Source organism: Anomaloglossus baeobatrachus, chromosome 2 (assembly GCF_048569485.1).
Source record: "Anomaloglossus baeobatrachus isolate aAnoBae1 chromosome 2, aAnoBae1.hap1, whole genome shotgun sequence".
NCBI classification, from domain to species: domain Eukaryota; kingdom Metazoa; phylum Chordata; class Amphibia; order Anura; family Aromobatidae; genus Anomaloglossus; species Anomaloglossus baeobatrachus.
Window position 1 is genome coordinate 757443265 of NC_134354.1, and position 72089 is coordinate 757515353.

Here is a 72089-nt window from a genome sequence, read left to right on the forward strand (position 1 = left end):
AACAACCATAGATTGTCACGTGTTTAAGATTCAAAAACTGACAGCACACGTGTAACAAAGGCAGATGTGGATTAAAGGAAACCTGTCAGGTCCCCTGTGGCCTCCAACTCAGCAGCATTCACATCTGAATGTCCAAATTCCCTGTCTAACCAGCCCTGTATAATGTTATTGACTAGTATGAATAGCACCGCTAGGTGATGGAAATCTTGCGCATGCGCACGGCTCATTTCAGCCACACTAATGCGATTCAGAAGCAGGGTGGACACTTCTTGGCTTCATTAGGCGCACTGTGCATGACCGGAAGTTCAGAAGACGTGTACGTGAGCCGTCTCCTGCACTCCCGATCATCCGCAGTGCACCTAATGAAGCCGGAAAGCGTCCACCCTGCTTCTGAAGCGCATTGGTGTGGCTGAAATGAGCCGCATGCATGAGCGAGATTTCCATCCGCTGGTGGTGCTATTCACACCAGTCACTGATGCCGCTGAAATGAGCTGTGAGCATGCGCGAGATTTTCATTAGCTGGTAGTGGCACCGGTTCGTGCAAATCATGTTATCATCCCCACAGGGCTGTGATACCACGGAAAGAGGGCCGACTAGTCAGGGTAAACAACGCCCCTTCAACTAGTCACAGGCCTTAATTAACACAGGCAAAGCGAGGTTTAAAAGTCAGTTTTTAAAACATTCATAGTAGTGAATAGTGTTATCGATGGCTGGTTAGTGAGGGCATTTGGCCATACAGGTATAAATGCTGCTGCGTTGGAGGGCATAGGGGACCTCAACGGTGCCCTTTAAAGTGTAAAGGATTACACCCAAAATTTGAAGCTATCCAGTTATAAGTAAACTTACTGATCTCTGCACGTTTGATTGTCGCATGTCACAATTTTTAAATTTATATTTTTTTAAATATTTAGAAACTCATGTATTCTTTCCTTTACACTTCACAAATACTTATACTTAGTGTTGGTAAATCACATAAAACCCCAATACAGTGGAACCTCGCTTAACGAGTAACCCAGCCAGGTAGCGAGTATTTCACTTAACGAGCAAAGCTTGCTGTAAATTTGTAACTCTGTTTACGAACAAGCTTTGCCGTATGAGAAAATACGCACACACTTCCGGTTCCGTACATCCACCGCGCTCAAACCCGCTCTTGCAGTCCACACAAACAAACACACACAAGCACACACACACACACACAATTATGCTCACCCTACCTTCCGTTCCATCGCCGGCCTCCTGGAACTTGTAGTTCGCCCGGACAGGATGTGTATCGAGTAACCATGGCAACCAGTTCCTCCCTCGTCACAATGCTTGCCGATACACATCCTTTAGCGGCAAACTACAAGAACCAAGAGGCCAGTGATAGAATGGAAGGTACACATATTATGCTCACCTTACCTTCCGTTCCATCGCCGGCCTCATGCTTCTTGTAGTTCGCCGCTACAGGATGTGTATCGGCAAGCATCGAGACGAGGGAGGAACTTCCCCTGTCAGCCGCTACTCAAAGGCAGCGCACTGGCCAATCAGAGGCAAGCGGCTCCTGCCTTTGACGTCAGCGCACTGGGAGTGGAAGGTCCGGCATCGGTCACGATGGTTACCCGATACACATCCTGTACGGGCGAAGTACAAGTTCCAGGAGGCCAGCGATGGAATGGAAGGTAAGGTGAGCATAATATGTGTGTGCGTGTTTGTGCGTGTGTGGAATGGCACAATAGAGGACCAGGATGGGACATTTAACAAGTTGTGGAACGAATTGTCAGCATTGCAATGATTTCCTATGGGAGATTTTGCTTTGCTGAACAAGTAACTTGGTTTACAAGCACAGTCCCAGAACGGATTGTTCTCGTTAACGAAGGTTCCACTGTATAATACATTTACGTTTGTGGGTGTAACGAGAAACAATGTGGAAATATTCACGGGGTATGAATACTTTTTCAAGGCATTGTATGTATTTTAGTAGCTGTATGTTTTTACTAGTCCAATTTTAGAGCACATAAGACTTTTTGATCACTATATTTTCCCATGTTTTTAGAGAGATGAAGTGACAATAAACAACGATTGATAGAATTTATTCTATATAACTTTTACTGTAATTGATATTTATTTTTTGCCCAGTGGATTTGTTTTTTACCGGACGAGTCGTAGTTTTTTGGGGTTTTTTTAGGGTTATTTGTCAGGTACACACTTTTTTTACGTGGGTCAAAAGTCGCCTTTGAATGTTTGGATGGTGCAGAGTCTATTGGGGTAGTGAGTTTCGTGAGTATGGAGGAAGCACAGGAGAAATCTTGCCGTTGATGCTCGGAGAGCAGAGAAGGCGAGGATCAAGGATCATACGAGGACAGGAGATTACGTGTGAGGAGGTTTTGGAAGATTAGGGGGGAGATGTATGATGGGGACTGGTGCAGGATTACGTGTGGAACATATCGGGAAATTAGGGCACAGATATATATATAAAGAGGACACGTTATAGGTCATAAATGATGTATTGGAGGTTTTGGGAGACTGGCTCACAGATATACGGAGCATGGACAGCCTTGTAGGTCATTGATAATATTGTGAAATGATGTCCCTTGGCTTCACAGTCAGTGAGGAGACGGGCAGCAAAGGATTCATTAGGGTGGAATGCAGGGGTACAAGATGGGAGGCCCCAGGGGAGGGTGGTCTGCACAGTCCGCGTGACTCCTCTCTAGCCTTATGCTTGATCTGAGTTTCGGATGTACCCGTCATCCCTGTCTGGAGTCCTCGCGGTTTACCAGTCCGCTCCATTTGAGGTCATGGCCTGCAAATCCCACTAAGTGCAAACCTCCATCAGGGGGTCATAGGTTAATGCTGTGCTTTTATGTTCTTCATTTAGAGATTGTTTGCCTCACTATTGCTCGATGGTGTCTGCCAGCTGCTTCCACCAGATTGGAGAGAGGTCTGTGACTCAATGACATCACAAATCACTGTTTATGATGATAACAGATGATTATGTCACGCTATAGGTACGGGGAAGGGAAGGGAAGGGAAACCCTGTGTATAGGGAAGGGGGAGCTGGTGACCCCTGACCAAACCTACCGCTGGTCCCTGGGGTCCCTCGCCATCATAGATAGGTTTCACACCTATACACTGAGATGGATACCTGACCCTAGGTATCCCTAGTGCTGAGCCCTAAATAGCAAATCTCATCCATTCCCTCTTTGTCAACCCCACTAAACACTAAAGAAGACACAAGGATGACACACGTGGGGGGGGGGGGGGGCAGTGCATGACCTACTTATCTACAGATGACACAGGTAGAAGCTCAGCAAAGGTTTCAGCAACGATACAGAGGAGTACAAGCCACCTGCTTGTAACCTAGGCTTGAATGAACTGAGAAATATCACCAGCACCAGTCCAAGCAAGGAAGGGGTATTTAAACACCAAGAGAATGCTGATGATCAGCAGCTGGGTAGAAGTCGAGCTCCTGCTGGGTCCAAAAGGGGGAGAGATGAATCCAGCAAGAAAGCTACCTATACCAATGAATACTGACAGCAGCAGAAGCAATGGAAAGTCAGGGAGCATTCTGCACAGCCAAATGCTGTGACCTTCTATGGCCAGAAACCACATGACTGTCTATTGGTGTTATTAGAATAGTTTATCACATTTTGACTCCGTTTTTTATTTCCCAGCGCCCTCAGTGCAAGAAACAAGAAAAGTACAAAAGTACTACAGGTGACCATAGAGGAGTACAATAGGTAGAAAACAATAGATGTGTCTTTATAGAGAGTGGAGGGAAACGTCTGGTTTCCACTGTATGTATTAAGGTCAGCACAGCGAGGCCCCTGCCTATCGCCCGGGTATATCACCCTAGTGTGGCACCGGAGCAGGCATGACATTTGCAGAGCGGTGTAGGCCGTTATCCTGGCAGAAGTGAATTTGATCTACACATTGCCCACAGCACAGGAGAGCATCTGTCTGTCCCCCAGGAGGCAGGCAGCCGAAACATTAGATCCCGGGCACAGGCAGCTGGCACATGCATAGCCTGGAAGAGACAGTTTCCCTGGCACAGGTGATTTTGATACACACATTGCCCACATGTCAGTATGGCAGCTGTCTATGCTCATACAGAAGAGCCTGGTGCATCATCAGGTCCCGGTTCCGGACAGCTGCCACCATATTATTTAGACTTGGTTGTATATATCTGGCCTGGGACAGGCAATTTTGATATGCACATTACCCATAGCACAGTATGCCGGCATTTTGTTAGTGGTTTCACTTTTGGCAGCACTGCTCTGGGCAGCGGTCTCCCCCCGGCAGCCACATTGCGCTGGGTAGCGGTCTCCCCCCGGCAGCCACATTGCGCTGGGTAGCGGTCTCCCCCCGGCAGCCACATTGCGCTGGGCAGCGGTCTCCCCCCGGCAGCCACATTGCGCTGGGCAGCGGTCTCCCCCCAGCAGGCAGCACTGCTCCGGGTAGTTGTCTCCCCCCAGCAGGCAGCACTGCTCCGGGTAGCTGTCTCCCCCCGGCAGGCAGCACTGCTCCGGGTAGCTGTCTCCCCCCGGTAGGCAGCACTGCTCCGGGTAGTTGTCTCCCCCCGGCAGGCAGCACTGCTCCGGGTAGTTGTCTCCCCCCGGCAGGCACATTGCTCCTGGTAGCTGTCTCCCCCCGGCAGGCACATTGCTCCTGGTAGCTGTCTCCCCCCGGCAGGCACACTGCTCTCGGCAGCGGTCTCCCCCCGGCAGGCAGCACTGCTCCGGGTAGCTGTCTCCCCCCGGCAGGCACATTGCTCCGGGTAGCTGTCTCCCCCCGGCAGGCACACTGCTCTGGGTAGCTGTCTCCCCCCGGCAGGCACACTGCTCCGGGTAGCTGTCTCCCCCCGGCAGGCACATTGCTCCGGGTAGCTGTCTCCCCCCGGCAGGCACACTGCTCCGGGTAGCTGTCTCCCCCCGGCAGGCACACTGCTCCGGGTAGCTGTCTCCCCCCGGCAGGCACATTGCTCCTGGTAGTTGTCCCCCCCCGGCAGGCACATTGCTCCGGGTAGTTGTCCCCCCCCGGCAGGCACACTGCTCCGGGTAGCTGTCTCCCCCCGGCAGGCACACTGCTCCGGGTAGCTGTCTCCCCCCGGCAGGCACACTGCTCCGGGTAGTTGTCTCCCCCCGGCAGGCACACTGCTCCGGGTAGTTGTCTCCCCCCGGCAGGCACATTGCTCCGGGTAGCTGTCTCCCCCCGGCAGGCACATTGCTCCTGGTAGTTGTCCCCCCCCGGCAGGCACATTGCTCCGGGTAGTTGTCCCCCCCCGGCAGGCACACTGCTCCGGGTAGCTGTCTCCCCCCGGCAGGCACACTGCTCCGGGTAGCTGTCTCCCCCCGGCAGGCACACTGCTCCGGGTAGTTGTCTCCCCCCGGCAGGCACACTGCTCCGGGTAGTTGTCTCCCCCCGGCAGGCACATTGCTCCGGGTAGCTGTCTCCCCCCGGCAGGCACACTGCTCCGGGTAGCTGTCTCCCCCCGGCAGGCACACTGCTCCGGGTAGCTGTCTCCCCCCGGCAGGCACACTGCTCCGGGTAGTTGTCTCCCCCCGGCAGGCACACTGCTCCGGGTAGTTGTCTCCCCCCGGCAGGCACATTGCTCCGGGTAGCTGTCTCCCCCCGGCAGGCACACTGCTCCGGGTAGCTGTCTCCCCCCGGCAGGCACACTGCTCCGGGTAGCTGTCTCCCCCCGGCAGGCACACTGCTCCGGGTAGTTGTCTCCCCCCGGCAGGCACACTGCTCCGGGTAGTTGTCTCCCCCCGGCAGGCACATTGCTCCGGGTAGCTGTCTCCCCCCGGCAGGCACACTGCTCCGGGTAGCTGTCTCCCCCCGGCAGGCACACTGCTCCGGGTAGCTGTCTCCCCCCGGCAGGCACATTGCTCCGGGTAGCTGTCCCCCCCCGGCAGGCACACTGCTCCGGGTAGCTGTCTCCCCCCGGCAGGCACATTGCTCCGGGTAGTTGTCCCCCCCCGGCAGGCACATTGCGCTGGGCAGTGACAGGCTGCATCCTCCTGACAGTAGAGAGGAATCTCCCAGCAGCCCGCGCGCGCCCGCAGTCCTGATACTGCAGCACGGCTCGGTACGTGCGGGGGAGGGAGCGGCTCCTCACTCCTCCTCCTCCACATCCCCGGCCGGGCAGGTAGTGTGCGCAGCGCAGGAACATGACGGCGGCCGCTCTGCTCCTCTGCCTGGCGGCTCTGCCCGCTGCCCTGCACGCCCGCCTGGTGCACGAGGGGGAAGATGGCTTTTCCGAGTGTAACGACTTCTTCCACCAGAGCAGCCCCCCACAGGGCTTCAGCGACCCCGCCAACGTGAAGATCTGCCAGCGCTACCAGGGGGACAAGCACTACGCCACACTGTACAGCACCGAGCACCGGATCCCGCTCTACTCTGCATTCACCTACCAGGAGGACGCGGGGCCGGCGTGGGAGGGATGGATGGTGGAGCCGCAGGTAAGGGACAATGGAGGGCACTGCCACACATGACCTCATCAGCCAGGCAGCATCTACACATGACCTCATCAGCCAGGCAGCATCTACACATGACCTCATCAGCCAGGCAGTATCTACACATGACCTCATCAGCCAGGCAGCATCTACACATGACCTCATCAGCCAGGCAGCATCTACACATGACCTCATCATCCAGGCAGCATCTACACATGACCTCATCAGCCAGGCAGCAGCTACACATGACCTCATCAGCCAGGCAGCATCTACACATGACCTCATCAGCCAGGCAGCATCTACACATGACCTCATCAGCCAGGCAGCATCTACACATGACCTCATCAGCCAGCCAGGCAGCATCTACACATGACCTCATCAGCCAGGCAGCATCTACACATGACCTCATCAGCCAGGCAGCATCTACACATGACCTCATCAGCCAGGCAGCATCTACACATGACCTCATCAGCCAGGCAGCATCTACACATGACCTCATCAGCCAGCCAGGCAGCATCTACACATGACCTCATCAGCCAGGCAGCATCTACACATGACCTCATCAGCCAGGCAGCATCTACACATGACCTCATCAGCCAGGCAGCGTCTACACATGACCTCATCAGCCAGGCAGCGTCTACACATGACCTCATCAGCCAGGCAGCATCTACACATGACCTCATCAGCCAGGCAGCATCCACACATGACCTCATCAGCCAGGCAGCATCCACACATGACCTCATCAGCCAGGCAGCATCCACACATGACCTCATCAGCCAGGCAGCATCTACACATGACCTCATCAGCCAGGCAGTATCTACACATGACCTCATCAGCCAGGCAGCGTCTACACATGATCTCATCAGCCAGGCAGCATCTACACATGACCTCATCAGCCAGGCAGCATCTACACATGACCTCATCAGCCAGGCAGCATCTACACATGACCTCATCAGCCAGGCAGCATCTACACATGACCTCATCAGCCAGGCAGCATCTACACATGACCTCATCAGCCAGGCAGCATCTACACGTGACCTCATCAGCCAGGCAGCATCTACACGTGACCTCATCAGCCAGGCAGCATCTACACGTGACCTCATCAGCCAGGCAGCATCTACACGTGACCTCATCAGCCAGGCAGCATCTACACGTGACCTCATCAGCCAGGCAGCATCTACACGTGACCTCATCAGCCAGGCAGCATCTACACGTGACCTCATCAGCCAGGCAGCATCTACACATGACCTCATCAGCCAGGCAGCATCTACACATGACCTCATCAGCCAGGCAGCGTCTACACATGATAGCGTGTGCAGAGGAAAGCACAGTAATGTATGGGCAGGGGCGCCCGGTAATGTATGGGCTGGGGCGCCCGGTAATGTATGGGCAGGGGCGCCCGGTAATGTATGGGCAGGGGCGCCCGGTAATGTATGGGCAGGGGCGCCCGGTAATGTATGGGCAGGGGCGCCCGGTAATGTATGGGCAGGGGCGCCCGGTAATGTATGGGCAGGGGCGCCCGGTAATGTATGGGCTGGGGCGCCCGGCAGTGTATGGGCTGGGGCGCCCGGCAGTGTATGGGCTGGGGCGCCCGGCAGTGTATGGGCTGGGGCGCCCGGCAGTGTATGGGCTGTGCTCTATGGGCAGGGGTGCACGGCAGTGTATGGGCTGGGCAGGGGCGCATGGCCATACTGTATTATGCCGCCAGCCCCACACACTGACTGACCCCCACTTTCTTGTGCAGCGTTGAATATCCCCCTCACTACATTGCCCTGCTTGCTTACTCCCTGTGCTGCCATGTCCAGTGTAGACCAGGAACCAGGAGGATCAGGATGAATAGACCCACCTAGTAAATGTGTCCAGTCTGCTGCGATAATTAACAACTCTCCGCTCTTACCAGCAGTTCTGTAGATCAGAGGTCACGCACACTCACTCCATATAAGATTGGGTTCTGCAGACCCCGATCACAGGTTCCGAAGCTCTGGGGTGTCCCAGCAATCAGACCCTTAGTGATCAGCGAGGAAACCACTATCCTATGGATGAGAGAAGCCTTACTAGCTTGGGAATAAGCCTTTTAGTAAAGGTGAGCAAGAATATTCGCACTACCCTGGTGTGCACATCGGTGACAGAAGGCGCAGGACACCACTGGCAATTACTATGACCCGGTGACATCATGGGGCCTAGTAATACAAAAGGTACCCAGCATTCAAATGACGGGCCAAGGACATTCGCACTATTCCGGTGCCCTTCTTGTTAAGGTGTATATACGTGGGTGATGGACCAGGGTAGCACAACTCTTAGTCATAAACCAAGGACGCCTCTTCTGTGAGCAACTCTGAACTGAAAATGATAATAGCTGAGATTCCCCGTATACACGTGAATGTTCAACAACCATGTGGTGAAAAAGCCGCTGCCAAACACCCCTGGCAGCAACGTTTCTCCCTCAGAGAATAAAAGGGTGCAATTGTTGGATCCTTCTTTCCTTCAATAACCTTTGCCGGTTGAGAGTCGGCCATATAAATTATTATTTATTATTATTATTATTATTATTTATTATTATAGCACCATTTATTCCATGGCGCTTTACAAGTGAAAGAGGGTATACGTACAACAATCATTAACAGTACAAGACAGACTGGTATAGGAGGAGAGAGGACCCTGCCTGCGAGGGCTCACAGTCTACAGGGAATAGGTGAGGATACAGGAGGAGAGAGGACCCTGCCCGCGAGGGCTCACAGTCTACAGGGGATGGGTGAGGGTGCACGAGGAGAGAGGACCCTGCCCCCGAGGGCTCACAGTCTACAGGAGGAGAGAGGACCCTGCCCGCGAGGGCTCACAGTCTACAGGAGGAGAGAGGACCCTGCCCGCGAGGGCTCACAGTCTACAGGGGATGGGTGAGGGTGCACGAGGAGAGAGGACCCTGCCCCCGAGGGCTCACAGTCTACAGGGGATGGGTGAGGATACAGGAGGAGAGAGGACCCTGCCCGCGAGGGCTCACAGTCTACAGGGAATGGGTGATGGTACAGGAGGAGAGAGGACCCTGCCCGCGAGGGCTCACAGTCTACAGGAGGAGAGAGGACCCTGCCCGTGAGGGCTCACAGTCTACAGGAGGAGAGAGGACCCTGCCCGCGAGGGCTCACAGTCTACAGGAGGAGAGAGGACCCTGCCCGCGAGGGCTCAGTCTACAGGAGGAGAGAGGACCCTGCCCCCGAGGGCTCACAGTCTACAGGGAGTGGGTGAGGGTGCACGAGGAGAGAGGACCCTGCCCCCGAGGGCTCACAGTCTACAGGGAGTGGGTGAGGGTACAGGAGGAGAGAGGACCCTGCCCGCGAGGGCTCACAGTCTACAGGGAGTGGGTGAGGGTACAGGAGGAGAGAGGACCCTGCCCGCGAGAGCTCACAGTCTACAGGGGATGGGTGAGGGTACAGGAGGAGAGAGGACCCTGCCCGCCAGGGCTCACAGTCTACAGGGAGTGGGTGAGGGTACAGGAGGAGAGAGGACCCTGCCCGCGAGGGCTCACAGTCTACAGGGAGTGGGTGAGGGTACAGGAGGAGAGAGGACCCTGCCCGCGAGGGCTCACAGTCTACAGGGGATGGGTGAGGGTACAGGAGGAGAGAGGACCCTGCCCGCGAGGGCTTACAGTCTACAGGGAGTGGGTGAGGGTCCAGGAGGAGAGAGGACCCTGCCCGCGAGGGCTCACAGTCTACAGGAGGAGAGAGGACCCTGCCCGCAAGGGCTCACAGTCTACAGGGAGTGGGTGAGGGTACAGGAGGAGAGAGGACCCTGCCCGCGAGGGCTCACAGTCTACAGGGAATGGGTGAGGATACAGGAGGAGAGAGGACCCTGCCTGCGAGGGCTCACAGTCTACAGGGAGTGGGTGAGGGTACAGGAGGAGAGAGGACCCTGCCCGCGAGGGCTCACAGTCTACAGGGAATGGGTGAGGATACAGGAGGAGAGAGGACCCTGCCCGCGAGGGCTCACAGTCTACAGGGAGTGGGTGAGGGTACAGGAGGAGAGAGGACCCTGCCCGCGAGGGCTCACAGTCTACAGGGGATGGGTGAGGGTACAGGAGGAGAGAGGACCCTGCCCGCGAGGGCTTACAGTCTACAGGGAGTGGGTGAGGGTACAGGAGGAGAGAGGACCCTGCCCGCGAGGGCTCACAGTCTACAGGAGGAGAGAGGACCCTGCCCGCAAGGGCTCACAGTCTACAGGGAGTGGGTGAGGGTACAGGAGGAGAGAGGACCCTGCCCGCGAGGGCTCACAGTCTACAGGGAATGGGTGAGGATACAGGAGGAGAGAGGACCCTGCCCGTGAGGGCTCACAGTCTACAGGGAGTGGGTGAGGATACAGGAGGAGAGAGGACCCTGCCCGCGAGGGCTCACAGTCTACAGGGAGTGGGTGAGGATACAGGAGGAGAGAGGACCCTGCCTGCGAGGGCTCACAGTCTACAGGGAATGGGTGAGGGTACAGGAGGAGAGAGGACCCTGCCCGTGAGGGCTCACAGTCTACAGGGAGTGGGTGAGGATACAGGAGGAGAGAGGACCCTGCCCGTGAGGGCTCACAGTCTACAGGGAGTGGGTGAGGATACAGGAGGAGAGAGGACCCTGCCCGTGAGGGCTCACAGTCTACTGGGAATGGGTGAGGATACAATAGGTGAGGACAGAGCTGGTTGTGCAGTGGTCTACTGGACTGAGGGCTATTGTAGGTTGTAGGCTTGTTGGAAGAGGTGGGTCTTGAGGTTCCTCTTGAAGCTTTCCATGGTAGTGGAGAGTCTGATGTGCTGAGGTAGAGCATTCCAGAGTATGGGGGATGCACGGGAGAAATCTTGTACGCGATTGTGGGAAGAGGAGATAAGAGAGGAGCAGAGAAGGAGATCTTGTGAGGATCTGAGGTTGCGTGCAGGTAGGTACCGGGAGACTAGGTCACAGATGTAGGGGGGAGACAGGTTGTGCATGGCTTTGTATGTCATGGTTAATGTTTTGAACTGTAGTCGTTGGGCGATGGGAAGCCAGTGAAGGGATTGGCAGGATGGCAAGGCTGGGGAATAGCGAGGGGAGAGGTGGATTAAGCGGGCTGCAGAGTTTAGGATAGATTGGAGGGGTGCAAGAGTGTTGGAAGGGAGGCCAGAGAGCAGGAGGTTGCAGTAGTCGAGGCGGGAGATGATGAGGGCATGCACTAATGTAAATGTAAATTGGATGATGAGTGTGTAACCTGCCCAGTGCCCTTCTGTGAATATGAACATACAGCTGTTGCTTGTGCATTGTTTGTGGATACATTTCACTGGTAGCAGATAGGAAATAAGGCCCTAATGCTGGAGTTGTGCTCGTGCAGTCATCTGCTCGGCTGCTGTGATGGGAGGCAGCATGTTGTGACAGGCAGAGAATACATTCCTGATGGATCAGCTGAATAGAATGAAGTGCCTGTATCTGCTGTCACAGATTGGCCTGACGTCAGCTGCGAACAAGAGTCCTTGTCACCACGCCTCGCCTCCTCCTGCTGGCTGCGTGCCCGCTGCTATCACTGTAGGACTAGCGATGAACCCAGCATCATCGGGTACAATGGCATTGCACGGCTGCGCTCTGTAAGGCTTTGTTTGTACAAATATGGAAGCTGTAAGAAAACAAAGAATGTTACCGGCTGTTATTGCTCATTGTGACAATGTATCCCTGCTTCTTTCACATGTCAGTGTTCTGCTCAGTGTTTCTAAGGCCGGTTTCATACATCAGTTTTTTGCCATCAGGCACGATCCGGCGAAAAAACTGATGCGACGGATCCGTCGAAAAAATGGATCAGTCACATCAGTTTTTTTTCCATCTGTTTCTTCCATTTTTTGACGGATCCGTGTTGATACTGAGTATGCTCAGTTTAAAAAAAACACGGAAACCGGCGTCAGATTCCGGCATATGACGAATGACCTATGCATCCATAGGCTTCCATTATAAAAAAAATCGGCGCCGGATCTGGCGCAATCCGTTTTTTCGCTGGAGACCAAAAAAAATTCACTTCAATGTTCCATCCGGCCGCCAGACAAGGGAAGTTTGCCGGTTGGATGGAACGCAAGGTCATCCGGCGCTAATACAAGTCTAAGGGGAAAAAAAAACCACATGCGGCGGCAATAGACGCCGGATGCGTTTTTTCATGTTTTTGCCGGATTGCATCTGATAACAAAAAACTGATGTGTGAAACCAGCCTAAGCTGAATAACGAAAAATGTTATCCTTTGTGTCTGTAGTTTCCATTCCTGGAAATGCTGATGCCAAAACAAATAATCCAAATGATATTGTTTGAGTGAGGTTTTATGCTAAGGGTCTATGGGATAGCATAGTGACCGTGACCTCGATATTCCTTTATCTATTGGGAAAGGTTGCGTGACTCCCAAGAATTCCCACACCCGCAATCCGCCCTCAATTTCACACTTATTTCCCATTATTTTAGCTTGACCATCGCGTGACAAAAAAATCTTTGTGAACCTCTAGATCAATTTTGCAGCTAGATCTAAAATAGAAACTTTATCCTGATCTGTTTATGGTGCTTTTTACATAATTTATGTATTTTTTTTTTTTTTACAATTATTTATTTTACAGTTCTATAGTTCTATCATGCAACTTTTTATATTTTTAGTTGTTTTATTTAGTTTTTGATAATGGTGATAGATTCTCTGGAGAGAAATATTAGAAAAAAATGTATTCCCTCAATGTTTGAATATGAAAGACGCTGGCCCCAAATAAAGACTCAAAAAAACAATGTTGCTTTTTGTGGCATATAAAACAAATACTGTGTATAAGACGAACCTTGGGTCAGTCACACAGCATAAAACTGACATCCACGCTAACATATCCTTATAAAAATTGGTCTTCGGTCCCCATCACACATCCGTATAAAACATGTACGTGATAAAACGGTACCGTGTCATCAGTGTGCCATCCTTGTGTCCATTTTTACCATCCGTTTAGTAATCAGTGTTTTTCCGGTATGGATAAAGAAAGAATTAAATTACAAAGCTTTTCCTGTACTTTAATATTAAAGGGAACCTGTCATCAGAAATTTTGCACTAAACCTAAAAGATCCCCCCCCCTCTGCAGCTCCTGGGCTGCATTCTAGCAATGTTCCAGTTGTTCTTGTGCCCCCTTTCTGACCAAAATAAAGACTTTATAAAGTGGTACCTTTTTTGTATTCAGATCTTGATAATGGTACACGGGGGCGGGCTCTCTGGTGTCCATTAGTCTGCCTCCTGTCGCTTTAGGCCGTCCCCCATCGCGCAAGTTCAAAGAGGTGACGTGAGGTAAGCTGGCCAGCGCTTGCGCAGAACGGTGGAGGCGGCGGTGAAAGTGTGAGCACGAGATTATGGGTGGGTACTTGCTGATGAAAATCACAGCGCTGCCCATAATTTCGCGCATGCGCCGTGCCACTCTCGCGGGACTGTGCAGTGTGCACAGTGTGACCGCTGGTGACGTGTTGCACAGGCAAGAGATTATGGGCAGCGCTGTGATTTTCATCAGCAAGTACCCACCCATAATCTCGTGCTCGCGCTTTCACCGCCGCCTCCACCGTTCTGCGCAAGCGCTGGCCAGCTTACTTTACGTCACCTCTTTGAAATTGCGCGATGGGGGACGGCCTAAAGCGACAGGAGGCAGACTAACGGACACCAGAGAGCCCGCCCCCGTGTACCATTATCAAGATCTGAATACAAAAAGGTACCACTTTATAAAGTCTTTATTTTGGTCAGAAAGGGGGCACAAGAACAACTGGAACATTGCTAGAATGCAGCCCAGGAGCTGCAGAGGGGGAAGCTTTTAGGTTTAGTGCAAAATTTCTGATGACAGGTTCCCTTTAAATAGGTAGAGTGCATCCGTGTGCTGTACGTATTTTTCACGGACCCATAGACTTGTATTATTATTATTATTATAGCGCCAGTTATTCCATGGCGCTTTACAAGTGAAAGAGGGTATACGTACAACAATCATTAACAGTACAAGACAGACTGGTATAGGAGGAGAGAGGACCCTGCCCGCGAGGGCTCACAGTCTACAGGGAATGGGTGATGGTACAATAGGTGAGGACAGAGCTGGTTGCGCAGTGGTGTACTGGACTGAGGGCTATTGTAGGTTGTAGGCTTGTTGGAAGAGGTGGGTCTTGAGGTTCCTCTTGAAGCTTTCCACGGTAGGGGAGAGTCTGATATGCTGAGGTAGAGTGTTCCAGAGTATGGGGGAGGCACGGGAGAAATCTTGTACGCGATTGTGGGAAGAGGAGATGAGAGGGGAGTAGAGAAGGAGATCTTGTGAGGATCTGAGGTTGTGTGCAGGTAGGTACCGGGAGACTAGGTCTCAGATGTAGGGGGGAGACAGGTTGTGCATGGCTTTGTATGTCATGGTTAATGTTTTGAACTGGAGTCGTTGGGGATGGGAAGCCAGTGAAGAGATTGGCAGAGTGGCGAGGCTGGGGAGTAGCGAGGGGAGAGGTGGATTAAGCGGGCCGCAGAGTTTAGGATAGATTGGAGGGGTGCAAGAGTGTTGGAAGGGAGGCCAGAGAGCAGGAGGTTGCAGTAGTCGAGGCGGGAGATGATGAGGGCATGCACTAATGTTTTTGCTGCTGCTTGGTTAGGGAAAGCACGGATCCGGGAGATATTTTTGAGTTGTAGTCTTGTATTAGCCCTTGTCGTCTGTGCTGCCGGTAAAAAAACGGACATGTGAGCAGCCCCATAGGTTAAAACGGATGCGTGTGATATCCTTTAAAAAAACACGGATATCACACGTACTGGAAACACGAACATGTGACCGGGGCCTCTGTGTATATATACATAAAAGTATGCGCCCCCCTCCATTAGATATTTTATGACCTCCCATTCTACATTCATAGACATTAATATTCAGTCGGTCCTCCAATTGGCAATATAACAGCTTCCACTATTCAGGGAAGGATTTCTACAAGATTTTTGGAGGCGTTTGTGGGAGTTTTGGCCCGTTCATCCATTTCTGCCCTCTGCTCCTCAGCATGGCTGAGTTTCTGTGGTTCCTTCCACTTCTCGGTAATATCACTCTAAGGCTCTGTGCGCACTGGGAAATGGAATTTTCTTGAGAAAATTTCGCATCCTCTCAAAGATTACCGCACCCGCGGTAAAAAACCGCGGGAAACCGCACCCGAAAACCGCATGCGGTTTGCCGCGGCTTTACCGCGGTATTGTTCGCGGTATTGCCGCGGTTTTGCCGCGTGCGGGTTGGGATGTGCTTTATTTCATTCAATGCAATAAAGCACATTGAAGAAAAAAAAAAAAAATACATTTAATTCTGATAGTAGATAGACAGAAGAATAGATAGAGGGATAGATAGATAGATAGATAGATAGACAGACAGAGGGATAGATAGATAGATAGAGGGATAGATAGATGACAGATCGCTGCATTTCCCACGGTCGGCAGTGAGTTCACATTACCGGCCGTGGGAAATGACCGGTAATTACCTCTGCTGTCTGCTGCATTCAGCCTGTGTCTGTGACAGTCGCGGCTGGATGTCAGCAGTGCAGGACGCCGGAGCCGGAGCTGTGGATGTCGGAGCTGTGGATTACGCCGGAGCTTTGGTGCGGGAGGGGTTAATAAAATGGTGAACGAGGCTTGTTGGTTTTATTTAAAATAAAGGATTTTTCGGTGTGTGTGTTTTTTTCACTTTACTTACGGGTTGATCATGTCAGCTGTCACATAGACGCTGCCATGATCAAGCCTGGGGTTAATGGCGGTGGTCCCCCATCACCATTAACCCCTTGTATTACCTTGTCACCACTGCTACACGGTGGCAAGAAGAGCCGGGGACACTCCGGTAGTGCCGCATAATGGATGCGACAGTGCCGGGGCAGCTGCGGCTGATATTCTCGGCTGCCGGAGGGGGAGTGAGGCGGGGGACATTACCCCTGCCCCTCTCCCTCCCCAGCCTGAGAATACCGGGCCGCCGCTGTGTGCTTACCTCGGCTGGAAGGTAAATATGCAGCGGAGCCCACGTTCTTTTTTTCTATATTTCCGTTTGCTTTCTATGTGTGTTCTATGTGTCTGTGTCTATGTGTCTGTGTCTGATGTGTTTGTGTTTACTCTGCACGACTTCCTGTTCCTGTAATGACATCACTTCCCTGCAAAACCGCAAGCAAGTGATGTACATTACCGGAGGTAAACCGCAAAATACCGCAGGGAATAATGCAGGAAAACGCAGTGAACCGCACAGAATTTGCTACCTGCGTTATTCCCTGCGGGATTTCATGATTAACATTGGAGTCAATGGAGTGAAATCCCGCAGCGATGTGCGGAAAAGAAGTGACATGCACTTGTTTTTGCTGCGGGAATCCCGCAGCAAAACATGCAGCTGTCAAATTCCGCCTAGTGCGCACAGCATTTTTTTTCTCCATAGGATTTGCTGGTGATTCACTGCAGAGATGTTATGAACATTTTCTGCAGCGAAACATGCAGCAAATCCGCGGCAAAATCCGCGAAAAATCCGGTAAGTGCGCACATAGCCTTAGGTGATGGGGAAGATTTAGGAGGAAGAAATGTCATGAATGGACTTGTTACCCTGGTGGCTCCTATTATAGGACAGCTTTGGCATCTGAGCTATGCACCACCATCCGTTCTGTCACCTGTTAGTAAAGGCAGGCCTGGTGAGGGCCAGATAATACTCACCATGTCAATGGGACTAAAAGAAAAACCTGGAGCCCATTATTAAAGAGGCTATCCATTAATAGGCATCAATGTCTGATCGGCCGTGGTCTGACACTTGGCAACCTGCGATCAGCTGTTCTCTGTGCCACTGCGGCAGCTGCATGGCAGCCGTAGATACTCAGTTCTGGAGCCGCCCTGCCTCCTCTTAATTTGAATGGGAGGCTGATGTGCAGTACCCAGCCGTGGCCGCAATCAGAAGGCGTGGCAGCTTCGGAGCTGAGCGTTTTCTGCCACCACTGGCACCGAGAACAGCTGATCGACGGGGGTGCCGGGTTTCAGACCCTGGCCAATCAGGCATTGATGGCCTATCCTTCGAATAGCTCATCAATGTAAAAGTACTAGCCAACCTCTTTAAAATAAATTATATGTGCCAATAGATTTGTCCATAATGTTTTTATATAGTGATGAGCGGGCACTACCATGCTCAGGTGCTCTGTACTTGTAATGAGCATTTTGACACTCAGACGGGCTCTGACTTCCATTATACTCTGTACTCAACTTGAGCCCGTCTGAGTGTCAAAATACTCATTACAAGTACTGAGCACCCGAGCATGGTAGTGCCCGCTCATCACTAGTTACGAGTACTGAGCACCCGAGCATGGTAGTGCCCGCTCATCACTAGTTACGAGTACTGAGCACCCGAGCATGGTAGTGCCCGCTCATCACTAGTTACGAGTACTGATCACCGAGCATGGTAGTGCTCACTCATCACTAGTTACGAGTACTGATCACCGAGCATGGTAGTGCCCACTCATCACTAGTTACGAGTACTGATCACCGAGCATGGTAGTGCCCACTCATCACTAGTTACGAGTACTGATCACCAAGCATGGTAGTGCCCACTCATCACTAGTTACGAGTACTGATCACCGAGCATGGTAGTGCTCACTCATCACTAGTTACGAGTACTGAGCACCGAGCATGGTAGTGCTCACTCATCACTAGTTACGAGTACTGATCACCGAGCATGGTAGTGCCCACTCATCACTAGTTACGAGTACTGATCACCGAGCATGGTAGTGCCCACTCATCACTAGTTACGAGTACCGAGCACCAGAGCATGGTAGTGCTCACTCATCACTAGTTACTAGTACTGAGCACCCGAGCATGGTAGTGCTCACTCATCACTAGTTACGAGTACCGAGCACCAGAGCATGGTAGTGCCCGCTCATCACTAGTTATGAGTATTGAGCATCCGTACATGTTAGTGCCTACTCATCACTAGTTCCGAGTACTGAGCACCTGAGCATGGTAGTGCCCGCTCATCACTAGTTACCAGTACTGAGCACCTGAGCATGGTAGTGCCCGCTCATCACTAGTTCCGAGTACTGAGCACCTGAGCATGGTAGTGCCCACTCATCACTAGTTACGAGTACTGAGCACCCGAGCATGGTAGTGCCCGCTCATCACTAGTTCCGAGTACTGAGCACCCGAGCATGGTAGTGCCCGCTCATCACTAGTTCCGAGTACAGAGCACCCGAGCATGGTAGTGCTCACTCATCACTAATTATGAGTATTGAGCATCCGTGCATGTTAGTGCCTACTCATCATTCGTTATTAGTACTGAGCATCCGAACATGGTAGTGCTCACTCATCACTAGTTACGAGTACTGAGCACCCGTCCATGGTAGTGCCCGTTCATCACTAGTTACAAGTACCGAGCATGGTAGTGCTCACTCATCACTAGATACAAGTACCGAGCACCCGAGCATGGTAGTGCCCGCTCATCACTAGTTATGAGTACTGATCACCGAGCATGGTAGTGCCCGCTCATCACTAATTATGAGTATTGAGCATCCGAGCATGGTAGTGCTCGCTCATCACTAGTTACGAGTACTGAGCACCCGAGCATGGTAGTGCCCGCTCATCACTAGTTCCGAGTACCGAGCACCCGAGCATGGTAGTGCTCGCTCATCACTAGTTACGAGTACTGAGCACCTGAGCATGGTAGTGCCCGCTCATCACTAGTTACGAGTACCGAGCACCCGAGCATGGTAGTGCTCGCTCATCACTAGTTACGAGTACTGAGCACCTGAGCATGGTAGTGCTCGCTCATCACTAGTTATATTGTGTTTGTTTTGGCCTTCACTGCGGTTATCGTGCTTTCCACTTACAGCTCTGATTATCTTTTTATTAGATGCCTTGAATGCCTTTGTACAAGTGGCTCCCTTTTCAGATACTGAAAGCAACTATTATGGCTGCCAATTCTAATTAGTGAGACTGTATTAAATTGGAATCATTTTGGATCTGAGAACCCCTTTATGATCATTATATTTTTTTAATAGCAGCCAGTCAGTAGATGGCACTAGTAAAGAGTAAAAAAAAACCCTAAACTGCTACAATCAAATATTTTGGGGCACTATTATATATGGGCCTCATTTATTAGGAAATAAAAGCCGGACTCATTCCTGAAATTCATGAAATAATTAAAAAAAAAAAAGAAAGGGGGGGCTTCTCTATATTTTTGGTTCCCAGCCGGGTACAAATAGGCAGCTGAGGGTTGGGGGTACCCCGTAGCTGCCTGCTGTACCTGGCTAGCATACAAAAATATGGCAAAGCCCATGTCATTTTTTATTTTTTTGGGCAAAAACTCCTGCATACAGTCCTGGATGGAGTATGCTGAGCCTTGTAGTTCTGCAGCTGCTGTCTGCTCTCCTGCATACACTAGTGGATGAAGTATGCTGAGCCTTGCAGTTCTGCTCCTCCTGCCTCTCCCTCCAGCATACAATCCTGGATGGAGCATACTGAGCCTTGTAGTTCTGCAGCTGCTGTCTGCTCTCCTGCATACACTAGTGGATGAAGTATGCTGAGCCTTGTAGGTCTGCTCCCCCCTGACTCTCCCTCCAGCATACAATCCTGGATGGAGCATGCTGAGCCTTGTAGTTCTGCAGCTGCTGTCTGCTCTCCTGCATACACTAGTGGATGAAGTATGCTGAGCCTTGTAGTTCTGCAGCTGTCTGCTCTCCTGCATACACTAGTGGATGAAGTATGCTGAGCCTTGTAGTTCTGCAGCTGTCTGCTCTCCTGCATACACTAGTGGATGAAGTATGCTGAGCCTTGTATTTCTGCACCCCCCTACCTCTCCCTCCAGCATACAATCCTGGATGGAGCATGCTGAGCCTTGTAGTTCTGCAGCTGCTGTCTGCTCTCCTGCATACACTAGTGGATGAAGTATGCTGAGCCTTGTAGTTCTGCTCCCCCTGACTCTCCCTCCAGCATACAATCCTGGATGGAGCATGCTGAGCCTTGCAGTTCTGCAGCTGCTGTCTGCTCTCCTGCATACACTAGTGGATGAAGTATGCTGAGCCTTGTAGTTCTGCAGCTGTCTGCTCTCCTGCATACACTAGTGGAGAATGAAGAACATATTGAAGAGGGAAATTACAACAGACCTTTTTTTTTTCTTTCTTCAACAATCTTTAATGGCATTGTTCACTGATAAAAAAAAAAAATGCAGTGCGCCAAAACGCGGTAACGCATGCGTTTTTTGCTGCTGGTGTGTTTTTGTGCGTTTTTTGTGGCCCAAAACACACAAACGCAGCGTGCGCATATAGCCTTATTTCCCAGTGACTAAAAGTGTTGTTTTTTTGTTTTGTTTTTTTGCTAATGGCCACATGTTAAACTTCTGTTTCAATGCATAATGTTTGTAACCATTAACAATGAATGTGCTTAACGCTGGTGTAGTCTGCAAATTGTATCACTCCGTGTACTGGCACGCTTTGTGAGCAGTAATATGGCCGCCACATGTGAGCAAAGCCTAAAGCTACGTCCCCACAATGTGATTACTGTGGACCTCTGTCCGCACCGCTGCGGATATCCATGTGTAAAAGATGCATGGCAAAAGCTGGAAATTGCACCATAAATTGACATGGTCTTAAACCCTCATCTTTTGTCGATTTGTGTTGAGGATGTTTTTCGCAGCCTGATTTCCTAAATTCTCATGCAGTATGCTGACCCTGTAAAATGCAGTGGGTTTTCCACAAGCGAATACACAGTGGAAAATTCTCTGCCTTTGCACATTGGGAATTTTGCCTTTTATAATGCATTCTGCGGACTATGGAGTTTCATGTCAATAAAGCTTAATAGTGAACATTTTTTTTGACAATTTTCAGTCTTTGAGTTTGAACTCCGCACTAGTTTAAAGATTCTTGGATACAATCAGAGGCTTAAAAAACATGTCCTGATCTTATTATACTAAGGGTTACTTCAAGCCTAATTTTTTTTTCCTGGACCCACCACAAGCACAGTGAATGGGGTTTCTAGAAATCCCGTGCCCACTGTGATTGTTTTTCCCGCAGCAAACACTGACCTGCGGAGCAACTTCCCAAGCCGCAGCATGTCAATTCTTTGCTGTGGAGACGCAAGTGTGACACCCCTGAGTCTATCAGGGTGTCACAAGGAACTGCACCCCTTTCTTTTATGGTGCAGAACGCACCCTCCATGGTTCTGGGATCCTACACACCATCAGCACTCAAATCCTAACAACACACTACACCTTGTCAGGCACACCAGTGGGTGGCCTAGCTGGAAAAGGGCCACCTGCCTAGGGGTCAGGCAGACTGGTGGGAGGGAGATGGTAGAGTAGTAGCCCTCAGAGAATGAGGAGCTGAGGGAGTTGTAGCGACCTTTGTGATTTTGGTTGGGTCGTTGACGGTGGTCTGGGACCAGAGGAGTCGGAGACCCGGTCGCAGGGTATTGGAGAAGGGTGTACTGACTTAGTTTTGGAGAACGGTCGGCACCAGAAAGTCCAGTAACCGGACCGGTACAGAGCATGGCGGGGTACAGGACCCTAGATCAGGGAGTAGCTTTGTGCAACCTGATAATTCACCTGTGGAAGATAGTCTCTTTATGAACATTCCCCGAGCACTCCGAGATCGAAGGCATCAACACAATGAGGGGAATAGGGCTTTCCAGCTTATGCGGCACACTGAGATCCCAAGTGTCAGCCATTGAGAGCAGAGCTCCACTATGTCAATATAGGGAGCGGGACCCCGACAGCTTCAGGCCGAAGGGTCACTCAGGATCATCTACACAATTTTGCATGGAGGCAGGCTCCGGACCACTAAGCAATACCAGCGGGGACGGACACTCGGACGGGCTCCCCAGAGTGGCAGCGGCACCCAGAGACTTGGTTTACTCCTGTGTCAGTCTGCTTAATGACTGCGCCAACATCCACATGGCCTGAGTGAGTACAAAACCCTCCCTGCGTCCTGCCTGCCCGCATAGCCTGCACAACACTATCCGCCACCTATCTCCAGAGTCCCGGGGCATCCCCTATCCATGGAGGGATCACCATCTGGCTGCACTGCTCCATCTCCCCCGTGGTACTGCAATCGGCAGTGGTGGTACTCCCTATACCGCAAACAATGGGTGGCGTCACGAACTCTCCTTTGTAAATATTTCCCCTTTTAATTGAGAAGCCGCTGAAATCCGGGCCCGGGGACCCTTGAGCCACAGCAAACCCCGGATCCGAGCAGTTCGCCTGTTCCTGGGGGCGGCACACAAGCGGTGTCCGCAAGGAAAGCAGTGAGAGACCGCAACTGTCTAAGCCCGGATCATGAGGAAGAGCAACTGTGGTCTCCTGCGGAGGAGACTTGCTGCCCCGCACCTTCAGGACCCACCGCGTCCAGGACACAGCAGGTCCTGATCGTGTGCACATAAGGCTGTGTTGATCACAGTCACAGATCAGACACGCAAAGCTAAGTCTTTGGGTCATTAAAAAACAATATTCTGCATTCAGGGAGTATGTGAAAATCGAACTGCATTCAGATGTCATCCAAGTGCAGTACGATGATTTTCGAGTCAACATTAGAGAAGAAATCACCACTGCCCTTTAGATTAAACATTGGATAAAACCATGTATAGCACTCGTCCGATGTATACGCTCGTGTGAGTGCGCTCTAAGACTATTCGTTGGGTTTTGAAGATCTGTGGTCGGTTTTGGCATTGCTGCCCATACGCAGACAAACACTGATATGTGAAGGGGGCCTAATATTGATGCACAACTTGTTAAACCCATCTAAAAAATTTTTTAAAAAATTCCCCATAGCAGCTGTGGCAAAACGTCTGCGAGTCCAGCCATCTAATGTACATAAGGACCTTTAAATATGGCATTATGGCTCTGATACACAAGCTTGGGGTTTTGTATGATGTTTTGATGAAGTTTCTGCAGGAGTAAGGCCAGTTTCACACATCCGGCTTTTCGCCGGTTTGCCGGATTCGGCGCACGCCAGTACAGTGTATACAGTAAAATGGCAGTGCCGCAACGTCCGGGTCCCATGCTCCGGTCACATGATAGCATGTGACCGGCGCTTGTCACGCTGCCACTGTACTGTATACACTGTACTGGCGTGCGCCGAATCCGGCAAACCGGCGAAAAGCCGGATGTGTGAAACCAGCCTAAGATGTCATTAAAGGGAACCTGTCACTATTAGTATATAGTATAGTATTCCAGAATACTGTATCTAAGAGCCCAGGCCGCGCTGTAGAACGTAAAAAACATTTTTATAATACCTGGGGGGGTGGTCCGGTCCAATGGGTGTCTCTGCTCTCTGATTCGGTGCCTCCTCTGTTCTGCGATTTCCGTTCTCCTTCTATCCAGCCCAGACCCGCATTGCGGTCCTACGCTGACGCATTTTGATCTGCTCTGCTGAGGGCAGATCATAGTACTGTAATGCGTAGGCGCGAGGAAAGGTTAAAGAACATCCACGCATGCACACTAAAATACTTTGATCTTCCCTGAGCCGGACAGATCAAAGTGTGCCTGCGCAGGACCTCAATGCCAGCTACTGTTGCATTACGCAAAACGCGTCATGCACTTGGGCCTTAGAGGAAGCGATTGCTGCAGAGAGGAGGTGCCAGGCCGGAGAGCAGCGACACCCATTGGACCGGACCGCCCCCTTAGGTAAGTATTATAACTGTTTTTTATGTTATACAGTGCGGCCTGGGCTCTTATATACAGTATTCAGGAATGCTGTATATAAAGGGTGCTTTACACGGTGCGACATTGCTAGCGATCTCGTTAGCTATGTGACACGCCGGATCGCATATGCGATCTGGCGTGTCACATCGCTAACGAGATCGCTAGCGATGTTGCAGCGTGTAAAGCACCCTTAAGAGCCCACTGGTGGTGGCCGTAGCTCATAGTTGCCAAATCTGATGACAGGTTCCCTTTAAGAGGGATAAATTTATGATGAATTTCACCAGTGTGCTCAATCACGTCCCCTCTTGGCCAATATCTGCCCGATTTTGCCAAAAGAGACACTTTGAGCAGCTGTAATACAGAATTGTGGCCTTATAGGTTTACTTGATCCTGGCCAGGTGCTTCTCCTTAGGGCTCATTCAGACGTCCGTTTTTTGCCTCGCGTGTTGTTCACAGATGGCACATAATAGTAGGGCTCTACACATGACCCCGATTTTGCAGACTGAGTAGGCTACTAAAATCTTGGAGACCTGCCCAATTATGGTCCGAGTGTCAGATCAAAATCGACAATGCAAATGTTTGGATCCGGGAAAAAATTGGACTTCGCTCCGATACCACCCGATTTTCACTGTTAGATCGGAGAGGGTGAAGAAACGTTTTTGGTTTTTTTTCTTTCATTACGAGAGGAAATGATGAAAATTGGACCTAACGATGATGAAACTTTTGGATGTCACTTAAGAAACTTCAATGAAACTTGGTCCGTTTTTCTCGTGCGTGACAAAAAACTGAGCCCTTGTCATCCGTTTTTTAAAGATTGAAATATCCTGCTAGTGTAAAGCAATAGGGCTATTAACGTGGATGCTTTTTTTTCACATTAATTATTCAAAAACACATCTGTTTTACTAAACAAGTACACCCATTACATTCTATAGGAGGTTCTTATAATATGGATGAATCAGAATTACATCTTTTTGTATCCGTATTTACATTTATAGTTATTCTTTTCTATTGGGTGAAAATTGATCCATTTTTGACCTATAATAACAAAAAGTTGCAAAGATTGAAAATACTCATCAAAAACTGGTGAAATAAGGATGCGATACTGATTAAACGGCTTTTCTATAGGTCTTTATTGTGGATCCGTATCACAGATGTATAAAATACACTCAGTTGAATGAGGCCTTACTGGAAGGGATAAATAAACTATTCACTACGAGGGGCTACTGATAAGTCTTTGGCTTTATCCAGAAGGAAACGAGATAGGATGATGAAACTTTACATTTCTTCCACATACTCTCCACTGATGTCAGCACACGTCTTACATCGGTATTCCAAGTTCTGTAAGCAAAAAGGATTTCAGTTGTGCCTTAAACCAGTCATCCATAGCAGCCATGGCATCAGAAATAGTGTGAAATTTGGTCCCCTTGAGGTGTTTTCTTCAGGTTTGGAAACAGATGATAGTCAGAGGGAGCTAGATCTGGTGAATAAGGTGGTTGGTCAACCAGCTGGAAGCCCAGCTCTGCTAGTATTGCTGTGGCCGGTTGTGCAATGCAAGCAGAGGCATTGTCTTGCAGAAACAAGATTCCTTGGACAGCTTGCCGTGCCTTTTGGCCTTCAGAGCTGCCTTCATTTTGGTCCAAAAGTTCAATGTAATACCTTGCATTGATGGTGGAACCCTCTTGAAGGTAGTCCACTAGCAGCACACCCTCCTTATTCCAGAACACAGACGCCATCACCTTAGTGGTTGATTTTTGCACCCTGAACTTCTTTGGATGAGGAGAACCACTGTGCCTCCACTCTTTTGACTGCTCCTTGTTTTCAGGGTCATACAAATAAATCCAGGTCTCAATCCATAGTGACCAGTCGATCCAGGAAGTTCTTATCAGTCCGGAAACGCTGCCAAATGGACCGGGAAGTTTTCCCTCGCTTCTCTGATCTGTTGTCAGACATTTGGGGAGCCACTTTGCAGAAGCTTCCTCATGTCCAAATGTTCATGGATAATGACACAAATACGTTCACAGGAAGTCCCCATGATGTCTGCTATTGCTTTAGCTGAAATTCGTGGATTCTCCAGTATGAGGTTGTGCACAGCATGGACTATCTCTGGAACAACAACCACTCTCGGTCGTCCAGGACGTTCCTCATCATTGGTGCTGATGTGGCCCGGTTTACATTTGGTAACTCAGTTCTTAACTGTGGAATATGAAGGGCATTGATCCCCCAATGTCTGCGACATATCACCATGAATATCCTTTGCGGACTTTCCTTGCAGAAACAAACATTTTATTCCTCCTCTGCTCTCAGTTCCTGTGAATATCGCATTAGACTCCGCCATTGTGTTTTCCCGCGTGCGTAGATCACTGTTGCCATAAGCAACAAACACCACATTTTTAAAACCTATATTAAACACACAAGGCTTTCATGCAATGTAACATTCGTTACCATAGAAACAAAAAAGATCGCAAAGACTTATCAGCAGTCCCTCGTACATGAAGTATGGACTTTATGCACAATAACCAAAGCACATAAAATATTTAGACTTGAAGATATCATGAGTCGGTTAGGAGAGATCTGGTGCCCGTGTCTGGCAGCGCAGAGATAGCAGCTTCTTCACTATGTGGGGCAGCTTGCTGGAATACTGATATGGATGGGTGTGAGCGCGGCTCCTTGGCACGGCTTCATTCATTATGTAATATGTGACCATCCCTGATCTGCAGCAAGTATTCAAAAGGGAAGTATAGAAGCATCTTCCTAAAAAAAAATAATATATATATATAATATATATATAATATATATGGTGCAATTTACTACACCACCAGTCTTCAATAGCTAGCTCTATTTTCTTAGTACCGTACATTGCAATGAACCTGTCGTGTCCAATATGCACCTAGAACCACGAGCAGTTCTGGGTGCATATTGCTATTCCCTGCCTAACCGTCCCTGTATTTAGTAGCATAGACAAAGGGATCTATAGAAAAAACATTTCTAAAGATCTTTTACCGTATGCTAATGAGCGAGGGGACTAGTCCCCTGGGTGTTAGCTCCACTGGCTAGTCGCCTTCATTAGCATTGTAGTACACCCCTGTGGGCATGGTAACATGCTAATGAATACACACTGCATCAGAGGATGAACTTACTCACCTCTCCGCTGCCATCGCCGCCTGACTCTGGATTTCGGCTCAGTGCGCGCAACGCCAGATGTTCGGTCATGCGCACTACTTCACTTTGAAGCTGGGACACGTACACCCGGCTTCATAGTGCACATGACCGTAACTTCGGGGTCATGCGCACTTAGCCAAAATCCAGTGTCAGACGCAATGGCAGCGGAGAGGTGAGTGAGATCATCCTGTGACACTGCGCATTCATTAGCATGTTAGCACACCCACAGGGGTGTACTAACATGCTAATATGACCAACTAGCCAACGGAACTAACGCCCAGGGGGACTAGTCCCCTCGTTCATTACCATACGATAAACTAGCCAGGGGAAGTAACAGCCTTGTGACTAGTCCCCTCGCTCATTAGCATACGATAAAAGATCTTTAGAAATACTTTTTCTAAAGATCCATTTATTTATGCTACTAGATACAGGGACAGTTAGGCAAGGATTAGAAATATGCACCCAGAACTGCTCGTAGATCTGGGTGCATATTGGGCCTGACAGGTTCCCTTTAAGGTGGGAAGTAACCTTAAGTTAAGGCCTAGCTCACTTGGCTTCTACACCGGGGAGTACATCCTGTATTCGGTGCTTGACCTTCAGCATCTGGTATTTTGTGCTCGGTATTTGATCTTTGGGTTCCTTCTGCAGTGGTGGCCACACATTTCCACTCAGATCTCAAAACGGGCCTGAGATATACCAGAGCCGACCACTTTTGGATCCTTCTGTGGCCATAGGGTTGTCCGTTCACTCTGGTGCCACTTGACCTTCCTGGTGCAGGATCTGGCGTCAATTCCTTGCCTTCTTGGTCCTGGCCAGGCCTTTTATATTTTGTAACTGCGACACAACTGTCACCTGACCCATCTTCTCTTCTAAACTTTTCCCTTGGGGAAATGCACCACTGTTCAGTTCCTACTGTCTCCTCTGCCCAGCACAAGGCAAGGTTCCCGAGCAAACTCTGTGAGATGTCAACTTCTCATTCCGAAAAAAGAAAACTAGTGATAAAATTTGGCATGCTTAACCCCTTCACGACCAAGGACGTACAGGTATGTCGTAAATCAAGAAGGGGTAATCCATGGCAGCTGCTGTGGTGAGTCGGCGGAGATCCCTACACATGTCTGCTGATTTGAACAGCAGACATGTGCGGCTAACGGGCGCAGGTAGATCTGCCTGTTAACCCCTTAAATACTGACAGTGCAATTTAAATGGCCACAGCGGGGAAATCCCCTTTACTCGCTGCCATTGGAGGCCCCGTGACGCGATCACGGGGAGCCGATGGTTGCCATGGTAGCAACGGGTCATGTGATGACTCCTGTTGCCATCATGACGTAGTTCCTGTAACAGCCGACAGAGCACCAGCTGTAACAGGAATGCATCATTTCTGTTGATCAGAGCTGTGTAGCTCTGATCAACAGAAATGAACAAGCAATCAGACTGCTGATCCTTAAGGGTACTTTACACACTGCGACATCGCTAGCGATCTCGTTAGCGATGTGAAATTCTAGATCGCAAGTGCGATCTTTAGAGATCGCACATAGATCATTTTACGCATGTGCGATCTCAAAAGATTGTACACAGTACACTGTCCAATGGCCGCGCAACAAGCTCTGGTCACGTGCTGACATGTGACCGGAGCATGTGACCAGGAAGTTGCAGCACGACCTTTGTACTGTATACACTGTATGGGAGCGCGCCCCATCCGACAAAGTGAAGAAAAGCCGGATGTGTGAAAGCGGCCTTATAGTCCCCTATACGGACTACTAAAATAAGAGTTTTTAAAAAAAAAAGTTCAAATCACTCACCATTCGCCTCATTGAAAATTAAACTGTTAAAAAAATAAAGATTACACACACATTTGGTATTTCCGCGTTCATAAATGCCCTAAGTAAATATTTTTTTTTCTTTCTAATTCGGTATAATTCTCTCCATCTTGTTTTTGCCACTGTGAAGGCTGCTTATCTTGACTCATGCAGCGCCATACACAAGTTGTGGTTAGGTTTTATGGAGATGTAATACACTTGTAATATCCCAAAGTGTTTATAAGCTCTTCTCCTCATTTTACACCTACATTGTGGGAGTGAGGCTTTATTTTCCAGGGTGGCTTGTCCCATCAGTCAGGTAATTATATCTAATACACACAGTATAATGGCTTACTGCATATTAGTAGACGTATGACCACATACCAGGCCTTGCCATTGAGTGTTATATAAGCTATTTAGTCCACACCCTCCTGTGCACACACTGACATTTACCAGCTTCATAATAGACAACGCTATGATTTATGTTCCCTGGATGTTGGAGGGCTGGGTAACTCTACGCCTGCTATTCAGCTCCGTCATTGGGAGAATAGGCACACACCTTCCCTTTAGGGCAGCAGGCGTCAATGGATTCAAAGAGAAGCTTGTATTTATCCTTTATTTACCCTTTAAAGGCAACCTGTCACCACTTTTTTGGTATATAAGCTGCGGCCACCACCACCGGGCTCTTATATACAGCATTCTAACATGCTGTATATAAGACCCCAGGCCGCTGTGAGAACATAAACACTTTATAAAACTTACCTAACGGTCGCGCGGTTGGCCATATGGGCGACTCCGTTCTCCGGTGCCGGCGCCGCTTCTTTCGGCCATCTTTGTGCTCCTTCTCTAGCTGCGGTGCATGACACGTCCGACGTCATCCACACTCGCCGGCATTCCGGTCCTGAGCAGGGCAGATGAAAGTATTGTAGTGCGCCTGCACAGGACCGGCGAGTGTGTATGACGTAGACTCGTCATGCACACGGGCTTCAGAAAGAGAACGAAGATGGCCGAAAGAGGCGGCACCGGAAAACTGAGACGCCCATATGGCCCACCACAGCGACCGTTAGGTAAGTTTTGTAAAGTGTTTATTTTCTCACAGCGGCCTGGGATCTTATATACAGAATGTTAGAATGCTGTATATAAGAGCCCGGTGGTGGTGGCTGCATCTTATAGGCCAAAAAAGGGGTGAAAGGTTCCCTTTAAAGAGGTTGTCTCATCAGAAACCACCATTTTCTGAATGCAGATACAAGTGCATCTCAATAAATTAGAATATCATCACAAAGTTAATTTAATTTATTTCAGTAATTCAATACAAAAAGAGAAACGCATATATTATATAGAGTCATTACACACAGAGGGATCTATTCCTATATATTATATAGAGTCATTACACACAGAGGGATCTATTCCTATATATTATATAGAGTCATTACACACAGAGGGATCTATTTCAAATGTTTATTTCTGTTAATGTTGATGATTATGGCTTACAGCCAATGAAAACCCAAGTGTCATCATCTCAGAAAATTAGAATAATTACCACAAAACACCTGCAAAGGCTCTCTAAGCGTTTAAAATGGTCTCTTAGTCTGGCTCAGTAGGCTACACAATCATGAGGAAGACTGCTGACTTGACAGAAGGCATTGATACACTCCACAAGGAGGGTAAGCCACAAAAGGTCATTGCTAAAGAAGCTGGCTGTTCAGAGAGTATGCTCTGTATAGAGTAGTGCTGTATCAAACCATTTTAATGGAAAGTTGAGTGGAAGGAAAAAGTGTGGTAGAAAAAGGTGCACAAGCAACCGGGATAATCGCAGCCTTGATAGGATTGTTAAGAAAAGGCCATTCAAAAATTTGGGGGAGATTCACAAGGAGTGGACGCTGCTGGAGTCAGTGCTTCAAGAGCCACCACACACAGATGTACCGGGACATGGGCTACAAGTGTCGCATTCCTTGTGTCCAACCACTCATGACCAATAGACAACACAAGAAGCGTCTTATTTGGGCCAAAGAGAAAAAACTGGTGTGCTCAGTCTGTTCTTCCGGCTAGCACCTGTTCACATTTGTTGGATGTGCGGGTCAGTTTTTGGATATTTGTAGTGCGTCTCTTTCTGACTGAACACTCCGCCCTAAGACCTGGCTGTGTTCATAACCATTATAGCAGGAGCCTAGCTGTCCATACATGGAGGCTTGTAGTCCAAATAGTGGCATTTTGCCCAGACACAGATATTTTTAACCTAGATAGTGGCATTTAAGTTAGGTTCCCGGAATACAGAGATATACCTTGCCGTTGGTGTCCGGGCTTACATGCATTGGCCAATACATAAACTAAATATCTCTGTTTTGCAGTAATGCAGTGCCATATTTTCCCTTGTACATTTTTGGCTTTTCAGTGTCCGGACCCGGCTTGGCGGACACTTTAATCTGTAAAAGGGGATATTTACAGGGGAGAAGTTCGTGACGCCACCTGTGGGTTGCGGTCATGGGACTACCGCCGCTGCTGTAAGGAGTACCGGGACAGATGGAGTTAAGTATCCAAGTATCCTGTTAGCCCCTCCACAGGTAGGGAAGGCCCCGGGGCTGGGGGGGGGGATGTTTGTTGATGGTTACTTGGGAAGGCAGGGTGCAGGCATCAGGGTACTCACTGTGGTAGTCATGGTGCTGGATGAGGTTTATAAAGTAGACACACACACTGCAGGTAAACCAAAGTCTCTGTGTACCACTGCCACTGCGGGGAGCCCGTCCAGGTGTCCGCTCCCACCGGTGTCACTTGGTAATCCGGACCTGCCTCCGTGCACAATTTAGTTGTCTGTTGTGGCCCCTCGGCATGAAGCTGTTAGGTCCCCGATCACTATGTGTAGTGGAGCTGTGCTCTTGATGGCTGGCACTTGGGATTACAGTGGGTTACTTAATTTGGAAAACCCTATTCCCCGCGTTGTGCTGATGGCTTGAATCTCTGAGCTCTTAGGGAAGTTCGTGAAGATACTCTCCCTCCCAGGTGGAGATAGGATTATCAGGACGTTGAATCTGTTCCTGACCTAGGGTCCTGTACCCCATCGTGCTCGGAACCGGTCAGTTCTTTTTGGGTTTCTGGTGCCGACAGTCCTCCAAGATTATGTCCGTCGCACCCTTTTCCAATGTCACTGCTACCGGCCCCCGACTCCTCTGGTCCCGGACCACCGTCTGCGACCCAACCTTGGTCTCGCTCCCCGGGCTACTACTCCTGATCCTCACTTTTTGAGGGCTTTCACTGTTCTCTCTGTCCTTCCCTCCCACCAGTCTGCCTGACCCCTAGGTGGGTGGCCCAACTCCAGCTGGACCAACCCACTGGTGTGTCTGACAGTCATGATGTGAGGTGTGGTTGGGATTTGTGGTACTGATGGTAGTGACACCGATTTGTTGGGAACCTGGTGCCATGGGGGGTAGGCCCTGCACCCTGGGGAAGGATGCAGTTCCCTGTAGCAACCTGATATATTCAGGGGCGCTACATTTATATAGCCTTAAAATTCAGACATCTGCACTATTTAACTGCTTATGAAGCAGTCTTCCTATTAGTTACACCAATTGCATTTCTAAATAATCTAATTTTACCTTATTGCTGTAAGAGATTTTCAGTAAACAGCATTTTGCGGAAAATACGGATGTGGCGGTAGGAAACTGATGTGATTTTTGGATTCAGCACACCAAAATTCATTGAGGGCACATGTTCTCTTTTAGTCTGTGTAATTGACGTAGAGCAGTGTAATGAATGGAGCTGGGGCCGAGCAGGTGCACTCCAGCTCCAATATAAATACTAATGTGCGTATATGTAATATACACTAATTCACTAATATAAACTAATATATACACTAAAATACCAATGTGTGATTTGAAGGTCTCGGTGCGGTGCCAGCTTTCTGCACGCCTGTTACAGCGGTTGTAATTAGGGCGAGGCGCATACCTTGTAACCACTGAAATGAACGCGTGGGATTAGTGTAACCCAAGGTGCTTTACATTGTGTCCTGGCTCGTGTATACTCTTCAAAGAACCAACAAAGGTAGTGCCACATTCCTCTGTTGGTGCCTTCTACTTTAGGCGCAGAACTATGTGAACTGTGTGGTTTTTGGTGCAGAAAAATCTGCTGCCGGCTAATCTCCCGGCGGCCGGCTAATGAGAGCGATCAGCTGATCTCCCGGCGGCCGGCTAATGAGAGCGATCAGCTGATCTCCCGGCGGCCGGCTAATGAGAGCGATCAGCTGATCTCCCGGCGGCTGGCTAATGAGAGCGATCAGCTGATCTCCCGGCGGCCGGCTAATGAGAGCTATCAGCTGATCTCCCGGCGGCCGGCTAATGAGAGCGATCAGCTGATCTCCCGGCGGCTGGCTAATGAGAGCGATCAGCTGATCTCCCGGCGGCCGGCTAATGAGAGCGATCAGCTGATCTCCCGGCGGCCGGCTAATGAGAGCGATCAGCTGATCTCCCGGCGGCCGGCTAATGAGAGTGATCAGCTGATCTCCCGGCGGCCGGCTAATGAGAGCGATCAGCTGATCGCTCTCATTAGCCGGTCGCCGGGAGATCAGCTCATCGCTCACAGAAGCCGGCCGCCGGATGGAATCCGCTTTCTCATCCAATACTTGTCATCCGTTGTACAACGCATCAGTCACAAGCGTCAAGCAACGCATGTGACTGATGCAAAACAACGGAAATGTGAACCTAGCCTAATTATACTCACCTGCAGGGCGGTCCGGTCTGATAGGTGTTGCTGCTCTCGGGCCGGTGCCTCCTACATCTTGTGGGATCGCCGTCCTCCTGCCCAGCCCCGTGTGGATGATGCGTCCTGCTTTACTCACGCGGAGGCCTCCATTGCGCTCCTCTGCATGCACACTATGATCTTCCTGGCTGATATCAGAGTAAAGTACTGTAAAGCGCTGGCGTGAAGAAAGGTCAAGGATCACCCGCGCATGCGCATTACAGTACTGTGCTCTGTCCTCCGTGTGGCAGATCAAAGTGCGCGTGCAGAGGAGCGCAATGAAGGTCTGTGTGAATGAAGCTGGACATGTCATGCACATGGAGCTGAGCAGGAGGACTGCAATCCCACATAATGGAGGAGGCGTCTGAATGAGAGCAGCGACATTCATCGGACAAACTGCCCCCTAGGGTAGTATTATAAAGGTGTTTTTTATATTATACAGAGCAGCCTGAGCTCTTGTATACAGTATTCTCGAACGCTGTATATAACGGATCACTTGTGGTGGCCGCAGGTTATAAGGGAAAAACCTGGTGACAGGTTCCCTTTAAAGGGAGCTTTACATGCAGCGGCATCGCTAGCGATGTCGCTGTTGAAAGCACCCGCCCCCGTCGGTTGTGCGTCACGGGCAAATCGCTGCTTGTGGCGCACAACGTCGTTAGGACCCGTCACACGGACTTACCTGCCTAGCGACGTCGCTGTGGGTGGCAAACCGCCTCCTTTCTAAGGGGGCGGTTTGTGCGACGTCACACGGCAGGCGGCCAATAGAAGCGGAGGGGCAGAGAACAGCCGCATTAACGATACGCCCACCTCGTTGCCGGAGGACACAGGTAAGCTGTTGTTGTTCCCGAGGTGTCACACGTAGCGATGTGTGCTGCCCCAGGAACGACGAACAACCTGCGTCCACAACGATCAACGAGATTTTGAAAATGAACGACGTGTCAACTATCAACGATAAGGTATTTTTGATCGTTAACAGTCGCTCACAGCTGTTACACACAACGACATCGCTAACGATGCCGGATGTGCGTCACGAATTCCGTGACCCCAACGACATATCGTTAGATATGTCGTTGCGTGTAACGGGGCCTTAAGCCTTATTAGTATGAGATAAGTGAAACCTAGCTGCTTCCCTCCAGGGCCGCTCTAGTCTGGGGTTCGGTATTGCTGCACAGCTCTATTCAATAGTTCCTTGTAGAATGATTTCACCTCCTTACACCTCCCAGTGGGGTTACATCCGCAGAATGACCACATGAAATAAAATGTGCAGCTCATAGGTGTGTATGATCAGTCACCATCGGTCATCTGATATAAATATCTGAATCACAGTATTGCCGGTTTCTCACGTCTCTGCTATTCCTACATTACAGTCAGCATTGTAAAAGCTTCCCTATAACAGGTTCTCAGAACATTACTACGACCGCTGATGAAGTGTGGGTCATGGATCTTGTACTGTAGCAATGACGTCATATATCTATTATATGGTCAGGGCTGCTTTTCTTGTCTTCAAATCCCCTGTATTCGTCACCTGATTTTACAACACAAAACGCATACATACTGTAACGAAATAGATCTCGCAGACCTGATGATGTTTACAGTCAGAATCCATGTCTGAATGACTGTATAAGCCTTTTTGAAAATGTAATTTCTATCTCCACCACCTTAGCCTCATTTACAGCTCCTCAGTGCACCTCCTCCCTGCTGCTGCTGAAATCTCACACCGCTTAGCATAGGCTGCAGCTATCTTTCAGGCTGGAGACCCTACAATGCTCATTTTGAAATCCTGATTTAATATGGGTTTCCAAAGTAAGTACATCAGCCTCATTAGGTCCAATATCTATTTAATATGCAGATAGTATTGTGAAATCCGATAACAGAACCACCTTAATCATTAAGAGTAAAGGCCCTGTCACAAACAGAGATTAAATCTGCAGCAGATCTGTGGTTACAGTGAAATTGTGGACAATCAGTGCCTGGTTTGTGGCTGTGTACAAATGGAACAATATGTCCATGATTTCACTGCAACCACAGATCTGCCAAAGATTTATCTGTGTGTGTGACACGGCCTTTAGAGGACCTAATTGTCCAATATGTCCTCTAAGTTTCTTCCTGGTACTTCCTTTTTTTTATTCCGCCATACTGTTCAAGATAGATATAGATAGATAGATAGATAGATAGATAGATAGATAGATAGATAGATATATACATAGTACAGAACAGACTTTTGGACACACCTTCTCATTCAAAGAGTTTTCTTTATTTTCATGACTCTGAAAATTGTAGATTCACATTGACTTCATCAAAACTATGAATTAACACATGTAAAATGAAATACTTAACAAACAAGTGTGAAACAACTGAAAATCTGTCTTATATTCTAGGTTCTTCACAGTCACCACCTTTTGCCTTGATTACTGCTTTGCACACTCTTGGCATTCTCTTGATGAGCTTTAAGAGGTAGTCACCGGAAATGGTCTTCCAACAGTCTTGAAGGAGTTCCCAGAGATGCTTAGCACTTGTTGGCCCTTTTGCCTTCACTCTGCGGTCCAGCTCACCCCAAACCATCTCGATTGGGTTCAGGTCTGGTGACTGTGGAGGCCAGGTCATCTGGCGTAGTACCCCATCACTCTCCTTCTTAGTCAAATAGCCCTTACACAGCCTGGAGGTGTGTTTGGGGTCATTGTCCTGTTGAAAAATAAATGATGGTCCAACTAAACACAAACCGGATGGAATAGCACGCCGCTGCAACATGCTGTGGTAAGCATGCTGGTTCTGTATGCCTTCAATTTTGAATAAATCCCCAACAGTGTCACCAGCAAAGCCCCCCCCACACCATCACACCTCCTCCTCCATGCTTCACGGTGGGAACCAGGCATGTAGAGTCCATCCGTTGACCTTTTCTGCGTCGCACAAAGACACTGTGGTTGGATCCAAAGATCTCAAATTTGGACTCATCAGACCAAAGCACAGATTTCCACTGGTCTAATGTCCATTCCTTGTGTTCTTTAGCCCAAACAAGTCTCTTCTGCTTGTTGCCTGTCCATAGCAGTGGTTTCCTAGCAGCTATTTTACCATGAAGGCTGCTGCACAAAGTCTCATCTTAACAGTTGTTCTAGAGATGTGTCTGCTGCTAAAACTCTGTGTGGCATTGACCTGGTCTCTAATCTGAGCTGCTGTTAACCTGAAATTTCTGAGGCTGGTGACTCGGATAAACTTATCCTCCGCAGCAGAGGTGACTCTTGGTCTTCCTTTCCTGGGGCGGTCCTCATGTGGTCCCCAGTTTCTTTGTAGCGTTTGTTTTTTGCCACTGCACTTGGGGACACTTTCAAAGTTTTCCAAGTTTTTCGGACTGACTGACCTTCATTTCTTAAAGTAATGATGGACACTTGTTTTTCTTTACTTAGCTGCTTTTTTTCTTGCTATAATACAAATTCTAACAGTGTATTCAGTAGGACTATCAGCTGTGTATCCACCAGACTTCTGCACAACACAACTAATGGTCCCAACCCCATTTATAAAGCAAGAAATCCCACTTATTAAACCTGACAGGGCACAGCTGTGACGTGAAAACCATTTCCGGTGACTACCTCTTGAAGCTAATCAAGAGAATGCCAAGAGTGTGCACAGCAGTAATCAAAGCAAAAGGTGGGCACTTTGAAGAACCTAGAATATAAGACATATTTTCAGTTGTTTCACACTTTTTTGTTAAGTATTTCATTCCACATGTGTTAATTCATAGTTTTGATGCCTTCAATGTGACTCTACAATTTTCAGAGTCATGAAAATAAAGAAAACTCTTTGAATGAGAAGGTGTGTCCAAACTTTTGGTCTTTAGTGTGTGTGTGTGTGTGTGTGTGTGTGTGTGTGTGTATATATATATGTATATATATATACAGGGCTGTATTTTGCCTTCGTGCTGCCCTAGGCACTTTAAGTGGTCGCGCCCCTTATTGACAACGTAAAACTGAGTTTTCGCACACGACATCTGTTTAAGGCAGATCTACTCTGTAAAACACTTGAAAAAGTATCAATGAGAAACGAAGGGCACTAACCCCCCCCAATGGGAATCACCACAGGCACATCAAAACATAGCATGAGTATAAAATATTCCCACCGTCCCCACTTATATACTGTGACTGTCACACTGCCCCTAATATACTACACACTGCCCTCCCTTATAAATTATATCCACCACACCTTCCTCGATTATGAAATATGATCTGCACATTGTCCTCACATCATGCTGCCCCCTCCTCACAGTGTCCCATGCATGCTGCCCCCTCCTCACAATGTCCCATGCATGCTGCCCCCTCCTCACAGTGTCCCATGCATGCTGCCCCCTCCTCACAGTGTCCCATGCATGCTGCCCCCTCCTCACAGTGTCCCATGCATGCTGCCCCCTCCTCACAATGTCCCATGAATGCTGCCCCCTCCTCACAGTGTCCCATGCATGCTGCCCCCTCCTCACAGTGTCCCATGCATGCTGCCCCCTCCTCACAGTGTCCCATGCATGCTGCCCCCTCCTCACAGTGTCCCATGCATGCTGCCCCCTCCTCACAGTGTCCCATGCATGCTGCCCCCTCCTCACAGTGTCCCATGCATGCTGCCCCCTCCTCACAATGTCCCATGCATGCTGCCCCCTCCTCACAATGTCCCATGCATGCTGCCCCCTCCTCACAGTGTCCCATGCATGCTGCCCCCTCCTCACAGTGTCCCATGCATGCTGCCCCCTCCTCACAATGTCCCATGCATGCTGCCCCCTCCTCACAATGTCCCATGCATGCTGCCCCCTCCTCACAATGTCCCATGCATGCTGCCCTCTCCTCACAGTGTCCCATGCATGCTGCCCCCTCCTCAGTGTCCCATGCATGCTGCCCCCTCCTCACAGTGTCCCATGCATGCTGCCCCCTCCTCAGTGTCCCATGCATGCTGCCCCCTCCTCACAGTGTCCCATGCATGCTGCCCCCTCCTCACAGTGTCCCATGCATGCTGCCCCCTCCTCACAGTGTCCCATGCATGCTGCCCCCTCCTCACAATGTCCCATGAATGCTGCCCCCTCCTCACAGTGTCCCATGCATGCTGCCCCCTCCTCACAGTGTCCCATGCATGCTGCCCCCTCCTCACAGTGTCCCATGCATGCTGCCCCCTCCTCACAGTGTCCCATGCATGCTGCCCCCTCCTCACAGTGTCCCATGCATGCTGCCCCCTCCTCACAGTGTCCCATGCATGCTGCCCCCTCCTCACAATGTCCCATGCATGCTGCCCCCTCCTCACAATGTCCCATGCATGCTGCCCCCTCCTCACAATGTCCCATGCATGCTGCCCCCTCCTCACAGTGTCCCATGCATGCTGCCCCCTCCTCACAGTGTCCCATGCATGCTGCCCCCTCCTCACAGTGTCCCATGCATGCTGCCCCCTCCTGACAGTGTCCCATGCATGCTGCCCCCTCCTCACAATGTCCCATGCATGCTGCCCCCTCCTCAGTGTCCCGTGCATGCTGCCCCTCTCCATGAGCTCCTAATGCTGCCTTCCTCTTTTCCATAATGTCACCTCCATGCTGCCCCATTCATCCTAAGACCACCACACTAACGCTTATGCTGAGACCCCCCCCACACACACTACCCCACTCTTGATATTGACTCCCCTACATGGTTCCACTCCATACTGAGCCCAGACATGCTGCTCCTTCTCCATAATGAGCTCCCAATGCTGGCCCCCTCTTATTCTGAGCCCTTACACTCCCCCCCATCGATATTGTCATTGCACTATCCCTCAACCCTTGTCTTCTGTCTCTAGCATTGGCCCCTCTCTCCCATTCCCCCAGCAGCAGCCGCTCTCTCCCGCCTTCACCAGCAGCCTCTCCCCCAGCATCAGCCTCTCTCTCCCCAGCCTCCCCCAGCATCAGCCTCTCTCCCCCCAGCCTCCCCCAGCTTCAGTCTCTCTCCCCCCAGCCTCCCCCAGCATCAGCCTCTCTCCTCCCAGCCTCCCCCAGCATGAGCCTCCTCCAGCATCAGCCTCTCTCCTCCCAGTCTCCCCCAGCATGAGCCTCCTCCAGCATCAGCCTCTCTCCTCCCAGCCTCCCCCAGCATGAGCCTCCTCCAGCATCAGCCTCTCTCCTCCCAGCCTCCCCCAGCATCAGCCTCCTCCAGCATCAGCCTCTCTCCTCCCAGCCTCCCCCAGCATCAGCCTCCTCCAGCATCAGCCTCTCTCCTCCCAGCCTCCCCCAGCATCAGCCTCCTCCAGCATCAGCCTCTCTCCTCCCAGCCTCCCCCAGCATCAGCCTCCTCCAGCATCAGCCTCTCTCCTCCCAGCCTCCCCCAGCATCAGCCTCCTCCAGCATCAGCCTCTCTCCTCCCAGCCTCCCCCAGCATCAGCCTCCTCCAGCATCAGCCTCTCTCCTCCCAGCCTCCCCCAGCCTCAGCCTCCCTGCTCCCAGCATCAGCCTCCCTCCTCCCAGCCTCCCCCAGCCTCCCTCCTCCCAGCCTCCCCCAGCCTCAGCCTCCCTCCTCCCAGCCTTCCCCAGCTTCAGCCTCCCTCCTCCCAGCCTCCCCTAGCCTCAGCCTCCCTCCTCCCCAAGCATCAGCCTCCCTCCTCCCAGCCTCCCCCAGGATCAGCCTCCCTCCTCCCAGCCTCCCCCAGCATCAGCCTTCCTCCTCCCAGCCTCCCCCAGCATCAGCCTTCCTCCTCCCAGCCTGCCCCAGCATCAGCCTTCCTCCTCCCAGCCTCCCCCAGCATCAGCCTTCCTCCTCCCAGCCTCCCCCAGCATCAGCCTTCCTCCTCCCAGCCTCCCCCAGCATCAGCCTTCCTCCTCCCAGCCTACCCCAGCATCAGCCTCCCTCCTCCAAGCCTCACCTTCCCCCTCCCAGCATCAGCCTCTCTCCTCCCAGCCTCCCCCAGCCTCAGCCTCCCTCCTCCCAGCCTCCCCCAGCATCAGCCTCCCTCCTCCCAGCCTCCCCCAGCATCAGCCTCCCTCCTCCCAGCCTCCCCCAGCATCAGCCTCCCTCCTCCCAGCCTCCCCCAGCATCAGCCTCCCTCCTCCCAGCCTCCCCCAACATCAGCCTCCCTCCTCCCAGCCTCCCCCAGCATCAGCCTTCCTCCTCCCAGCCTCCCCCAGCATCAGCCTCCCTCCTCCAAGCCTCACCTTCCCCCTCCCAGCCTCCCCCAGCATCAGCCTCTCTCCTCCCAGCCTCCCCCAGCATCAGCCTCCCCCAGCTTCAGCCTCCCTCCTCCGAGCCTCCCCCAGCATCAGCCTCCCCCAGCTTCAGCCTCCCTCCTCCCAGCCTCCCCCAGCATCAGCCTCCCTCCTCCCTCCCTCCTCCAAGTCTCCCTCAGCATCAGCTTCCCTCCTCCAAGCCTCCCCCTCCCCCTCCCAGCCTCCCTCAGCATCAGCCTCCCTCAGCATCAGCCTTCCCCTCCCAGACTCCCCCAGAATCAGCCTCTCTCCTCCCAGCCTCCCCCAGCATCAGCCTCCCTGCTCCCAGCATCAGCCTCCCTCCTCCCAGCATCAGCCTCCCTCCTCCCAGCCTCCCCCAGCATCAGCCTCCCTCCTCCAAGCCTCACCTTCCCCCTCCCAGCCTCCCTCCTCCCAGCCTCCCTCCTCCCAGCCTCAGCCTCCCCCAGCCTCAGCCTTCCCCAGCTTCAGCCTCCCTCCTCCCAGCCTCCCCTAGCCTCAGCCTCCCTCCTCCCAACCTCCCCCAGCATCAGCCTCCCTCCTCCCAGCCTCCCCTAGCCTCAGCCTCCCTCCTCCCAACCTCCCCCAGCATTAGCCTCCCTCCTCCCAGCCTCCCCCAGCATCAGCCTCCCTCCTCCCAGCCTCCCCCAGCATCAGCCTCCCTCCTCCCAGCCTCCCTCAGCATCAGCTTCCCTCCTCCAAGCCTCACCCTCCCCCTCCCAGCCTCCCTCAGCATCAGCCTCCCTCAGCATCAGCCTCCCCCTCCCAGACTCCCCCAGAATCAGCATCTCTTCTCCCAGCCTCCCCCCCAGCTTCAGCCTCTCTCTCCCCCCAGCCTCAGCCTCTCTCTCCCCCCAGCCTCTCTCCCCCCAGCCTTAGCCTCTCTCTCCACCCAGCCTCCCCCCCAGCCTCAGCCTCTCTCCCCCCAGCCTCAGCCTCTCTTCCCAGCCTCCCCCCAGCCTAAGCCTCTCTGTCTTCCCAGCCTCAGCCTCTCTCTCTTCCCAGACTCCCCCCAGCCTCAGCCTCTTTCTCTTCCCAGCCTCTCTCTCTTCCCAGCCTCCCCCAGCCTCAGCCTCTCTCTCTCTCTTCCCAGCCTCAGCCTCTCTCTCTCTTCCCAGCCTCCCCTCAGCCTCTCTCTTCCCAGCCTCTCTCTCTTCCCAGCCTCAGCCTCTCTCTCTCTCTCTTCCCAGCCTCCCCCCAGCCTCTCTCTCTTCCCAGCCTCACCCCAGCCTCTCTCTCTTCCCAGCCTCCCTCTCTTCCCAGCCTCAGCCTCCCCTTGCATGATTACAGTGGACAAAAAGAGGCATCGCAATTTGCAACGATCATCAACTAACCTGTAAGGAGCCCATACATTCTAGGCTCTGCCTCTGCCTTACCTGCTCCGGTGCCCGCCGCCCTGCTCTGGCTGGCTCCTCTTCTGGCTGGCTCCAGCTGCAGACGCGTCCTCCTCCACGGCGTGTGTCATCTGCAGCATTGGACGCTGCAGCACGGGGCAGTCAGCTGAATGTCGCGCCTGCGCGCCTCTGACCCCGGAAGTGCAGGCCATGGAACTTCCGGGGTTAGTCAGCTCACTATGCCTGGCGCCCGCCATGTATTGAAATAGACAACAGAAGTGCGCCTCCCCCCCCCCCCCCCCGGAACACAGCCGAGTGTAACGGAGGGAGGGACGGGGGGCGGGGATGTGTAAAAAAAAAAAAAAAAAAAATTATAAAATTTTTTTTTTTTTTTTTTTTTGCTGCCAGAAAGTGCCGCCCCCCGCAACGTGCCGCCCTAGGCACGGGACCACGGGTGCCTAGTGGCAAATACGGCCCTGATTATATATATATATATATATATATATATATATATATATATATATATATATATATATATATATATATATATATATATATATATAATCAGTAGTCAGGGGTGTAGCGGGCATAAAACAAGATTGAAATCTGGGCATTTTTGATTTGGTGACAGGTCCTCTTCTTAAAGATTTCATGTTATCAATCCACAGATTAGTTGCTGATTGTTGGGGGTTTCGCCAATTGTGAAGAGGGGGATTTGAGTCCTCTGTTTGAAATGGGGTGGTGGCAGATCATGCATGCTGCCACTCCACGCAAAGTCTAAGGGAGTTGCGGAGATGGCTGATCACTGTACGTGGCTATTTCCGTCAGCTAGTTAGGGCTTTTAGAATAAGCCAACACAAAAACTACTTATTTTTATTGTGTAGAAGTACTAAGCACTCAAAGCCTACATTTGGAACCCATATATTTGTTCTCGCCCATAGTAAAAGGTTAAACAGTTTGTAAGCTGGGATAAAACATTAAAAACAATGGCTAAAGTTCTCTTTATCTTCCCTCCTTCTCTAGCCCTTCAAAATTAAAATCCAGCATCAAATATCTTCCACTAAAGCTAATTTTTCAGGTTGTAAGATGCACTTTTTTTCCTTCAAAATTGGGGAGAAAATGGGACTGTGTCTTATAGGCCGAATGTAGCTCACCTGTGGGGGGTGGTTGAGTGGGGTCTACAGGAAGCCAGCGACTGCACAAGTGGGGCGTTGCTGCCGGCCCTGGGTAGGGAGGAGAGGTGTGTTGGTAGCACGTTGCAGGTGCCATTTATCTCCCAGTGACTGATACGATCGACTTCAGGAAAACGACACAAGCGCAGATTGAGATTTTAGCTCTCCAAGATCTCAATCTGCGCATGCAGTGACTCCGGGACTTTTTCCTCAAGTCCGTCACCGGGAGGTCAATATCGCCTGCCTCACACAGCTGTGACACCCCTACTCTCAGCATCGCCCCGTTTCTGCCGTCTGCTTCTTGTGATGACCCCACTGTAAGCTACATCCATTAATCTTAAAATGGGGATCTGTCTTGTTCTCCTATGGTATAGGCGGATGATAAGACTACAAAACAGACCCCCAATTTAACATTTAAAATCTTTTTTTTTTTTCCCCTAATTTGCTCCTCTAAATTTGGGATGCATGTTATAATCTGAAAAATACTCTATTTTATAAATCCAGCTATAGAATGAAATGAGTCCAAGTGTATTCATTTTCCTCCATCCAGCCTGACTGACAAGTACAGCATGTACTGAGCAGTGAGAGATTTTATCAATGAGGAGAGACCCTGAGGAGGGGTCAGTAAGGTGGGGTGGAGATTGTTACACATTCATAAAGGATTATAACTGTATTTTTACCATTCATTTTCAAAGAAGTATACAACTTGTATTGTAAAATTTGTTGACAGATTCAGTCTAAAATTACAAATTGGCCAGTTGTTAGTGTTGTGGCCCCTTTATAATGTAATCTAATATATAAAGCTCAGTGTATGTATGTGTGTGTATGTCCGCTAAATGAATTTGCACCGTCGCATTTTAAATCACGAAATTTAGAACAGACACCCCATGTGACTCGGAACGTCATAGACAGTTTTGACCGGAAAATTTAACCCAGCGCTTTCCAATTACTCTCCAAAATACTGCCTCCATTAAACTGAATGGAGGTGGGAGCTACAGGCTATTAATAGCAACTGTCAGTTGGTTGCTATAGGAACAAAATAAACTGTTAGTATAAGAAGCTTATGTGTGAGGTAATAAGATGTCGGTGGGGAGACTGCCCGGGCAAGGAGCCTGCCCGGGCAAGGAGACAGACAAAGACAGACAGGGAAAGAGACAGACAAAGACAGCCTGGGCAAGAGACCGACAAAGACAGACTGGGAAAGAGAGAGACACACACACAGAGATAGAGACAGACAGACTGATGCAAATACAGAGAGATAGAAACAGACAGAGACATAGACAAAGACAGACAGACAACGACACACAGACAGAGACTGGGAGAGAGACCCGGGTACTACAGTTAGTAATGTTATAAAAGAAAAAAAAGTGTAACAAAAGCGTCACATTTCAGCGATTTTCTGATTTTCTTACACGAGGCTTTTTAGGTGCCTATAATGCAACTCTTAATTATTTTTCTGGATCAATCAATATCTCAGCTGCTGAGTCAACATCTGAAACGTCCCTGATGAAACCAGAGATTTTGTTAGCTTGCATTTCAGAACATTAGCTAATTGCGTTAAATGGCCATCCATCAGTATGCGTCATACCGTGCTGGATACTTCTCTTGGTTAGCATGCCTCCAGGCTCGTAGGGGGGGACATTAGGAATTTTTGCTAAAGGCTGTTATTGACCACGCTTGTCACTCAAGAGAGAATTTAAGAGTCTCTGTCATATTTCAAGGTCATTAGCCAAGGAGGAAAGCTAAAATCTGGCATGGGGGAGGGAGATTAAGACCGCTTTATCGTCAGCGAACATGTACATTGCTAGCATCCTTAATTTAGAAAGGGCACATATTTTAACGTCATGGCTTGCCAAAAACATAGCTAAACGGGAACACATGGAAAGACATCGAGATACATTTCCCAAAAAAAAAAAGAGAAATGACCTATTCTTTAACTTTTACAGTATAGATTTGTACATATTAGTTATTATACAATCCCTTGAAAGGTTTCACCATTTTGGAATATCCCATTTTATTAGAAGAGTACTTCAATATAGTTGAGCAAAAAGATTTGCGTTGCCCTGGTCCGGCGTCCATTCCTGTCGTCTAAACCAGAGCTTCACATTTGGCATTCTAGGCCCAAAACGTCATGTGCGGCCTCAAAGAGGACCAACCACTAGAATTTTCCTATATAAACTAAAATTAGTGCTATACTGGCACTATCATGCTGATTCTATACATACCTTTAGTTGTGAGATTGGATGTATAGTTTCTGAAATATAGGCAAGTAAAGTTTGTGAAATGCACTGTTATTTGATTGATAGGTGCAATGTAATATCTAATAGGTGGGTCAGGTTTTGCTAGTTATTCCCGCCCCTGTCTGCCGCCTGTCCTTCCTCCCCCTATCTCTGTTATTACAGAAGGAGGGGAGGAAGGACAGGCAGGCAGAGAGGGGCGGGAATAACAAGCAAAACCTGACCCACCTATTAGGTATACTGCTGAACCTATCAATCAAGTAACAGTGCATTTCACAAATTTTACTTATATTTAAGAAAGTATACATCCGATCTCACAACTGAAGGTATGTATAGAATCAGCATGATAGCGCCAGTATAGCACTGGCTTTAGTTTTTTATGAAAATTCTATTGGTTGGTCCTCTTTAAGAGGCACCCAGGGTGCTGACCGTAGAAGTGAAGAACTGCCCTGGTCCACCTGCCACAGAGGACTTGACTGGACGCCAGACCTGGGCAATGAGAATCGTCTTGCTCAACTTTACACTCTAAAGCGAGCTTTACACGCTACAATATATCTTATGATGTGTCGGCGGGGTCACGTCGTAAGTGACGCACATCCGGCATCGTAAGTTATATTGTAGCGTGTGACAGCTACGTGCGATTGAACGTTAAAACGTTCATCGCATGCACGGCCTTCAATTGCTAAAGATTGAACGTGAGGTTGTTCAATGCTCCCGAGGCAGCGCACATAGCAGTGTGTGACACCCCGGGAACGATGAACTGATCTTACCTGCGTCCTGCGGCTCCCGCCGGCAATGCGGAAAGAAGGAGGTGGGCGGGATGTTTATGTCCCGCTCATCTCCGCCCCTCCGCTTCTATTGGCCAGCTGCCATGTGACGCCGAACGTCCCTCCCACTTCAGGAAGTGGACGTTCGCCGCCCACATTGAGGTCGTATGGACGGGTAAGTACGTGTGACGGCAAATAATCGTTTGTGCAACACGTTCAACAAATTGAACGTGCCGCACATACGATGGGGGCGGTTACGATCGCATATGATATCGTATGATCATAACGTGTAAAGCAGGCTTTACAGCAAACTGTCATTGTGAGTTATAGATAATTTAGTGACAGAATGTATAATTGATAGGGAAACATTGAACTGGATGGACTTAAAGGGGTGGTTCACCCATATTTTTTGTATTGTCTAGATCGATATTATATTGAGAAACAATGTTTCTTACAAATACCTTATGTTTGACAATACAGCCTGTGAGAGGCGCTATTGCGGACTGATGTTCCCCCGCTCCGTGACCCCCGGGCTCTGTGACCTTGGGGATTCGGTGACGTCACGTCAAGTTCCTGACACCGCGGCCGGCCGCAGTGTCCATGAATGATGGGCTGTGGGCGGTGTTTCACCGCTCGTCACAGCCCATCTGCTCCCTCCTTCCTCACAGAAGAACGCTGCAAGCAGGAGATGCGCTGAGCTATGACAAGCGGTGAAACACCACCCACAGCCCAGTGAGTCAGGAAGACTGGGGCCAACGTGTCCGGAACGTGACGTGATGTCACCAGATCCCCAAGGTCACGGAACCCGGGAGTGACGGAGCGGGGAACAGCGGTCCGCAATAGCGCCTCTCACAGGCAGTATTGCCAACACAAGGAATTTGAGAGAAATATTGTTTCTCAATATAATATCGATCTAGACAATAAAAAATGAGTGAACCACCCTTTTAACTCTTTTTTTCAACCTATGTAACTATGATCAGCCTTCAAAATTAATAGGGTTTGTGTCCTTCAGACCTGAAGACACTCATTGTAATCACTTTCCAATCTTATGTAGATGATTTTTCCCTTATAATTTCCTAATAGAATATCTGAAAATGAATAGTCCAACCCAAAATACTTCTGTAGAAAGGCGTGGACGACATTCCAGACTGTCTTCCGATTGATATCCTTTTTGTAGATGTTTGGCATACATTTTAAAGTAAGCACTTGTCATGAAGCACTTTCCACAGAAGAGCTATTTGATATTGCCTTATGTCATCATTTTTGCACTTACTTACAGGCCTTATCTTCTGATCTTTTACAGGTGGACGATTCCACGAACAGTTTGGATGAAGTCAGCAAAGGTTCTGAAGTGTCGGAAAAGGTTGCTGGTCTAGGAACAAACCAGGCCATAGAAGAGGACTATGCCTCAACGGATTACCAGCCTTGTCCACTCTATCATAGAGCCTCACCAGCTCTCACCAGCGCTGTGCCAGTGACACCAGACTTCAAGGAAAAATGGGCCTCAGATGTGGATGTTCTTATTAAGGAGAAATTATTGCCTCATTGCGAGAATGGAGAGAACCTTCACCTCATTGCTGGAGCTGTCCCATCTACTACAAAGCTAAATGATAAAGTCTCCGTTCCAGAGTACGTCTGGATGGCAGCATGCTGTAACATTCCCGATGCTTGGTCGTTAGCAGTTATTAAAAGAACTGGAGATGTAGATGGACTAGAACAGGTCACCGTAGAAGAACTAGAAAACCAACTGTCTGGTGATGTAAAGTTATTCGCTAATCAGTGCGGTGGTGGAGCTGTCCACCCAGAACTGAGATCAGAGTCTGATGCCTCAACTCAAACCGAGGAGGAACCACCAGTTAAAACCCCTGGAGCGTTTTCTCGATTCTTCCAGTTTATCTTCTGTATCGTATATGAAATTATAAAAAGTGTCCTCTGCTTGGTATGGTTCCTCTTCAAACAAGTCTGTAATATAATTTTTGGACGACTGTACTGTATCTGGACGGCGCTCACCACCTACATCTTCGCCCTAAGCAGTGTCTTGCTGAACATTCCGTATGATGTCCTCCGTGTATTTGGCAACATCCTTTGCGGCTTTGTACGAGTCCTCGACAATGTGTTATCAGTTGTATGTCTCGTACTTAGGCTGCCAACAAGATTCCTTTGTGACATGGCCAGCTTCCCCTATTATACAATCTGTGCCATACCGGATGTTGGTATCGACATATTATGTGGTGTCTGGGGAGTGTTCATGTTGGGTTTCTCGGCCGTGTTTGGTGCATTTGGTGGTTCTTTCTCGGTGGCTTCATTTGCAGGAAGCAGTGTTTTCCAAAGATTCATTGGACAGTCTGAGGGTTACGAGAATTGACCAGTGTTATCCGATGAGGGCCGTCAACCCAACCGCTGATTGATAGGTGTGCTCGCACTTTACTGCAAGTCATTCGGAATTCTTGTGGAATTTCTATGAAACTTCCATTTATTTTTATCCTGCTTATCGGCATTTTTCGTCAGCACACAAGAATTCGACTCCTTTACATGCCATGGTAATGCTGGCTTTTCAGTAAATTTATAAAAACGGAATGACCAGTCGGCTTTCAGTCTCATTTTCTTTTTTTTCTACTGTGGCGAGTGTAACAAATCCTCTAAATAATAAGTGTTTTATGGCTCGGCGCAGATTTGAAAATTGGGCAATTATGGGATGATTTGGTTGAGTAAACCGAATTCAGTTAATTGGCATTCTAGGCAACAGCGGAAAGAAATGAGAATGTTGATCGGGAGGTGACTTTTACAAAGCGGTGTAAATTCTAAGGGACGTTTGGTGTTTTCTAAAAAGTATTGCTAAAATTAAAAATACTACTACTTTTCGGTGAGCCGTTCCATTGATTTATACTACAGAATGGCTGGTTTTGGTGAATCAAATGGGTTTGGTTTTTTTTTGAGATGGAGAAAGCATTTACTGTAGATGTCATGAGTTTAGAACAAATACTATTCAAAAAGTTGTCCTCGCTTTTCTGCACTGCTGCAAAAAAGGTTTTTTTGTTTTTTTTTCCTATCAAGTTGAGAAATTTTAACCAATTCAGATTATTGAAATAAATTTTTGATTGTTACTCTAGCTTAGATTTGTTTTTAATTGTATAAATAAGGTCAGTTTTTTTGTTTTTTTTTTGTTTTTTTTCTCAATTATGCATTTAAAGGGGGCTAATAGCTTCACAGTCTCATTCTAGAAGTATACATATGCACTATGTGTGCCGCCATATCGTGATATATTACTGGGGGGAGTGTTTATTCTCGCCCTAAAGTAATATGGCATTTCCTGGAGCATGACAACCATATTTTTTCTGTATTAAAATGGAGACATAAGACGGTACAAAAGGGCTTAATTAAAAAAAAAAAAAATAAAAAAAAAATCTATGGATTATGTATTATTGCTCTATACAACTTGGAGATATCGAACAATGTTGGGTTATTTATTTTTTAGTTTGCCTTTAAAGAGAATCTGATTTTGATATGCAAATGAGGCAGAAGAACAATAGTAGATCTGAAGCCTCCGTCACTCCAGCTCTATTTCCTGCTTCGTTCCGCCTTTCTCCTGGTTGACTGACATCCTCTAGGTTGTGTGAGTTCAGGCAAAAGAGCCTTCAGTTAAGGCCAGTTTCACACATCCGGCTTTTTGCCGATTTGCTGGATTCGACGCTTGCCAGTACAGTGTATACAGTACAATGGCAGCGCCGCAACTTCCGGGTCACATGACAGCATGTGACCGGCGCTTGTCGCGCTGCCATTGTACTGTATACAGTGTACAGGCATGCGCCCAATCCGGCGAAAAGCCGGATGTGTGAAACTAACCTACGGAGGAGAATAGAGCTGGAGTGACGGAGGCTTCAGATCTACCATAGCTTTTCAGTCTCAATTGTATATAATTTCAAATGCTGATTTCTCGGCAATGGAGGAACGGACCGGCCATGTAAAGGTATTGCTGAACTTGTCTTTTGAAAGAGCTGCAAGAACATATAAATAGTTTTGAGGATGGGGAAATCCTGCAGACAGAATGCCTTTATTGACATCTTAAGTGAGAGGTTTTTTTTTTTTATTACAAAGCAAGTTCCTTTAAAATACCAAATCAAATACGGCCTATAAAGTATATAGATTATGTTTAGCATCCTTTTTTTCTTTTTTTTTTTTTTTTTTTTAATCCTATTGATGAATAAGTAAAAAAAAAACAAAACACAACAAAAAACCTCTAAATTGAATGAGGATAAATATTTAGTTATGTCCGGCTTACTCTGACTGTATGATGGCATATTCTCCCGTTTTTTTTTTCTCGGCTTGTGTTCCGTTCTATTTTTCTGTTATCGTACATAGATTTCTGTTAAAACACTAATAGTATTATTTTAAACAATAAAGTAAAAAAAAAAAATCTAAATTTGGGAAACAAAACTTAGCAAAATTCCGAATTTGAAAGTGCCAGTGTTTTGCGTCTCGTGTTATACTCCTCCTGTTTCTTTCAATCCGTATTATTTATTTCTAACCTACTTCTGTTTGCACTGAAATAAAATAATTTGTTGAATGCAATTTTTCTCCTGAATTCAAGAGAACAAAATAAAAAAGGGAACATTTTTGGAAACGTCTTCTTGAGAAATAAGTATGTAAATTGTACCGTGTCTGGACTTGACTGTCAACTTTCTGTGCTTATCTATGGGCGCGGGCAGTCTTTGGAGTGATTTTTTAAGTGTTTTTCATAAAAGGGTAGCATAAAATTATGTCTGGAATTGCAGCTCCGTCCTATATAGATGGGAGTGTGCTGTAGTACTAGGCCCATATGGAGCTGTGCCTTGGGAAACAGCACTTTAGCCGATCCAAATTAGTGCCAAGAGTCGGAGTACCACCAATAAGAAAAATGATGACCTATCCTAAGTCCTATCGTAAGTATAGGAAAATGAAACCCCTTTAACACTAGAACTCCCCGATTTCTACCATTGGAACCCTATGGAGCTCGAAATTTCTGGGACTTCTAGTGTTAAAGGGAACCTGTCACCAGGTTTTCCCTTTATAAAGTATGCTGTATGTATGGCCCTAATTCTCTATGCAAGGCACAAAAAAGACCTCATACTTTCCTGCGGTGCGATGGGTAACTGGTCTTACCACAGCCCATCCTCTCCTACGATCACCTTCCTCCTTACCTGTTTTGTGTAGATGATGGGTCGAACGTCATCCACACAATGTCCTCCATCACACTCCTAGCTTTTACACTTCTCTTTGGCCCGCCATGGACAGAGCAAAGCACTATAGTGCGCAATCAAAGGCCAAAGAGCGCCAATGACCCATGGACAAAGTCGGCAGACTTACGATCACATCCTCTTTACCTGCTTTGTGTAGATGATGGGTCTAACGTCATCCACACAATGTCCTCCATCACACTCCTGGCTGGTACACTTTTTTTCTCTTTGGCCTGGCAAAGCACTATAGTGCGTAGGGAAAGGCCAAAGAGCGCCATTGACCCATAGGCAAAGTCGGCAGACTTGCGATCACCGTCCTCCTTCTTTGCTTCATATGGATGATGGGTCCAATGTCATCCACACAATGTCCTCCATCACACTCCTGTGCTGGTACACTTCTCTTTGGCCTGCCATGGACAGAGCAAAGCACTATAATACGCAGGGAAAGGTCAAAGAGCGCCAATGACCCATAGGCAAAGTCGGCAGACCTACGATCACCGTCCTCCTTCTTTGCTTCATATGGATGATGGGTCCAACGTCATCCACACAATGTCCTCCATCACACTCCTGTGCTGGTACACATCTCTTTGGCCTGCTGAGGGCACAGCAAAGCACTATAGTGCACAGGGAAAGGCCAAAGAGTACCGATAACCCATAGGCAAAGCCGGCGAATGCGCATTACAGTACTTTTAGCTCGGCAGGGCAAAGAGAAATGCACCCGCACAGAAGCGTGATGGGAGAAACACGAAGGAGGATGTCGATCGAAAGAAGAGAGGAAGTGTTGGACCAAGACCAGAGGCACCCATCTAATTGGGCCACCACGTAGGTGAATATAATAGTCTTTTTTTGGCTTGGGTTGACACAAATTTGCCAAGATTGTTTCTCTAAAAAAAAAATAGGCCAGTCCTCATCAGATTCGAGCAGTGATCTGATTGTCTCCAATTTAATTGTACCTATTTATTAAAATCCTAGGTCAACTTTTCTATGTAGACAACTGTTGGCGAAGTTTTCTTTTTAACAGTTTAGCAATGTCTACGGCAATATGTGCTACTCATACTACTACACATTCTTCCCAATATTTGGACACCAAATTCGAATAAACCTGTGCCCATTACGCCATTCTTTTTCAAAAGTGAAACCAAAGTAAGGGTACGATCCTTCGATTGGGAGACGCTGCGTTCTTGGAGCAGCATCATCCGTCATGCGGGGACAGATCACTAGTGTTCACCGCGGGAGAAAGCGGCGTCCGTGCCAATGATCAGGGTTCTGGGCGCAGCGGATTATTGCTGTGTTTTCCCGCTGAGAACACTCGCGTCTCCGCAACCAAAAATCAACTTGCTGCTGGTCGGAATGTCGCACCGCAGGTCAGTTTACGTTGCATAGAAAAGAGCAGTGGGCAGGAGATTTCTAAAATCCTATCCACTTTGCTTCTACTGAACAAAGTAGCGTTTTGGATGCAGTGAAAACCTACGGCGTCCAAAACGGACACAGATTGTGGGAAGGTACCCTAATAGAAGAATCCATTTTCGACTTCCTCTATCAATCCTTGATGGATATGTGATCATTAACCTGAGCTACAAATACTGATCCTGTTCCAAATAGTTGCCTTGGTATATTAATGGGATGGAAATGCACAAAATAAAGTATTATATTGCTGTAAATGAGTTTAAAGGGGATGTCTAACCAGATCATAAGTGCTCAGTTTTTTCCTTTCAATTTATTTCCATTACTCTCCTGAGTATTCCCCTTTTTTTCTTTCTAAAATCCATTGTACTGATCCAGAGATATGGGCCTTAATACAAGTGTTTATGGTATTTGAGGGCGTGGCTCAAATTCCATGTGGGCGTGTCTTTGTGCTGTACCATAACAATTCACACTACATAAAAAGACCCATATCTCTGGAACTGGTTGGCGGATTTTAATAAAACAAAAAACTGAATACTCCGGGCAGAAGCGGGAATAAAGATGAGAAGAAAAAATTACTACTTTTGACCTAAGGGAAGGTCTTCTTTAAGAACATTATATAGAATACATGATCCCCTAAAGAAAATGATAAAGGTATTCCAAAGAAGGCAAGCAAGGATTTTGTATAGTGGTCACAATAATCCAATATGGCTTCTAATTAACATTTTTAATTGGTGTAGAGGGTACAGTGATCCCTTATGCTATCTATAGGGTTACTATAATATCACTTACAATACTAAAATCAGTCATGTAATCCGATCCTGTCTTTTATACCATGATTACCTGTGTAGTATAACCATAATATTATATTTGGGGGGGTAACCCATCAGGAGGGTATCTTTTCTTATAGACTAATCATAAGCATTGACACTGTACTTAATAGAAATACTAGTATTACATTATGGGCTGTGCTATCCTTAAAGGCGGTGTCTGACAAAAAAAAAAATTCTGATATTTTGTAATGACGTGACTTAAAATGTCAGTAAAGGTCAGTAAGCGAAGCCTCTTATGTATATTACAATGTCTTGTATATTATACAGAAAATAATGGGGCAGATTTATGAAAACTGACTAAATGAAAAACTGTCTTTTGTTGTCAGTAGCAGCCAATCGCAACGCAGCTTTAATATTTCAACTGTTGATTAAGCTGTGTTCTGATTGGTTGCTATGGGCAACAAAGAATTTGATCTGCCTGATTATACTTGTGTTTGCTAATCAATATGTGCAATCAATTACGGGGGGTCTTTGTTTTTGCATTCTACATGCTTTGTCTGGATCTTGTGTTATTTATGGGAACTGTTTGGGTGGTCTGTGTTACTATTACTAAGGCTCTTTTCATTATGTGGGTCCCCTTTTAAAGGACACCCGATATGTGTATGTAATTAAATTGTCTCAGGACCGGTTCTGTTAGGGCGAGTAAGTGATGTGGTAATCGAACTTGGCCTGACATTAAAGGGGTATTCCCATCTCCAAAATCCTATCCCAAAATGTAGTGGGTATAATAATATTAGCAAATACCTCCAGTTGGAAATGTCGTATAGTTCTCCTGATTAGCTATGTCACTTACCTCATGTGCAGGGCATTACAGTAGTTTAGGTATCCATGGTTATGCCACTCATAGGGACAGTTGCTAATGGTTGTAACCGTGGATACCTAAACTACTGTAATGCCCTGCACATGAGGTAAGTGACATAGCTAATCAGGAGACATATACTACATTTCTAATTGGAGGTATTTGCTAATATTATTATTATTGCACCTACAACATATTGGGATAGGATTTTGGAGATGGGAATACCCCTTTTTAACCTTTACCGAACTCGTTATATACTGTGCGCTTAGCCCATAGAGATACCAAGACTGTAGGATTACCATTGTAAATAATTTGTACAAATTTGCCATGTCCTATATATATATATATTCTGTCTTTTTTTTTTTTGTCTAATGTATTATTTTTATTTATAGGTTTTGTTGTTTTGGTTTTTTTTCTTAAAGGGGTTTATGATACAGCTGAAGTGGTGGGAACCATTTTGTAGGCCGGTGCCACCGCCAGACATCAAGTGTATTTGTATATTAATATCTCATGCTTGTAGACTAGTTTCACAAAAATGGCCGCCTTCGTAGTAGAGAGGGGACACGGGCCTGTTTTAGATAACGGCACCTAAAGTCCCCAACATGACTTAGTGGGCGAAGGGTGAGCAGAGCTTTCTCCGCTTTTGCGTCCTTGACCTTAGTGTTGTGTAAAATGACCTACGAAGCAATAGGATAACCCTCAGTCATAGAAAGGGATGACGGAGCGAGAGCGAAACGCGTTAGGACATCCATGCTGCACAGCAATAAAGTACCGACCACGTACAACCCGAGCGGTGCGCTTTTCTCCCTTGTGGAATCTGTCATGTGACCATTTGCCATGTTCTTTATGTCAAATCTGTTTTTGTTGTATATTTTTTTCCACATGTATGATTATAAGAAAATAAAGTAACTTAAAATGCTGGATTTCTGGTTTTGTAGTCTCTCATTGAAACCGATGGGAGTGTGTTTTCTCAAAGGGCTGTGTGTAAGGCCTCCCGCAAAATGTGACCTCAGGGGTGAGAGAAAAAAAAAATATATTACATGGAATCAATAGATTGCCATGGCAGCCTGCCGAAGGCCCCCATTACTGCCATGCTGTGCTCCTCAAAGCCTGGGCTTCATGGGAGATTTTCACTACATACTGCAATACTTAAAGTGTATCTGTTGTTTTAATTTTTATTTTATAAATCAATTGTGCACATGAAAATAAGCAACTTTGTAATATATCTTATCAGACAAATCTGCTTCTTTCTCTGCCAGAATTGATCAGTCATTATCAAAATCATCAATTCTGAGGCAAAATCTGTATTCAGTGAAGACTTTCCCATTACTGAGATAAAAGATGGCAGCTGGTGCTCATGAGATTCTATGAAGGAGGGAGAAGCTAGAGTCAGAGCTCTGCCAGCTCCTTCCTTATCTATCTACATAGAATCTCATCAATACTAACTGCCATCTAGGAGTTACTAGGCATTTAGAATATTGCCTCCACACTAACCCTCTTATATATTAAGCCCAACACAGCATCCCTCCCTTATGTACTATGATCACCACATAACCCTCCCTTAAGTACTATGACCGCCTCATAACCCTCCCTTATGTACTATGACCATTATATCACCCTCCCTTATGTACTATGACCATTATATCACCCTCCTTTATGTGCTATGACTGCCACATCCATTCTCCCTTATGTGCTATGACCGCCACATAACCCTCCCTTATGTGCTATGACCGCCACATAACCCTCCCTTATGTACTATGACTGCCACATCACCCTCCCCAATGAGCTATGACCGCCACATAACCCTCCCTTATGTGCTATGACCGCCACATAACCCTCCCTTATGTACTATGACCGCCACATCGCCCCCCCCTTATGTACTATGACTGCCACATCACCCTCCCTTATGTGCTATGACTGCCACATCACCCTCCCTTATGTACTATGACTGCCACATCACCCTCCCTTATGTGCTATGACTGCCACATCGCCCTCCCTTATGTACTATGACTGCCACATCACCCTCCCTTATGTACTATGACTGCCACATCGCCCTCCCTTATGTGCTATGACTGCCACATCGCCCTCCCTTATGTGCTATGACTGCCACATCGCCCTCCCTTATGTGCTATGACTGCCACATAACCCTCCCTTATGTGCTATGACTGCCACATCGCCCTCCCTTATGTGCTATGACTGCCACATCGCCCTCCCTTATGTGCTATGACTGCCACATCGCCCTCCCTTATGTGCTATGACTGCCACATCGCCCCCCCTTATGTGCTATGACTGCCACATCGCCCTCCCTTATGTGCTATGACTGCCACATCGCCCTCCCTTATGTGCTATGACTGCCACATCGCCCTCCCTTATGTGCTATGACTGCCACATCGCCCTCCCTTATGTGCTATGACTGCCACATCGCCCCCCCTTATGTTGCTATGACCGCCACATAACCCTCCCTTATGTACTATGACTGCCACATAACCCTCCCTTATGCACTATGACCGCCACATAACCCTCCCTTATGTACTATGACCGCCACATAACCCTCCCTTATGTACTATGACTGCCACATCGCCCTCCCTTATGTGCTATGACTGCCACATCGCCCTCCCTTATGTGCTATGACTGCCACATCGCCCTCCCTTATGTACTATGACCGCCACATCGCCCTCCCTTATTTGCTGACTGCCACATCGCCCTCCCTTATGTGCTATGACTGCCACATCACCCTCCCTTATGTGCTATGACTGCCACATCGCCCTCCCTTATTTGCTGACTGCCACATCGCCCTCCCTTATGTGCTATGACTGCCACATCACCCTCCCTTATGTGCGATGACTGCCACATCGCCCTCCATTATGTGCTATGACTGCCACATCGCCCTCCCTTATGTGCTATGACTGCCACATCGCCCTCCCTTATGTGCTATGACTGCCACATCGCCCTCCATTATGTACTATGACTGCCACATCACCCTCCCTTATGTACTATGACCGCCACATCGCCCTCCCTTATGTGCTATGACTGCCACATCGCCCTCCCTTATGTGCTATGACTGCCACATCACCCTCCCTTATGTGCTATGACTGCCACATCGCTCTACCTTATGTGCTATGACTGCCACATCGCCCTCCCTTATGTGCTATGACTACCACATCGCTCTACCTTATGTGCTATGACTGCCACATCGCCCTCCCTTATGTACTATGACCGCCACATCGCCCTCCCTTATGTGCTATGACTGCCACATCGCCCTCCCTTATGTGCTATGACTGCCACATCGCCCTCCCTTATGTACTATGACCGCCACATCGCCCTCCCTTATGTGCTATGACTGCCACATCGCCCTCCCTTATGTGCTATGACTGCCACATCGCCCTCCCTTATGTGCTATGACTACCACATCGCTCTACCTTATGTGCTATGACTGCCACATCGCCCTCCCTTATGTGCTATGACTGCCACATCGCCCTCCCTTATGTGCTATGACTGCCACATCGCCCCCCCTTATGTTGCTATGACCGCCACATAACCCTCCCTTATGTACTATGACTGCCACATAACCCTCCCTTATGCACTATGACCGCCACATAACCCTCCCTTATGTACTATGACCGCCACATAACCCTCCCTTATGTACTATGACTGCCACATCGCCCTCCCTTATGTGCTATGACTGCCACATCGCCCTCCCTTATGTGCTATGACTGCCACATCGCCCTCCCTTATGTACTATGACCGCCACATCGCCCTCCCTTATTTGCTGACTGCCACATCGCCCTCCCTTATGTGCTATGACTGCCACATCACCCTCCCTTATGTGCTATGACTGCCACATCGCCCTCCCTTATTTGCTGACTGCCACATCGCCCTCCCTTATGTGCTATGACTGCCACATCGCCCTCCATTATGTGCTATGACTGCCACATCGCCCTCCCTTATTTGCTGACTGCCACATCGCCCTCCCTTATGTGCGATGACTGCCACATCGCCCTCCCTTATGTGCTATGACTGCCACATCGCCCTCCCTTATGTGCTATGACTGCCACATCGCCCTCCCTTATGTACTATGACCGCCACATCGCCCTCCCTTATTTGCTGACTGCCACATCGCCCTCCCTTATGTGCTATGACTGCCACATCACCCTCCCTTATGTGCTATGACTGCCACATCGCCCTCCCTTATTTGCTGACTGCCACATCACCCTCCCTTATGTGCTATGACTGCCACATCGCCCTCCATTATGTGCTATGACTGCCACATCGCCCTCCATTATGTGCTATGACTGCCACATCGCCCTCCCTTATTTGCTGACTGCCACATCGCCCTCCCTTATGTGCTATGACTGCCACATCACCCTCCCTTATGTACTATGACCGCCACATCGCCCTCCCTTATGTGCTATGACCGCCACATCGCCCTCCCTTATGTACTATGACCGCCACATCGCCCTCCCTTATGTGCTATGACTGCCACATCACCCTCCCTTATGTGCTATGACTGCCACATCGCCCTCCCTTATGTGCTATGACTGCCACATCGCTCTCCCTTATGTGCTATGACTACCACATCACCCTCCCTTATGTACTATGACCGCCACATAACCCTCCCTTATGTACTATGACTGCCACATCGCCCTCCCTTATGTACTATGACTGCCACATCGCCCTCCCTTATGTACTATGACCGCCACATAACCCTCCCTTATGTACTATGACTGCCACATCGCCCTCCCTTATGTACTATGACTGCCACATCGCCCTCCCTTATGTGCTATGACTGCCACATCGCCCTCCCTTATGTGCTATGACCGCCACATCGCCCTCCCTTATGTGCTATGACTGCCACATCGCCCTCCCTTATGTACTATGACTGCCACATCGCCCTCCCTTATGTGCTATGACTGCCACATCGCCCTCCCTTATGTGCTATGACTGCCACATCGCCCTCCCTTATGTACTATGACCGCCACATCGCCCTCCCTTATGTGCTATGACCGCCACATCGCCCTCCCTTATGTGCTATGACTGCCACATCGCCCTCCCTTATGTGCTATGACTGCCACATCGCCCTCCCTTATGTGCTATGACTGCCACATCGCCCTCCCTTATGTACTATGACCGCCACATCGCCCTCCCTTATGTGCTATGACTGCCACATCACCCTCCCTTATGTACTATGACTGCCACATCGCCCTCCCTTATTTGCTGACTGCCACATCGCCCTCCCTTATGTGCTATGACTGCCACATCGCCCTCCCTTATGTGCTATGACTGCCACATCGCCCTCCCTTATTTGCTATGACTGCCACATCGCCCTCCCTTATGTGCTATGACTGCCACATCGCCCCCCCTTATGTTGCTATGACTGCCACATAACCCTTCCTTATGTACTATGACTGCCACATAACCCTCCCTTATGCACTATGACCGCCACATAACCCTCCCTTATGTACTATGACCGCCACATAACCCTCCCTTATGTACTATGACCGCCACATAACCCTCCCTTATGTACTATGACTGCCACATCGCCCTCCCTTATGTACTATGACCGCCACATAACCCTCCCTTATGTACTATGACTGCCACATAACCCTCCCTTATGTGCTATGACCGCCACATAACCCTCCCTTATGTACTATGACTGCCACATCGCCCTCCCTTATGTGCTATGACCGCCACATCGCCCTCCCTTATGTGCTATGACTGCCACATCGCCCTCCCTTATGTGCTATGACTGCCACATCGCCCTCCCTTATGTGCTATGACTGCCACATCGCCCTCCCTTATGTGCTATGACTGCCACATCGCCCTCCCTTATGTGCTATGACTGCCACATCACCCTCCCTTATGTGCTATGACTGCCACATCGCCCTCCCTTATGTACAATAACTGTCATTTCGCCTCACCATGAACTATGACCACCATTTCGCCCTCCCTTGTGTACTATGGCTGTCATTTCGTCGCCCTATGTACTATTGTCGCGGGCGGGGAGGAGGGTGTCAGCACACCGCGCTCACCCCTTCTGCTCGGGTCCGGCAGCTGCTCAGTGGTGGCTCGAGCCGTAGGCCGGATCCCGGGGGTTTTCCTCGAGCGGCACTCCTCGCCCGTGAGTGAAAGGGGGGTTTGGGATGTTGGGATAATGTCCGTGACGCCACCCACGGTTGTGGTGATGTGTAGCACCACCGCTGCTCAATGCGGGGATCCCGGGGATGGTGATGGGGAGCAGCCAGGTGTTGCGTTGCCCCTCCGTGGGTAGGGGTTGGTGATCCCGGGGCCCGGTGATGGCTTGGGAGGTGCAGGGCCTGGTGGGCGCAGGGACGCGGGGGCAGCGCTGTGCCTTGCGGCACTGTGGTACTCACTCAGCCTGAGACTTGGACACAGTTTGTACGGTAAACCAAACGGCTGGTAGGACGGTCCCACAGACGGCTGCTTTGCTTCCCCGGTAGGTGACGGTGATGTCCCTCTTCCTTGCACCTGTATGTACGGATGGTTGCGATGGGTCCCCACCGGTAACCCGCTCCCCGGCTTCAAGCTGGGCCGGAGGAGCACTACACTTTGCCCGCAGGCGCTGGCCCTCAGAGACTGGTGCCCTGGCGGTGGCGGTGCCTCTGTTGTACAGGTTGGACTGTTGCCTTCTATCGGGACTTGGTTGTTGGGGGAATCTACGTCCCCTTCACTGACGGATTCGGCAAATTTGGCGACTCCTAGCCTTGCCGGGGTCCGAGAGGCCCCTGCCCTGGTGCTGACTGTCCTTCGGAACACTGCTCCAGACCACCGGGCACACAGCCAACGGGGTCCTTCCAGGAACTTCCAAACGGTCCCCCTCCGGACAGTCACCGCCGTCGCTGACCTTGCTGTTCTGGCCCTACACAAAGCTGGGCTCTCAGGCTTGGCACACTCTCTGCTCTGTCACCACTTCTTGCTTTCCTCCTTTTCCACTTTTCTTTCCTTCACTTTCACTTCTTTGTTGTTTACTCTAGCCCTGCCTGGGCTACTCCTCCACTCCTTCCACTTCCTCCTCCCTGACTAGACTGCCTGGTACTTCCTGCCTCCAGAGCTGTGAGCTCCTTGGTGGGCGGAGCCAACCGCCTGGCCCACCCCCTGGTGTGCATCATCAGACTCCTGGAGGAAGGCAACAAGGATTTTTGGTTCAGCTTAGGTGTGCCTACCTGGGATGTGGGGTGTGGTGGTGTTGTGACCTGTGTCCCCTGGCTTGCCCAGGGCGACACACTATGACCGCCACATCACCCTACCTTATGTACTAAGGCTATGTGCGCACGTTGCGTACTTCACTGCAGAAATTTCTGCAGCGATCTGAAGAGCACATGTGCTCTTTAAATCGCTGCAGAAATGTCCGTAGTGAAAAAAAAAAAAAGCCGATTCCATGCGCTCTGCCTGCAGCTCCTGCCATAGACAGAGCAGGAGCTGCCGGCAAAGCACAGGAAAGAAGTGACATGTCACTTCTTTTTGCGCAGCGCTTCGGCAGTAGCCGAAGCGCTGCGCTCTTAAACGCCACGTGCGCACGGCCCCTGTGTAGTGGGTGGGCCTACCCCCTACTAGTCTAGCATAGATAACCCGGCACTGTTGTTATTAAAAATGTTTTACTATTGTTCTATGATGTGTTAGGGCACCCCCTAGTGGCCGGGTGGGACGGCTGTTGCCACCGGGGAGGAGGAGTCGGCCGGATTGCTAGGCAAGGTCTGAATGTGTGTGAGTTAGAAAGATCCGGGTCAGCGGAGTGTGAACATCTGGAGCGGCAAGTGCGATTGTGTGAGCGGAACATCAGGGGACACCGGAGATAAGGAGGTGGACGCAACCTCAAAGCCTATTCTGCCGGTGTGGGTCCGGTGTATGCTTGGCTGAAGAGTGGGAGTCCAGTGGCGCAACCTCAAAGCCTATTCTGCCGGTGTGGGTCCGGTGTATGCTTGGCTGAAGAGTGGGAGTCCAGTGGCGCAACCTCAAAGCCTATTCTGCCGGTGTGGGTCCGGTGTATGCTTGGCTGAAGAGTGGGAGTCCAGTGGCGCAACCTCAAAGCCTATTCTGCCGGTGTGGGTCCGGTGTATGCTTGGCTGAAGAGTGGGAGAAGAACTCTGGGCATATCCCCATCAGAGGGTGCGTTTGGGCAGGTTGTCCCCAGCTCCACTAATATTGCCGGAATCCGCTGACCGGAGTGTTTTTTTCCTCTTTAACTTTGTGAATAAATGTCGTTTTTATTGCATCTGGACTGTTGCCTGCAGCCTCTTTGTGCATCGGCCGATGAAGACACCGACATACACTCTCTCAACATTAAAGAAGTGATGAAGCCAGGGATGTGCCTTGAATATAGTGCTGCCACGACTACACAGCCAGAGGCCTCCCTGGCTGCTCATTACACCTGCACAATCTCCATAGACTGTGCAGGGGACGCAGGATGCATGCAGTTACGCTGCGCTACAAAGCACAGCGTAACTGCATGTATTTACGCAACGTGCGCACATAGCCTAAGACTGTCACTTCACCCTCCCTTATGCACTATGACTGTCACATCACCCTCCCTTCTGAAGTATAACTGCTAAACCGTCCCCTTATGAATTATACCCACTACATTATCCTCTATGGCCTCCACGCTTCCCACTTCACGCTATCCTTGCTGCCCCCTCTCCATACTGTACACCCTTTTTATGCTCCCACCTCTTTATATTGTGTCCCATTTTCACACTGCTCCATGTTACCAACTCTGCACACTGTGCCCCCTCTTCACACTGCCCCCACCCCCATACTTTGCCCTTACACAATTGATCACACTGTATGAGTGGTAAATATGGCCCTGACTGTATGCAGCCCTGCTGCTATGACTACTATTTATACTGTCAGCACCTATTGGATAATTGACCACATGCCATACCATACAGCTCTTCCTCCTGCGGTACAGTAACCCTTTCTCTTAAGCCACATGGCCCACATCATTTAACCCATACCATGCTGGTGTCTGCATTTTCCCACCTTTTCCTGCATCGCGCAGATCTCCGTGTTGCAGACTGAAAATCTGCTTTAATCCTTTTAATTGAAATTGTCCACAGAGCCGAGCTAATCAAGCAGATTATTAGATTACATTACTAGATGTAATTTGTTACAGTTTGTGCATACCTCCCAACTTTTAAAGAAGGAAAAGAGGGACAAAGTTTGCGGCGCGCGTAGCGCGCCGCGGCAAATTTTTAGGCCACGCCCCCTAACCACACCCATTTCACAGTCACGCCCATATCCACTCCCCATCCACACCCATTCAGCACAAACACGCAGGCAGCCGGCGGGCCTCCAGCACGGACACGCAGGCAGCCGGCGGGCCTCCAGCACGGACACGCAGGCAGCCGGCGGGCCTCCAGCACGGACACGCAGGCAGCCGGCGGGCCTCCAGCACGGACACGCAGGCAGCCGGCGGGCCTCCAGCACGGACACGCAGGCAGCCGGCGGGCCTCCAGCACGGACACGCAGGCAGCCGGCGGGCCTCCAGCACGGACACGCAGGCAGCCGGCGGGCCTCCAGCACGGACACGCAGGCAGCCGGCGGGCCTCCAGCACGGACACGCAGGCAGCCGGCGGGCCTCCAGCACGGACACGCAGGCAGCCGGCGGGCCTCCAGCACGGACACGCAGGCAGCCGGCGGGCCTCCAGCACGGACACGCAGGCAGCCACAGTGAGGCGGCCGGTCGCCTTCACAGACAGGCGGCCGGCCGCCTTCACAGACAGGCGGCGGGCCGCCCGCACAGAGAGGCGGCCAGCCGCCCGCAGAGAGAGGCGGCCGGCCGCCCACACAATGAGGTGGCGGGCCGCCCGCACAGACAGGCGGCGGGGGGCGCCCGCACAGACAGGCGGCAGGGGGGCGCCCGCACAGACAGGCGGCAGGGGGGCGCCCGCACAGACAGGCGGCGGGGGGCGCCCGCACAGACAGGCGGCAGGGGGGCGCCCGCACAGACAGGCGGCAGGGGGGCGCCCGCACAGACAGGCGGCAGGGGGGCGCCCGCACAGACAGGCGGCAGGGGGGCGCCCGCACAGACAGGCGGCAGGGGGGCGCCCGCACAGACAGGCGGCGGGGGGCGCCCGCACAGACAGGCGGCGGGGGGCGCCCGCACAGACAGGTGGCGGGCCGACCGCACAGACAGGCGGCCGGCCGACCGCACAGACAGGCTCCGGCCGGGGGTGAGGGGGGAGGGAGGGAAATCAGCGCTGGGGAGATTAGTTTACTGTACCAGCAGCAGCACAGGCAGCGCTCCTCTCTATGCCACGTCTACTAGGATGGTAGGAGGGAAAAGCAGGGAGGCGGAGAGAGAGTGGGTGGGCGGAGCCCGGGAGCCGGCCGTCCCGCCCGTGGCAACGGGACAAACAACGTAAAGCGTGAAAGTCCCGCTGTATCCGGGACGGTTGGGAGGTATGCAGCATGTTAGAATGTGTACATAAGATCCCGCTGGTGGTGGCCGCAGCTTATAGGCCCCAAATCTGGTGACAGGTTCCCTTTAAAGTGAACCTGTCAGGTGCAATATGCACTCAGAGCCAGGAGCAGTTCTGAGTGTATATTGCTAATCCCTGCCTAACCGTCCCTGTATACACTAGCATAGATAAAGAGATCAAGAACAAATATTTTTAAAGATCTTATATCTTATGCTAATGAGCGCGGGGACTAGTCACAAGGGCGTTACTTCACTTGGCTAGTCGGCTCGCATAGCATGTTAGCATGTTATTACGCCCCTGTGTGAGTACTAACACGCTATATGAGCCGACTAGCCAAGTGAAGTAACGCCCTTGGGACTAGTCCCCGCGCTAATTAGCATAAGATATAAGCTCTTTAAAAATACTTTTTCTATAGATGCCTTTATCTATGCTGGTGTATACAGGGACAGTTAGGGAGGGATTAGCAATATACACCCAGAACTGCTCCTGGCTCTGAGTGCAGATTGCACCTGACAGGTTCCCTTTAAAGGGAACCTGTCACCAGAAATTTAGCAAAAAAAATAAAAGATTCCCCTCTGCAGCTCCTGGGCTGCATTCTGGAAAGGTTCCTGTTGCTATTGTGCCCCCTTTGAGACCTAAAATAATACTTTATGAAGTCTTACCTTTTTGTATGCAAATCTGTTTTTATGGTCACGGGGGCGGGCTGCCTGGCATCCGTTATTCCCCCTCCTGCCGCTGTACGCCGTCCCCCATTGCTCATTTCCATACATGAGGACGCCTTCCTCATGTAACTGTCCTCCTGAAGTTTTGTGCATGCCCAGTGCCACTCTCGCGGGACTGAGCACTGTGCAAAGTGTGAACGCTTTTGAGGTGATTGCGCAGGCGCGAGATTATGGGCGGCGCTGTGATTGTCATCAGCAGCGTCATCCAAGTACCCGCCCATAATCTCGTGCCCGCGCTTCTCACTCTGCCTCCACCGTTATGCGCAAGCACTGGCCATATGAACCACGTTACCTATTACCATGGGCGCGAGATTATGGGCGGCGCTGTGATTGTCATCAGCAAAGTCATCCAAGTACCCGCCCATAATCTCGTGCAAGCAGTAATAGGTAACATGGTTCATATGGCCAGCACTTGCGCATAACGGTGGAGTCAGAGGGAAAAGTGCGGGCACGAGATTATGGGCGGGTACTTGGTTAACGCTGCTGATGACAATCACAGCGCCGCCCATAATCTCGTGCCTGCGCAATCACCTGAAAAAGCGTTCACATGCGCAAAACTTCGGGAGGACAGTTACATGAGGAAGGCGTCCTTGTGTATGTAAATGAGCAATGGGGGACTGCGTAAAGCGGCAGGAGGGGGAATAACGGACGCCAGACAGCCCGCCCCCGTGACCATAAAAACACATTTGCATACAAAAAGGTAAGACTTCATAAAGTATTTTTGTAGGTCTCAAAGGGGGCACAATAACAACAGGAACCTTTCTAGAAGCAGCCCAGGAGCTGCAGAGGGGAATCTTTTACTTGTATTGTGAAATTTCTGCTGACATGTTCCCTTTAACTGGTAGAGGAGCCAGGATAAAGCAGAGCTGAAGCTGTTGGGAAGCTAGGACCCAGCAGCTCTGCTCCACAGGCAGGAGACCACTGATCGGTAAGCTAATAGAAGCCTGCAGATGTCACTCTGCATAGGTTATTGCCAGTGCTATCTGCAGGAGATAAGTGCTGATTGCACGGTCTCCTCAGCTTCCTGACTCCCCGTGTGTCTGCAGCAGTGAGAAGCCGCACACGGGGAGTCAGAGAACAGCTGCAGAGAAACGCAGGCTCCGGGACTGGGGGGGTCGGCTCTGGTGCAGGGGGGGGGGCTCTGCTGCAGGGGGGGGTCGCTCTGCTGCAGGGGGGTCGCTCTGCTGCAGGGGGTGATTCATACCTCAGCAGCAGTCACAGGAGTAGGTGCGCGCTCGGCTCTGTAATGAATAGTAGAAGGGAGAAACAGCGAGGCGGGGCTACAGTGGGTGGGTGGAGCCGTGACAAACAGCCTCACGGGCGGGAGCCGGGATCAAAGGCTCAGAAGAGGGACTGTCCCGCTGTATCCGGGACGGTTGGGAGGTATGGTTTGTGGGGTATTTCAGTAATAGGATTCGCATGACTTTCATTTGAGGCTCGCACACACTCCGCTGTTTGGCTCAGCCGCGGAGGTCACATGGAAACCTAAAAATAAAAGCCCTGAAATCGATGCAGTAACGGCAATATATGGAGATGGTGATTTCTCCTTTTATTATCACATTTCCAGGAGGAGTATTAGAGGAACAGCACAACACAGGGTAGAGATTTCCCAGCATTGCTGTTTCAATAATACAAATATTTCCTGCAATAGATATACACACAGGGTTGCCGACTTTTTCCTGACTGCAGATGTCAGGGTTAAGAAAGGATTGGTCAGTTGGATTTCAATATGCCCGATCCTTTTGTAGTATCTGGGTCTTACGTCCCTCTTCCCATTACGCATGCATGCTTGGCTAGAGATGACTGTGTGTATGGGGAGTGTTGAGAGTGATGGCTGCCGGCTAAAGAAGCGTCCAGCCAACAAATCTTCTGTGTATGACGTGATCTGAGAAATTTGTCACCTGCTATTATTTTGGTACTTACGGCTACTATTAATTTATTTATTTATTTTTTTTAAACATCTTTTTATTGAATTTTAACTGAGTTTCTTTTACAATCTGCTCTTATACAAAGAGCATTTCATTGATGACATTATAATCAAAACAGTCCCGCCCACCCCTCCCCCCGCTCTGCGTGCGACCAGAAGCAACTTAAAATGGTAACTTATGTAATTGGTATGTGTCCATTGAGCAGTTCAAGAAGGTACCAAGAGGTCTGTCCAAACTGAGATTTAAGTCTATCCTTAAGCACAGTTAGGTATATATAAAGACCATGTTTCAAAGAAACGCTTAGTCAACTTCTCCTTATTCGACAGTGCATCCAGCCAGTCCATTTTGAATATGAACATTAGTTTTGTTTGGATAAACGCTAGAGAGGGCGCTTCAGGATTTACCCAGAGATGTAGGATACTTTTCCTAGTGGCCGAGGCTCAAATAGTTAACATTGCCCTGGTACCTCTCGGAAGACTTTGTTGAGCCTCCTCCAACATGTTAAAAATGGCCCGCTGTGGTGTCAGAGCAAACTGAATATTGTATGTGTTTTGTAAGACTGAGTGAACGCTTCTCCATACTCCCTGTATCTGAACACAGTCCCATAAGTGGTGGAACAGGTCAGTGTCTCTTATGCCACATTTAGAACAAGAGTATAAGGCATTTGTGTCCATTTTTGATTGAATTTTTGGAGTAATATATGCTCTATGTAGAATCATCAAGGCCATATCTGTGTAGCTACTGGACGACAGAAATTTACGTTGCAACAGCGTGGCTTGTAAAAAATCCTTTACCTCGAACTCTGGCATGTCTACCTTCCATTTTGCTGGACCTGTTGTTTTCCCCTCCCATGTCCAAACTGTACGCAACATTGAATAAACCTGATTAGTCGAGGACGCCTGGCTTCTTGCCCTCCTAAGAAAGTTATCCACACTTCCTCCAAGATCTCCCTTTGGCTTGTCAACAAGATATTTTTGTGCCAAGCTACGTGCCTGAAGAAAAAGAAAAGGCTGACCCACAAAAGCTGAAAATCGGTGTGCCGCCTTCTCGTAAGAAAGCAATGACCAATCAGGCTCCATTAGATCTGCAGCATAAGCACAACCCTGCATTGACAATGTTTCATAAATCCTCGGAGGGCGACCCTGGAGGAATCTCGGATTTCCAATAAAGGGTTGAAATGGGGAACTTGAAGTGTTAGTTTTACCAAGTTTCCTCACCTTCCTCCACGTTTGTATAGTATGCCATAGTGTTGGATGATCCCTAACCTCACTCGGTATTTCCTCGTTCCCTAAATGCAGCAATGCTGTTAACGAGACTTGTGAACATAGCGGTTGTTCCAATTGTACATTGGCAAAGTGAGATACTCCTCGCACCCAGTCCACCACATATCTAAAATTTGCTGCTAGATTATATCTGCCCAGATCTGGAAGATTTATGCCCCCTGCCCCTTTTGGTAATTGAAGCTTGATTAAGCTGATCCTAGTACGCCCCTTGTGCCCCCAAATGAATTTTCCAAAGGATGAATTTAGTAGCTTAATATCTGATTTGCGTAGAAGCAACGGGAGAGTCTGAAATAAGAACATTATTTTGGGGAATGCTACCATTTTAATTAAGTGACATCGGCCCGAAAAGGATATTTTCAGATGTTTCTAAGATTGGAGTAGATGTATTAATGAATTTATAAGAGGCTTATAATTAATTTGATATAGTAACAAGGGGTTTGCTGGGAGCTGAATCCCCAAATATTTAATGGACCTGGTACACCACTGGAAGGGAAATAAGTTGTTATCAATTTTACCCGATTTGTACATTGCCAATGCCTCAGTTTTTTTGTAATTTACCCTGAAGCCTGAGGCCTTTCCAAAATTATTCAATGTGTTCATTATCTCTGGAATTGCTTGAGAGGGATTGGCAATAAACAATAAAATATCATCGGCAAAAGCCAAAAGTTTAATTGTTGTCCCACCGACTCTCATGCCCTGAAATATTGCTAAATTATGTAGGGTCCTCAACATTGGGTCCAGAGCCAAATTAAACAATAAAGGTGACAAGGGACACCCCTGCCTCGTTCCCCTCTACCTCAAATGGCTCAGAGAATGTATTATTTATAGATAGTCTGCATTTGGGTTCTGTGTATATCATCTTGACTGCTTTGCAAAACCAGGATCCCGCCTGGCGACATGCCAAAAGATTATGTAAATAGGCCCAAGAGACCCTGTCAAAGGCCTTGTCCGCATCAAGGCTAACTACTATATGTTTGGTACATCTATGCTTCCTACTATAAGAGAGAGCCCCAATAGGTGATGGATTTCCCGTGCACGAATCCCGTTTGGAAGGGCAGAATAAGATCTAGAATCACTTGTTGTAATCTACCAGCTAGTATTTTAGTAAAGATTTTAAAATCAGAGTTGAGTAATGACATGGGTCTGTATCCCTCCTCCTGTAGTGGGTCTGTATCCCTCCACCTGTAGTGGGTCTGTATCCCTCCACCTGTAGTGGGTCTGTATCCCTCCACCTGTAGTGGGTCTGTATCCCTCCACCTGTAGTGGGTCTGTATCCCTCCACCTGTAGTGGGTCTGTATCCCTCCACCTGTAGTGGGTCTTTTCCTGGCTTAGGTAATACTATAATGTTTGCCTCATTGAACCTGTCGGGAATTATTCTATCTGTGACTATCTTATTATACACTGCACATAGATGAGGATCGATAGAGGCTCCCAAGATCTTATAATATTCATTACTAAATCCGTCGGGCCCTGGGCTTTTGGCTAGTTTAAGAGTGCCAATAGTTTTTACTATTTCTGAAATATTTATAGGGGCGTTTAGTACTACTCTTTGTTCCTCTGTCAAGATGGGCGCTACGGTACCATGGATAAAATCAGCTTCCCCGTCAACCTCCCTCGGTTCCGCCTCATACAGCGAGCCAAAGAATGCCCTGAACTCCTCCACTATTTCCTCATCTTTTGTTACCATGGTACCATCTTTCTTTTTAATTTTGTGGATTCTAGTGGTGGTTCTAAAGGGTTTGGTTAAAGAAGCTAGTAATTTCCCAGGTTTGTTGCCCCATTTAAAGTATTTATGTTTCTGGTAGTCCAGGTTACTAAGTGCCATCTCATGGGCCAAGGTGTCCGCCGCCTCCTTGGCCTCTAAGAAATGTTGTTTTGTCGCATCCGTGTTGTTATTTTTAAAATCTTTATATGCCTGCGTGAGAAGTTTTTGTGCTGATATAGTTTGTTCCAGGAGCTTTTTTCTCTTATGGCTGACATATGATATTATCTGACCTCTTACTACTGCCTTGGAGGCAGCCCAATACAAACCAGTGTCCACACTATGCTCGTGATTATCATTCTCATAAAAGCTCCAGTAGTTTTGTAAAGAAGCTTTGAAATCCTCAGATTGATATAAATATGAAGGAAACCTCCACCTTCTTTCCCGTAGTATTGTGGTAGATAATAAATTAAAAGTAACCGGTGCATGATCCGAAATACAGATGTCTAGGATGTTGGAGGAAAGTAAATGTGGCATCAGTGCTGGGCTTAGTAGCCAATAGTCAATCCGTGTATGTAAGTCATGGACATGTGAATAAAATGTATAATCTTTATCTATTGGGTGCTGCATGCGCCATGTGTCTATTAGTCCCAATTGATTGACGAGATATTGCAAACCACTATGGAGCGCCAATAGAGGAGATGGCTGGGGACTTGACCTGTCTAAAATTCCATCATGAGCCTCATTGAAATCTCCGCCTACAATTAAATTAGTCATATCCCAACCTGTGATACTTTCGATCAATCTGGCTCTGAACTGTGGATCAGGAATATTTGGTGCATATATGTTTGCTAAGTTGTAGATAGTGCCCTCTATCTTCACTTTCACCAATAATAATCTCCCCATAGGGTCCTCTGAAACCTCCAGAACTTCATGACTAATATGCTTATTCATCAATATAGCTACCCCTCTTTGTTTTCTCGTAAATGAGCGTTTAACCCGTTAACATTCCAGGAGCACCAATACAGCGATTTAATCGTGGACACATTTGTGCTCTCTGTGTTAGTCATTTATCCTATTCCAGAAGGAGGAATTAATTGTAAAATTATAAACAACCTATTTGGGTTCCCTCGTCCATCCCAGCGAGTAAACGCGACAACCCATATGAGAGCTAAACTAAAGGTACGCACGCAGAGCCCCCTAACCCATTCCCATCTAAACAAAAACCTTAATCTAATGGCAATGTCACCTGCCTCTCTGGCAGTCCTGACACTGAAAAAAAAAGGAAAAACAGGATGAACATCAGAACTGTAGCACAGTGACGTCTCTGATTTAAGTGTCTATGTTGACTGCTGGCGA

The 72089-nt window shown here is 49.3% G+C and overlaps 1 protein-coding gene across 1 annotated transcript; it reads left to right on the top strand.

Annotated features, from left to right (window-relative positions):
- Window positions 1-6058: 6058 nt before the first annotated feature.
- On the top strand, window positions 6059-55579 carry ENDOD1 (endonuclease domain containing 1). Its single transcript, XM_075337489.1, has 2 exons — window positions 6059-6440; window positions 47713-55579. Exons 1-2 carry the CDS (start codon window positions 6150-6152, stop codon window positions 48772-48774), a joined length of 1353 nt encoding a protein of 450 aa, XP_075193604.1. The 5' UTR covers window positions 6059-6149; the 3' UTR covers window positions 48775-55579.
- Window positions 55580-72089: the final 16510 nt, after the last annotated feature.

Excerpts from the sequence above, each read along its gene's own strand:
- ENDOD1 (XM_075337489.1), top strand. The coding sequence starts at position 6,150 with ATGACGGCGGCCGCTCTGCTCCTCTGCCTGGCGGCTCTGCCCGCTGCC. Across the intron at positions 6,441-47,712 it reads GATGGATGGTGGAGCCGCAG|GTGGACGATTCCACGAACAG; the intron begins GTAAGGGACAAT and ends GATCTTTTACAG.